The 71,876-nt window shown below is 43.9% G+C and overlaps 3 protein-coding genes across 9 annotated transcripts; 2 read left to right on the forward strand and 1 right to left on the reverse strand.

Moving 5' to 3' along the window:
• Positions 1 to 6,127: 6,127 nt before the first annotated feature.
• Positions 6,128 to 14,866, forward strand: LOC125525347 (putative acyl-activating enzyme 19). 4 transcript variants are annotated; one of them, XM_048690349.1, is made up of 18 exons: positions 6,129 to 6,437; positions 6,541 to 6,960; positions 7,223 to 7,416; positions 7,864 to 8,064; positions 8,887 to 9,606; positions 9,778 to 10,502; positions 10,711 to 10,786; positions 10,867 to 10,953; positions 11,388 to 11,431; positions 11,694 to 11,802; positions 11,890 to 11,949; positions 12,135 to 12,219; positions 12,871 to 12,935; positions 13,303 to 13,362; positions 13,568 to 13,612; positions 13,917 to 14,020; positions 14,092 to 14,233; positions 14,389 to 14,866. In XM_048690349.1, exons 1-18 carry the CDS (start codon positions 6,203 to 6,205, stop codon positions 14,611 to 14,613), a joined length of 3,597 nt encoding a protein of 1,198 aa, XP_048546306.1. In that variant the 5' UTR covers positions 6,129 to 6,202; the 3' UTR covers positions 14,614 to 14,866. The 4 variants fall into 4 exon arrangements, 3 of the variants coding, with proteins under 3 accessions (XP_048546307.1, XP_048546306.1, XP_048546308.1); XM_048690350.1 differs by lacking the exon at positions 13,568 to 13,612 and having other exon boundaries at positions 6,128 to 6,437; XR_007291262.1 differs by lacking the exon at positions 14,389 to 14,866 and having other exon boundaries at positions 13,853 to 14,020; positions 14,092 to 14,109.
• Positions 14,867 to 27,265: 12,399 nt separating this feature from the next.
• Positions 27,266 to 29,623, forward strand: LOC125521861 (MDIS1-interacting receptor like kinase 1-like). 4 transcript variants are annotated; one of them, XM_048686921.1, is made up of 4 exons: positions 27,266 to 27,780; positions 27,865 to 27,888; positions 28,017 to 28,715; positions 28,958 to 29,623. In XM_048686921.1, exons 3-4 carry the CDS (start codon positions 28,070 to 28,072, stop codon positions 29,326 to 29,328), a joined length of 1,017 nt encoding a protein of 338 aa, XP_048542878.1. In that variant the 5' UTR covers positions 27,266 to 27,780; positions 27,865 to 27,888; positions 28,017 to 28,069; the 3' UTR covers positions 29,329 to 29,623. The 4 variants fall into 4 exon arrangements, with proteins under 4 accessions (XP_048542878.1, XP_048542879.1, XP_048542880.1 ...); XM_048686922.1 differs by lacking the exon at positions 27,865 to 27,888 and having other exon boundaries at positions 27,266 to 27,692; XM_048686923.1 differs by lacking the exon at positions 27,865 to 27,888 and having other exon boundaries at positions 27,266 to 27,610.
• A 25,924-nt stretch (positions 29,624 to 55,547) lies between these two features.
• LOC125518045 (receptor-like protein EIX2) lies at positions 55,548 to 58,143 on the reverse strand. Its single transcript, XM_048683008.1, has 2 exons — positions 57,681 to 58,143; positions 55,548 to 57,514 (listed from the first exon to the last, which is right to left on the reverse strand). The coding sequence occupies exons 1-2, from the start codon at positions 58,141 to 58,143 to the stop codon at positions 56,301 to 56,303; spliced, it is 1,677 nt and encodes a 558-aa protein (XP_048538965.1). The 3' UTR covers positions 55,548 to 56,300.
• Between the last annotated feature and the right edge of the window lie 13,733 nt (positions 58,144 to 71,876).

Genomic DNA, 71,876 nt, shown 5'->3' on the forward strand with positions numbered 1-71,876 from the left:
GATTTGGGTATTGAGATTTGGGAAGTGTGGTTGTGGAGAGGGCCAAACGAGGACCTACCCGGCGCGTCCGGGTGCGTCCATGGGCGTATAGGGACCCAGATTAAGCAATTCCGGTTATAGATACTCTAAGTAAACGCGCATTTAAACACGCTTCATGTGCAAGCTGCCCTTGAGTGTTGTCATTGGGTTGTTTGATGCCTGTAGTACATTTTGAACTAACTTCTCACGTTTTGTGGGCCCAGGGTCCATGCTCTTTCATTTTGAACTAACTCAAATTGGATGGATCAGAGATCAGGGAAATGCATGCCATGTTGTAGATCGTAACATTCAAGCCGTTTGTCCTGTGATCTGCTTGCTGCAGAACTAAACACCTGTTCCGATACTGAAGAAGCTGAGCCAACTTCTGTTCTTCTCGGCCTTCAACACTGATCTGGTCTAAGAGGAGCTGAGAATAGCTAAGCGAATTACCCAGGGACAAGGCCAATGTGTGCCATCAGCCATCCAAGTAGCTTTACCAATTTCGGTGCTCTCGGTCTCGGTGCCAGAGCACCCTATATGCAGAAGTAATCTAGTAATTAAAAAAATCAAAAATTTCTAAAACCTTTTTAGAATCAAACAAGATCAAGTATTGTACTCTATAAATAGATTCGCGAGAGAATTACTTTCATCATATGTTGGGTCAAAGATTCGCCAAAAAACCGCTATATACAAGTACTATTCATGCTATATTGTCATCATAAATTTTGTTTTTTCCCCTGAAATCAATGGAATTCATTTCTTGGCCAAACTTTTTATATGATTATAATACATGATCACATTGATTCCAAAAGAGATTCGGATTTTTTTGACTGTGGGAATTCCTGAATGTTGTGTCCGGGCTCGTCGCAGGATGCGCATGGCAGTTGGAGCTTCCTCCGGCGTCGACGGCACTTGATGCGGGATCACGGCGGTGGTTGCCATTGTATGGGCGACGACCGCGGCTGGCGCGACGATGGGTGCTCCCTGTAGCATCCAGAATCGGGGCGGCGGCCCCTCTTCATCAACGGCGACAGATTCCGGGGTCGTGTTGGCGACTCGGAGTCCGGATCTCGAGATGATGACGGCCTTCTGAGGCTGGTGGCGGTATGGTCGTCCCTTCCATCAACAGACCGGGTTCGATGCGGCTCGGCAGGTGACACATGAGCCTCTCTCGGAGTTGTCGGGCGGTGCCTGTCGTCGGCAGGTGAAGCCACCGGTGGATGTGCTACTGGCGGATGCTACGCACGACGTCCTATACGGAGACGTCAAGTCATGCCTGCTACCGGCAGGTGATGCACGGCGGCTCTAGCGGAGGTGTCAAGTTTAGTTTGTTGTTGCTGGATCGAAGGTGGTGCGACAGTAGTGGGAGGCAGGTGGTATGTGATGTCTTTGTCTTCCGTTGTCTCCTCCAAAGGTATCCAGCTATCGAGGCGTCGGTGGGCGATTAAAGGCGGATGGTACAGACAGCTTCAACAACAAAACTTATGCACTCTGGTGGAAACACAAGATCTCTGACCGGGCTATGCTGTCGAGCGCCTGCGTTGTGTCCTTGCTGAAGGTGGTGGATTGAAGCTTTGCTTTGGGGATGAGAATCCGAAGTTCAACCTTGTGGTGGACTCGCCATCATCGACGCACGTGCGGTGATTCCTTGTTGAAGGCGTAGCCTAGGAGTTGTGTATTTTAATCGTTTATGTTCTGTCTTTTATCATAGGGTTACCGGTTATCTGGGGGAGTTACTATCGTGAGGTATATGGCCTCAGGGTTTATTTTTTGCCTTTTTCCAGGTCGATGGTGTTCAGCTACTGAATTTTGATCTATTAATAATATATGGCTGCATGCATCGTCCTGATGCAGAGGTCAGAAGTTATCCTCCTTTTCAAAAAAATTAATGCATGTTCTGCTAGGAGAATAGCATAATCGGCTATTTTGTGTAGCAGTCGTGTACAGTCTGTTTTCATGCATAATTAAGCTTCCAACTTCTGCTATAAAAAATACAAACAATCATCCAATACTGCACCCAATAAATGCTGCCAAAAAATCATAGAAAAGAGCAAAAATAAAAAAAAACTATTTGGATGGAAACCTCCTTCTAGGTTACATGGTTGGGTATAGAAAATATGGAAGGGGCAACTCGTTCAAGGAAGCATCACCTTGCCGGTGAATGCACTCGGTGCTTAACTATGAAGAGAGAGGAAAGTGAACAGAAACAACTACTGAGTTTTAGGAAGAAAATAAATCAATGTCCTAAATATCAGCATTCTGCAAAATCAGCCCTTTAAATTGTGTTTTGGAATTAGAAGTATCATCCATTATATCAATGTTTTGCTTGATATTATGGTTTATGTCCAACCTTTGAATGGCAAAGTACTATGCATCACAGTATCAAATTATGAAACTAATGACCAATTTTAGTAGTATTGTATATGAAAAGCATTGTCTTATGTAAAAAAAGAGAGGATAAGATCTCCGAACATTAATTCCAGCTTACAAGTAACACAATGCCACATTCCAGACATGAGCTCTCAAAGAAAAACAAATCAGTCAAAACATGCAGGTCAATTATCTTAAAATTGGCACGAAAACACATTAGATGTACTATCTTTACTTGGGCTTCACACCATGGTTACTGCACAATATTATTTTGAATTTTAAAGAAGGATGATGACGAAACATGTCATAGACCTTTAAATAATATCAATGCAAAATTATACAAGCCAACAACTTCCAACCCATGAACATCATGGCATCTGGTCTGTGTGTGTGCGCATGGGCTCTCACGCATATATATAGCAACCCATCATCACTCAAGCAGTAGCATCGACTTCTAATAGTTGGAACACTCTTGCATCACGTTCAAAACTGAAAAAGCCGAGGAAAAAAGACGAGTTAGTCTTGAGTGATAGGAGTTGAACATAAATAGAATATAAAAAGTGTATTGGGGAATAAGAGACACTGGGAAAAGGAAGAACGTTTCTATGCGGACCATCCATCGAGTTGCTTCAGGAAGGGGGAATCTAGAATCTTTGTCTAGATGGCGCACACCACCCTTCCGTATGGTGACATGCAAGAGATCAATGAGGCATATCACATTTTCAAGCCTGTTGGTAACCTCACAAACGCCGACCCATAAAAGGACTTCTTTGGGTGGCACAAGGGTGAGCTACTGAATTCATGGAAGAGATCAATGTCGCATATTTGTCGTCGACCAGGGGTGAAGGCTCCTTGTTAAACAAGGTCTTGGACGAGATATAGACGAAGGGAGCCAGAAAAGGGACAACACAACATGTTGCGGAGCTGTCTGTGGATGCTCCTACCATTTTGGCGTCCTTGGACTGAACGATCCTTTAGCGGGCTGACGGATGAGCATGTTAGGGCTTCCAAGAATGATCACCCGTACGGTAACATCACGTTACATGGCGTGTACTAAGAAGTTCTTCCTTTACTAAGTATACAACCTGGGATGGCCTAGTTGTAGTCCAGTCAGAGATGACAGAGCAAATGTGTTTGTAAATTTCGACTCAACCTATGTAACACAATGAAGATTTGCGTGTCTCTTGATGCTGGGAAAACAGTTACTCAAACTGAGATTTGCACATGGCTTCTTCCACTTTGGGTTTCGGTTTGCTTTCCTTCTCTGTTGGCGAGTGCCGACCCAGAAGCTCGTGGCAGTGTAAGAGTCGTGCTGCATCTCGCACGCGTTTGACAGCGCTGCGCGCCGGGACCCTGCCTGACTCGTTGCGTCCATGCTTCACCCGTGGTGACCACCTCTCAGCCGTCCTGTGCTTCCTCGCCCTTGCACCGGCCTCCACGGCAATGACGCCCCCAGGTGCGTGTGTGCGGGAGTCCAGTATTCTCTCCACTACTTCCATGTGATTATTGATCAACTCTGGAGGAAAACCATTATTATTCGCTGGATTTAGTCGTCCCAAATTACGTATGAATAAAATGTGTTCTCAGATGCCCATGTTTCACATGTGTTTGTGCATGGCGTGCCATATTATTCTAACAAAATTCTGTTGCTGCCAAATTCCAATGTGTCTGGTATCTTTGACAACATCCATCTTTTTTTTTTGTAAGAGAAGCGATGTTCGCTCACCCTGTTCATGTTTTTTACTGGCTTTGTTTTTACTCGCTTGCTTGAGTAGGAAAGAGAGGCAGCATCTGAGGCCGAGTTAGGGGTTGACGCAGCGTCCCTGGCGAGGGTTCGGATGAGGACTCGCCGGAGGTGAGGCAGGCGGGTTGGAGTAAGAAGAAGCCATGTCGGGCTTGTTTTCAATCCATGGTGAAACTGAAAAAAATATAAAAAAACAATCGCCTAAGGTCCCTTTTTTATTGTACCATTCACACCATATTTTTATACCAAGTTTTTAGGATAACCTGTCAACATCTGAAATATTAAATAGATAAAATATAAAGGTACACTTCATAGTGAATCGAATAACTAACTTTGTATTATGGATGTCGACAATTTTTTCCTTAAACTTGGTCAAACAAAGACATGTTTGACTTTTAGAAAACAAATAGGCACTACATTTTGAAATGGAGATAGTATTACCTAATCTCGGCCCGATTCAACAATTTGGATTGCTCTCAACATGTTTAGCATGCAATTAATGTCATATTAAATGTTAATATCAACTCTAATCCCACAATTAACATGTAATTATTGTTCTAGCTAATATTGGTGTACAATTAATATTTCACCAAATATCAATGGACATTGCAGGTGCATTTACTAGTTATTCTTGACAGTTATGCTAAAGCATATTTAGATGTGCACTAAGTATTGCACATCTAAGTCATATGTCATTGACTACGTGAAGATTTGTCTAGACAATGTTTTTTATTTTTTTCTTTATAGTATGATTGATTCACTTAAATTGGCAATAATTAGGGCACATCTGGATGTGCCCTAAACAAATGTGCCCTAGACAGACCCCTTACTTAAAGTGTGTTCAAACCCAGTCATTGTTTTCTTGATATTTCAGTTTATATATGTGAATTACAAAGAATTATGCATCACAATTTCACCAAAATTATGCGATTAATACTCATTTTAATAGTATTGTGTAAACGCATTGTCCTACATAAAAGAGAAGATAAGATCTCCAAACATTAATCGTAACTTGTATGAACAATACAATGCCAAACTCCATACATGAGCTCTCAAAGAAAAATATCGGTCAAAACTTGTTAGCCATCACCCTGGAAAAGGTCGCATAGCAACCGTGATGCATGTACTACTATATTTACTTAGGCTTTACTTCATGGTTGCTGAAAAATATCATGTCTAACTTGAAAAATAAGGAGGGCTACGAAATATATCATTTAGACCTTTACATAAATAAATAGACAATTGTACCGAGCCAACGACTTCCAACCATGAACATCATGATGTTTGGTGTGTGTATGTGCGTGTGCATATATACCGCCCCATCGTGACTCAAGCAGTGACATCTAGTTCTACTAGTTGGAACACTCTTCCATCACATTCGGATTTGTGAAAGGTGAAGATGAAAGAGGAGCTAGTCTTTGAGAGATGGTAGATGAACATAAATATAATATAAAAGTTCTATCAGGGAATAAGAGACACCAGGAAAAGGAGGGGCATTTATGTATGGATCATGCATCGAGTTGGTTTTAGAGGTGTGAGTGCCAGAGGTTCTACAAGTGCGAGTTCTACAGCCGGTCCAAGATGGTTTACAACAAAATCAACTGCGTTGATATGTAACTGATCGGCGAGGTATATAATGTTCACAAGCCTGTAGATAAGATCACCAACATGAACTGCTGAAGGTCTACTTTAGATGGAACAAGATGTCATCAGTTTGTTGGTCAAATCACCATCAATATAGTTGGCACCGGACTTAGGTTTAGCATCTTTTATCCGTCCATTTAGATTTGGTATAAATCTTAATTTAGAACATAAAAGGTATCTGAGATATGCCCTTCGCCTATAGGAGTATACAAAGTGTAAATGTATTTTCGACTCGAACCATGTAACAAACTGAAGATTTGCCGGTTCAAGAAAAACAAAATTGAAGATTTGCGCTTCTCAGCGTTGGGGAAACGGCTCCGCACAGTACGCAAACTGAGCTCGAAGGCGGATTTTGCACTATCCGCTTCCGCTAGGGTGTCGGTTTAATTTCCTTCTCCGCTGGCGCGCGCCGAGCTCGGCGGCGGAATGGCGGCGGCGGCGGCGGCGGCGGCGGAGGTGGATGAGCCGTGCTGCATCTCGCACGCCTTCGACCGCGCCGCGCGCCGGGACCCCGCCCGGCTCGCCGTCGTCCACGCAGGCGACGGCGGGCGCCGCTTCGCCTGCGGCGACCTCCTCTGCGCCGTCTCCTCGCTCTCCCGCCGCATAGCCGCCGCGCTTCCTCGCCCTTCCACCGACCATCCCGGCGACGACGAGTCCCCAGGTGCGCGTGTGAGCTGCGATGCACTCGGCTGATTTGTTGTCTGCTGTAATTTCGCCCCCAACCCCCTCCCCCCGCCTATCTGACCCTGAATTTGGAACCCTAGGCTGCTCGGATCGACAGAGGGGAGGCGCCGGCGCGACACCTAGGGTGGTGGGGGTGTACGCCTCGCCGTCGGTGGAGTACGTCGCAGCCGTCCTCGCCGTGCTCAGGTGCGGGGAGGCGTTCCTGCCACTGGACCCCTCGTGGCCGGAGGACAGGGTCCGGTCAGCTGTCTCTGCCTCTAATGCGGCGCTACTCGTATCGGCAGGGGTTTCGCATGAAGACGATGTTCTTAAGGGCTGCTCTTGCCCTGTTCTGCGATTGAACGGAGACATCCGGCAAGGGTTATATGATGGAGAGGTTGGGATTGGTGGAGATGAGCTTGCTTGGCCGTGCGAGCATGAGAGGCCACGGGAGTTCTGCTATGTGATGTTCACGTCTGGTTCTACTGGAAGACCCAAAGGTGTTTGTGGAATGGAGAAAGGTAAACATTCATATTGTTGTGAAATTACATGTGTCATCACTCATCACGGTATTATGTTGCTCCGCATGTGAAATGGCAAAGGAATTGGTCAACATATTTCTAGATGCTAGCCTGATGTTCTAGACTTCTAGGTTACTATTCCACTTATTAGGCGGTTTTGCAATTTTATTATGGTGTGTCCATTAGGTGGTTCCCACTGAATTTTAGGTTTGGCTGAGCAACCAATTTACTGAGAAATGCTTCTTTTACTATCATGCGCTAGGTCTTCTGAATCGCTTTTTGTGGATGCAAAGAAGGAATCCTTTGTGTTCGGATGATGTGTTGTTATTTAAGACATCTGTCAGCTTTGTTGACCATCTTCAGGAGTTTCTTTCTGCTGTGTTGACTAGCACAACACTTGTCATTCCCCCCAATAATTGGAGAGCCAATCCAGCATCATTGGCCAACTTGATTAAGGTTACTTAACCTTCATATATGCGTTAGTCATTCTTCTAGTGAAAATACTTCCATGTATTTGGTTTCCTTATCCAGTTAGTTTTTATGTGTCTGATCAAAATCTCCAAAGCTTATTACTTGAATAATATTGCATATGAATCTCAGAAATAAAATTACCGTTTCAAGAATTCAGTTTGATATTGTGGAATTACCATTTAACACTGAGAAAATTGGATAACACTGAGATAATGTACTATACCATTATTATAGCAAACAATATTTATAGTTTGTTGCTGTTGTAATCAAGGGATTGTCTGAGGCTCTTTCCTGTTTGACTTGAATAGATGCTTGACAAAATAATAGCTCCTAGAATGTTATTCCTGATTTTCTTGGTCCATCATTACATAAAACTCCCTTGTCTTTTTGGTATAACATTCATTGCCCTTGCATTGGCTCATGTTGTCATAGGCATATCGTATATCAAGGGTGACTATAGTTCCGTCGCTGATGGAGATAATACTACCTACCCTGGAGAAAAATATTTCATGTGGATATAACTCTCTTAAGATCTTGGTATTTAGTGGGGAGATTCTGTCCTTAGTGCTGTGGAAGAGAGTTCGTGAAATTCTGCCAGAGACTACTATCATAAATTTGTATGGAACAACAGAGGTGAGAAAGTTACCCACCAAATATTTTCTGTTTTTTTTTCCAGAGGAGATCAAGTCTATTTTCTCTCTCTGATACATTCTTACTCTTACCTAACGTTTTCACTAGACAACGCCAGTGCTAATCAACACTACTTTGGCCAGCCGGCTGAATTTTCCCAACTTGGCTATTAATAAAAAGGATGTTTAAATATTTTCATTGCATTCACATAATTGAGTTCTCTGTGCCATCTTTATGCAGATAGTTTAAAACCTTCTAAAAATTTCATACAGAATTAGGCTTGAGACAGGGAGTTCTTTGCTCCTGCTATGGATGTACATTTCCTCCCCAAAAATTAGGCTCGTGACAGGGAGTGCTTTGCTCCTGCCATTGGTACATCATTTACTAACCACAGTTTTACTGCTATCTATTAAATGTAAATTTAGGGGAATCATTGTAATGAGTTGCTATGCCATATTAAGGACTAAGTGCTCGAGTTCCCTACTACCTCTTACGCCCGGAGATGATCTTTAAAACTGAATTTGTGTCCCTTTTTCATCCTGAGATGTTAAATTGGTCTGGAATTACGACACAGAAGAGATACATAGAGTGTTGCAATCTGAGCAACATGTTAAATAGAAGAACAGAAATGGCATACTTCTGTCCCTAATATCCATCAATCTATGAGCTCAGTTGCATCATTGTTTCATCTCACTGGGGGCTTAAAATTACTGTTGTTTCTTTTTTGCTATCTTTTGTTCAGTTTAGTCCACACAGGGACTGGTTCAAATTATAGTGTTGGTGTTTGTTATGTATCTTTATTCAAAATTTGTACTTGTGTTTCAGGTTTCTGGTGATTGTACATTCTTTGATTGCAAAGATCTGCCTGCAATTTTAGAGCGTGAAGAAATAACCAGTGTACCGATTGGATTTCCTATTGCTAATTGTGAAGTTTTTCTTGTGAAGCATGCTGGGATTGCAGCTGAAGGTGAAATTTGTGTTAGTGGAGCATGTTTATTCTATGGTTATTTAGCTGAGTTTCTGAGGAGTAATCACACTGAAGGCAGTGAAAGTTCAAAATACTACAAAACGGGTGACTATGCTCGACGGCTGAAGGCTGGTGAACTTGTTTTCCTTGGGAGAAGGGACCGTTCTGTAAAAAATTACGGGCAGCGTTTTTCACTAGAAGAGGTAGAATCCACCTTAAAGGAACATCCTGCTGTCAGTGATGCTGCAGTTACTTTCCAAAGTAAAGGGTCTCCAGATTATAAGGCATACCTGGTGTTTAAGAATAAGGATGAAATTGTGAAAGATAGCGTGCAGTATAGAGAAGTAAATTCTTCTCAAGATGTCATGGCATCAATTCGAAGTTGGCTCATCAAGAAGGTTCCACCAGCTATGATTCCAAGCTTCTTTCTCCACGTGAAGTCCTTACCTTTGACTTCTTCAGGAAAGGTTGACTATGTTAAGTTATCAAGTTTGGAATGTGCATTGGAACCATGTGGAATTGAGCAAATTAAGTCTGGAAGTGGTCCAGTTAATCCATATTTACAAGTTATTAAAAAGGTTTGTTCTTAATTCTAAGTGTTGTCTCTTGTTTTTGCTTTTTTGCCTGATAACTTATTGTTTCTTTTTAATCTGGCATTTGTGTTTTTTTTCTTCTTTCAGTTTTTATTTATTTTTGTACAGTGTCCATTCATGTTCATGTTGTACTGATGCTGTCTCTATCTACAATAGGCATTTTGTGACGCCCTGCTTGTTGATGAAGTTTCCGAGTTTGATGATTTTTTCACCTTGGGTGGTAACTCAATTTCTGCCGCCCATGCAGCCCACAAGTTGGAGATTGACATGAGACTGCTTTATATCTATCCAACCCCTTCTATGCTTTTGCACGCTTTAGTTGTGGAGCATAGTAATTTGGTTTCTCCTACTGATGAGCCTCAGCCTAAGAAGGGCCTGAACGTATCTACAAGCATACATGGACTATTCGACCCGGTTGCTGCAAATGTGGATGATAGTTATCATGGAGGCAAAGCACGGATAAATGGAAAGCGTGCACATTATCAAATTGCTGGGAGTTACGGAAATGAAACAGATGGCCAGCTTAACAAATATCCATTCTCTCCTGATGACAGATGCCAGGTAAACGATCTCTACTTGGATACATGCTTGAAGTACAGAAACAGTGTCATGGGGAGTCAGTGGATCCTGAACTTTTGTTTACACAAGAAGTGGTCTATTGGACGTTGCAACAGATTTATGCATGACGATGAAGGGAAGCTGCAACTTGAAGATGTTTGCTCACATGTTTCATACAACAAAAGAGGTTATCTTCAGGAACTTTGGAACATTCCTTTGGATTCATGTGTTGATGCCTCACCTTTGCTTGTCCTGAACAATGGGATGATAAACATATTTATTGGGTCCCATTCACATTTATTTCTCTGCATCGATTGTTGCAAGTGAGTTTTGCTTGCTAGTTCTTAGTCATTGTTTCTTTTATTTTTCTTATTACTTTGAATGCTAAATCCTCGGTCTGGTGTGCCACATATGCTCTCATGCCGTTCTTATTGATTCAATTAATTTGAATTTGATTCAGTGAGATAGAAGTTCTGATCTGACATATGCATACTGAATATTTTTACAATTTACTTCCAATTTATTATGCAGTGGTTCAGTGAGGTGGAGTGTCAAATTGGAAGGACGTGTGGAGTGTTCTGCTGCTATTACTGGTGATTTTTCAGAGGTGATGTGATTCTTGAACTAGTTGACATAGCAACTTGCCAATCATTTTGCGATCTAGCTCATCATTAATCTGTTGGACAGGTTGTGGTTGGATGTTATAAAGGGAAAATTTACTTTCATGATATGTTGACTGGTAAACTATCTTGGACAGTTCAAACAGATGGAGAGGTACAATTGCTGCATTTTTATTTGAATTTTCTTTTAAACCTCACTTTGAAATATGGCAGATGTATTTTTATCCCATCTCTGAGGAACACTAAGAATGACAAGGGACTGATTATTTTGTGTGCTAGACGTAAATAAAACTATAATAGATATCAGCTTCTTTGGGATGTTTGATTTTCAGAAAGTCTCCTGACTGTATGTTCATGTTGAGTAGGCTATAGTTCTTTAACTGCTGCAAGTGAAATGGTAAAGGGGCTAAATGTCACACTTAAGTTATGCAAAGGTCCATGATGGTACTATTTCTGGCACATGGAATTTGATAATGCAGTTACTAAGTCACACGATGATTATTTTGTTACAGCATACATGATGGAACATCTTAAGAAGCATCTAATATTTTTGATATTTCATATCCCAAATTAAGAATCTTCTTTCAGGTAAAAATGCAACCAGTTGTTGACAGGACAAGGAATTTAATATGGTACCATTCCATAATCTTTCTCTTGTTCATCATAGTACGCTACTATCACCTGTCACAGTTCTCTCTGTATATAACTTTTCTCTCAGTTTAGATGAAAGCACATTTGTTATTATGATAATAAAATGTTGTGTTTTCAGCTAGAATGAGTGAACCAATGATCTGTCTACTCACTCTTCAATCATACAGAGACATAAGTTTGCACAATAGACAACTGTACTGCTGTTAAATTTTTTGTTAATAATATGCTGTGTATGGTTGTCAGGTGTGGCTCTTATGATCATCATTTATATGCACTAAATTACCAAGATCGTTGCTGCGCTTATAAAGTATCTTGTGGTGGAAGCATCTATGGTTCTCCTGCTGTGGACATGGTATTTTTACTGATTCACAGCATGCATCTGCCTTAAATCTGTGCAAGGACTCTATTGATCTTGTGTTATCTGGATTGCTCCTTGCAGGCACACGACATGATCTATGTTGCTTGTACGAGTGGCCTTGTAACTGCAATATCCCTTGAGGTGACTTATGATATATTCCCCGTGATAACTTTAAAGGAGAAAATGTGCATGTTTTTCTTTTCTTTTTATCGTTCTTTCTATTGTTTCCATGGGAATTGTCTGCAGCAAAGCTGGTAATAGAAAGTAAAATAATTAGCAACGAGTGAGTATCTAGAGTCTTCACTGGTTTCTTTTGGTGGTAGCAGGTTCCATCATTCAGAATAGTTTGGCAATATGAAGCTGGGGAAGCAATTTTCAGTTCTCTTGCCATCGATCATCAAAGTGGAAATGGTAATTCTTAAGCTAGCCATGAGGCATGAGCACAGATGTCTTGCAGTATGTCCATGCGTATTTTATGATTAAATTTTCTTGACACAAAAAAGAGTTACGAGGATGCAACGTTAAAGGTAGCAAGAGCCAGTCGATTTTAGGAGTTGGTCCACATTCAGATTTAATTTTTGAAAATTCACCTTTTCACCATTTAGTTAATGCCTACTTTTTCATATGTATTTCAGAAATGTTGAATTTTTTTGCCTACTTTTTCATATGTATTTCTCAAATGTTGATTTTTTTTAGCGATGCACTTTTATTCATCCAATATTTTCAAGTTTCCTTGTAAAATCTGAATCCCATAAGTTCCTCCCTGGCATGGCAGCATCTGAGCATCAGTCAAAACCATTTATTTTAAACATGAAACTGTTGGGGAGGCCCCAAGAAAATTGTGCAGCCGTGCATGTCCTGAGCATACTTTTGGCTAGCTATGTGGCATATGTTTTAAGGTGCCAAGTTTAACATTATAAAAATAAATTAAACATAACATGTGTATTGACCTCAGCCAATGTGTGGGTTCGATAAGGAATGTACTGGGAATTTGCTATGTACATTCAGTATTTTTCACTTATGGATGCCAATTTATACTGATTACTAACTTCCATTTTGCAGTTGTTTGTTGCTTGGTGAACGGTCTGGTGATCGCGTTGAACTCACATGGCACTGTTGTCTGGAAGGTGGAATAGCTCTTCTCCCTATTGTGTTTGTGAAGCTATTGTTACAAAGTTACAGTCTGCAACAGAATGATATACAAAGGAACAGTTATTCTTTTAGAGTTGTCTGGTAGACCTACCAGACATCTGGTAGACTAAAGCTAACTATTCAGCCTACAGAACTTACTAACATTGAGCAGAGTACTCAAGAGAACAATTGTAGTTTATGGATGCCAATTTATGTTTTAGACACCCTTGTTTTTAAGTCTTGTCTATCAAGATTTTATTTGCTTTGATCTTGTTGTTATTTAGTATTATTCCATACTGTCAATTTTGTTAGTATTATTTAATTGTTTATCACAGAGCCATAACTAATTTCTTTAAAACCCAGGCAACTGTTGGTGGTCCTATTTTTGCTGGTGCATGTGTGTCATCTGCGCTTCCTTCTCAGGTATGGTTCTTTGTTTATCAAAATCTCGTTTGTCTTATGTAGTTTTATGTTCATATTATTCCACAGTATATAATTTAAATTTGAGAATTCTGAAAAGGTTATTTCCTCATGAGCTAATTGCTTGAGCTCAACTACAGTTCACAACTTTATGTGGTCCCAGTTTGAAGTAAACTGAACCAAACTTTTGCATACATGTCAATGGCAGGTGCTGATACCTTCCCGTGATGGAAGTTTATACTCTTTTGATATTGTAAGTCTTACTTACTGAACTTCCAAATGTATCTTTTGAGACAACACAATCTTTTTTACGGGCATTAGTGAGAGAGTAGCATGCTGTATTTTTTGCACATCATTTCCAGAAATACAGTTAATGATCATAGAATCTCTCCCACTGTTGTGTTTACTTATTTTGTGATGTCAATTTAGCAGCTGCGGGTAACTTTCAAGTTCTTTTTGTGTTAAAAATTGAACTTTATTTATTGCATTTTAGGTTTACTAGGAGATCATGGCTTATCTTCACATTAAGTACTTAAACATTAATGATTTCACCACAGACATCTGGTGATCTTCTTTGGTCATATGACTTCGGCGACCCAATTACTGCATCTGCTTTTGTTGATGAAGTGTTAGCATCAACACCATCTGGAACATCAGAGAGGTACTTGGCATATTGATAGCAAAGTCTTATGGCAAATAGGTGTGAAAATGTTATAGCTGTTCTTTTTGCAGATTTGCTTGTATCTGCACAAGTTCTGGGAAGGTCCGTGTCCTTGGGATTAGAGCTGATGCTGAGCAGGGGAAAGTTGGTTACTCTGTGCAAGAGTTTGCAGCCATGGATCTTCCTGGGGACATCTTCTCATCTCCCTTGATGGTGGGTGGGCGCATCTTTGTTGGCTGCAGAGATGATCGACTACATTGTCTCTCAATCACTAATCCATTTAACTGAAGTGAATAGCACACAATTTAGTTTCCCTTGCTACACCAAGCTGCTCAGCATGGTATCTTAATCCTTATGTGGTTCTGCAGCAAGAGACTTGTTCTTTTGGTAAGATGCACAGTACTCAGATATCAGACACATCCAGTCGAACTGTCAACAAAGATATGCAGAAGGTACTGGTGCTTGGGTTCCAAAGGTTGGATTTCCACGCCATAAACCTTTGGTTAAGTGCTCGATATTCAGTATCACAATCAGATTACAACCTTGGTGCTATCCCGAGTGTACTGGGTTCAAAAGCGGAAGCAGAGCCATAAACGGCCCTCGCTCCTTTTCTGCGGAAAATACACCTTCAAGCTTGGTCGATGTACTAATCAGTCTCTTTTTATGCATCAGGATGATTGTTTTTTCTTAGGAAGAGCAGAATTGTTTGTCGAGAGCAACATGTTGCATTTGTACATAAGCTGATGTATGAAGGCAGTGTAGAAATATATGCAACTTTAAGGAGGTAAAACCCTATGTCATGCTCTTGCCTATATTATGGGTGTATCAAAGTACAGAGTTCATCTACCTCGAGATCGTAAGTTGGAGACTAAACCCTTGGGGTAATCATGATGATGACGAATGCCTCTACAGACTAAACCCTCTGGCTTATATAGGCACCAGGGGTATCTAGGGTTACACATGGTCGGTTGCTGCTACCTCTTGAGCACTGCGTTGGATTTCCTCGAAGAGGAGAGGATGATGCAGCAAAGTAGCGTAAGTATTTCCCTCGGTTTTTAAGAACCAAGGTATCAATCCAGTAGGAGGGCATGCGCGAGTCCCTCGTACCTACATTAAACAATAGCTCAACGCAACCAACGCGATTAGGGGTTGTCAATCCCTTCATGGTCACTTACGAGAGTGAGATCTGATAGAGATGATAGATAATATTTTTGGTATAAAGATGCAAGGTAAAATAAAAGGCAAAAGTAAAAGCAAAGCAATAATAAAGTGATTGGAGATTGATATGATGAGAATAGACCCGGGGGCCATAGATTTCACTAGTGGCTTCTCTCAAGAGCATAAGTATTTCTACGGTGGGTGAACAAATTACTATTGAGCAATCGACAGAATTGAGCATAGTTATGAGAATATCTAGGCATGATCATGTATATAGGCATCACGTCCGAGACAAGTAGACCGACTCCTGCCTGCATCTACTACTATTACTCCACTCATCGACCGCTATCCAGCATGCATCTAGAGTATTAAGTTAATGAAAACAGAGTAACGCCTTAAGCAAGATGACATGATGTAGAGGAATAAATTCATGCAATATGATAAATACCCCATCTTGTTATCCTCGATGGCAACAATACAATACGTGCCTTGCTGCCCCTTCTGTCACTGGGTAAGGACACAGCAAGATTGAACCCAAAGCTAAGCACTTCTCCCATTGCAAGAAAAACCAATCTAATAGGCCAAACCAAACTGATAATTCGAAGAGACTTGCAAAGATAACCAATTATACATAAAAGAATTCAGAGAAGATTCAAATATTGTTTGTAGATAATCTTGATCATAAACCCACAATTCATCGGTCTCAACAAACACACCGCAAAAAGAAGATTACATCGAATAGATCTCCACGAGAGAGGGGGAGAACATTGTATTGAGATCCAAAAAGAGAGAAGAAGCCATCTAGCTACTAACTATGGACCCGAAGGTCTGAGGTAAACTACTCACACTTCATTGGAGAGGCTATGGTGATGATGTAGAAGCCCTTCGTGATCGATTTCCCTTCCGGCGAAGCTCCGGAACAGACCCCAATATGGGATCTCGTGGATACAGAAAGTTGCGGCGGTGGAATTAGGTTTTTGGCTCCGTATCTGATCGTTTGGGGGTCCGTAGGTATATATAGGAGGAAGGAGTACGTCGGTGGAGCTTCGAGGGGGCCATGAGGCAGGGGGCGCGCCCTAGGGGGGGCGTGCCCTCCACCCTCGTGACCGCCTCGTGGCTTTCTTGATGGAGGGTCCAAGTCTCCTGGATCATATCTGATGAGAAAATCACGTTCCCGAAGGTTTCATTCCGTTTGGACTCCGTTTGATATTCCGTTTCTTCGAAACACTGAAATAGGCAAAAAACAGCAATTCTGGGCTGGGCCTCCGGTTAATAGGTTAGTCCCAAAAGTAATATAAAAGTGGAAAATAAAGCCCAATATGGTCCAAAACAGTAGATAATATAGCATGGAGCAATCAAAAATTATAGATATGTTGGAGACGTATCAGGCATCCCCAAGCTTAATTCCTGCTCGTCCTCGAGTAGGTAAATGATAAAAAGAGAATTTTTGATGCGGAGTGCTACTTGGCATAATTTCAATGTAAATCTTCTTAATTGTGGTATGAATATTCAGATCCGAAAGATTCAAGACAAAAGTTCATATTGACATAAAAATAATAATACTTCAAGTATACTAACAAAGCAATTATGTCTTCTCAAAATAACATGGCCAAAGAAAGTTATCCCTACAAAATCATATAGTCTGGCTATGCTCTATCTTCACCACACAAAGTATTTAAATCATGCACAACCCCGATGACAAACCAAGCAATTGTTTCATACTTTTGACATTTTCAAAACTTTTTCGATCTTCACGCAATACATGAGCGTGAGCCATGGATATAGCACTATATGTGGAATAGAATGGTGGTCAAAAAGAGGGGAAGATAGTCTCACATCAACTAGGCGTATCAACGGGCTATGGAGATGCCCATCAATAGATATCAAATGTGAGTGAGTAGGGATTGCCATGCAACGGATGCACTAGAACTATAAGTATATGAAAGCTCAACAAAAGAAACTAAGTGGGTGTGCATCCAACTCGCTTGCTCACGAAGACCTAGGGCATTTTGAGGAAGCCCAGCATTGGAATATACAAGCCAAGTTCTATAATGAAAAATTCCCACTAGTATATGAAAGTGACAAAAAGAGAGACTCTCTATCATGAAGATCATGGTGCTACTTTGAAGCACAAGTGTGGTAAAAGGATAGTAACATTGTCCCGTCTCTCTTTTTCTCTCATTTTTTTATTTGGACCTTTTCTCTTCTTTGTTTATGGCCTCTTTTTTTCTCTTTTTTTATTTTTCGTCAGGAGTCTCATCCCGACTTGTGGGGGAATCATAGTCTCCATCATCATTTCCTCACTTGGGACAATGCTCTAAAAATGATGATCATCACACTTTTATTTTTCTTACAACTCAACAATTACAACTCGATACTTATAACAAAATATGACTCTATGTGGATGCCTCCGGCGGTGTACCGGGATATGCAATGAATCAAGAGTGACATGTATGAAAGAATTATGAATGGTGGCTTTTCCACAAATACGATGTCAACTACATGATCATGCTAGCAATATGACAATGATGGAGCGTGTCATAATAAACGGAACGGTAGAAAGTTGCATGGAAATATACCTCGGAATGGCTATGGAAATGCCATAATAGGTAGGTATGGTGGCTATTTTGAGGAGGGTATATGGTGGGTGTATGATACCGGCGAAAGGTGCGCGGTATTAGAGAGGCTAGCAATGGTGGAAGGAAGGAAAAGTGTGTATAATCCATGGACTCAACATTAGTCATAAAGAACTCATATACTTATTGCAAAAATCTAGAAGTTATCAAAGCAAAGTATTACACGCATGCTCCTAGGGGGATAGATTGGTAGGAAAAGACCATTGCTCGTCCCCGACCGCCACTCATAAGGAAGACAATCAATAAATAAATCATGCTCCGACTTCATCACATAACGGTTCACCATACGTGCATGCTACGGGAATCACAAACTTTAACACAAGTATTCCTCAAATTCACAACTACTCAACTAGCATGACTCTAATATCACCATCTTCATATCTCAAAACAATTATCAAGCATCAAACTTTTCTTAGTATTCAACGCACTCAAAAGAAAATTTTACAAATCTTGAATACCAAGCATATTAAGATTATTAAGAAAATTACCATGCTATTTAAGAATCTCAAAATAATCTAAGTGAAGCATGAGAGATCAATAGTTTCTATAAAACAAATCCACCACCGTGCTCTAAAAGATATAAGTGAAGCACTAGAGCAAAACTATATAGCTCAAAAGATATAAGTGAAGCACATAGAGTATTCTATCAAATTCCAATTCATGTATGGCTCTCTCAAAAGGTGTGTACAGCAAGGATGATTGTGGTAAACTAAAAAGCAAAGACTCAGATTATACAAGACGCTCCAAGCAAAACACATATCATGTGGTGAATAAAAATATAGCTCCAAGTAAAATTACCGATGGAAGTAGACGAAAGAGGGGATGCCTTCCGGGGCATCCCCAAGTTTTGACTTTTTGGTGTCCTTGGATTATCTTTGGGGTGCCATGGGCATCCCCAAGCTTAGGCTCTTTCCACTCCTTGTTCCATAATCCATCAAAAGATTTCACCCAAAACTTGAAAACTTCACAACACAAAACTCAACAGAAATCTCGTGAGCTCCATTAGCGAAAGAAAACAAAACACAACTTCAAGGTACTGTAATGAACTCATTCTTTATTTATATTGGTGTTAAAACTACTGTATTCCAACTACTCTATGGATTATAAACTATTTTACTAGTCATAGATTCATCAAAATAAGCAAACAACACACGAAAAACAGAATCTGCCAAAAACAGAACAGTCTGTAGTAATCTGTAACTAACGCAAACTTCTGGAACACCAAAAATTCAGCCAAAATAGGAAGACCTAGGCAATTTTTTTATTGATCGGCAGAAATTGGAATCACTATTTTATCACGTTCTGGTGAATTTTAATAATTGTTTTCGTGAACCGGAAGTTTCTGGAAATTACAGCAAGATCAAATAACTATCATCCAAGAAGATCCTATAGGTTTAACTTGGCACAAACACTAATTAAAAGATAAAACCACATCTAAACAGAAGGTAGATGGATTATTTATTCCTAAACAGAAACAAAAAACTAAAAACTAAAATAAAATTGGGTTGCCTCCCAACAAGCGCTATCGTTTAACGCCCCTAGCTAGGCATAGAGATTTCATTGATGCTCACATGAAAGACAAGAATTGAAGCACAAAAGAAGCATCATGAAACACGTGGCAAACACATCTAAGTCTAACATACTTCCTATGCATAGGCATCTTATAGGCAAACAAATTATCATAGCAAGCAAAAACTAGCATATGCAAGGAAGCGGAAAGAAACAATTGCAATCTCAACATAACGAGAGGTAAATGGCAAATAATGTAGTGCGAGAGATACGGATTGTGATGGGTACTTGGTATGTTGACTTTTGCGTAGACTCCCCGACAACGGCGCCATAAATTCTTCTTGCTACCTCTTGAGCACTGCGTAGGATTTCCCCGAAGAAGAGAGGATGATGCAACAAAGTAGCGTAAGTATTTCCCTCAGTTTTTGAGAACCAAGGTATCAATCCAGTAGGACGCCACGCGCGAGTCCCTCGTACCTACACAAAACAATAGCTCAACGCAACCAACGCGATTAGGGGTTGTCAATCTCTTCACGGTCACTTACGAGAGTGAGATCTGATAGAGATGATAGATAATATTTTTGGTATAAAGATGCAAGGTAAAATAAAAGGAAAAAGTAAAAAAGCAAAGCAATAATAAAGTGACTGGAGATTGATATGATGAGAATAGACTCGGGGGCCATAGATTTCACTAGTGGCTTCTCTCAAGAGCATAAGTATTTCTACGGTGGGTGAACAAATTACTGTTGAGCAATTGACAGAATTGAGCATAGTTATGAGAATATCTAGGCATGATCATGAATGAAATATGCCCAAGAGGCAATAATAAAGTTCTTATTTATTTCCTTATATCATGATAAATGTTTATTATTCATGCTAGAATTGTATTAACCGGAAACATAATACATGTGTGAATACATAGACAAACAGAGTGTCACTAGTATGCCTCTACTTGACTAGCTCATTAATCAAAGATGGTTATGTTTCCTAACCATGGACAAAGAGTTGTTATTTGATTAACGGGATCACATCATTAGTTGAATGATCTGATTGACATGACCCATTCCATTAGCTTAGCACCCGATCGTTTAGTACGTTGCTATTGCTTTCTTCATGACTTATACATGTTCCTATGACTATGAGATTATGCAACTACCGTTTGCCGGAGGAACACTTTGTGTGCTACCAAACATCACAATGTAACTGGGTGATTATAAAGGAGCTCTACAGGTGTCTCCAAATGTACATGTTGGGTTGGCGTATTTTGAGATTAGGATTTGTCACTCCGAATGTCGGAGAGGTATCTCTGGGCCCTCTCGGTAATGCACATCACTTAAGCCTTGCAAGCATTGCAACTAATGAGTTAGTTGTGGAATGATGTATTACGAAACGAGTAAAGAGACTTGCCGGTAACGAGATTGAACTAGGTATTGGATACCGACGATCGAATCTCAGGCAAGTAACATACCGATGACAAAGGGAACAACGTATGTTGTTATGCGGTCTGACCGATAAAGATCTTCGTAGAATATGTAGGAACCAATATGAGCATCCAGGTTCCTCTATTGGTTATTGACCAAAGACGTGTCTCGGTCATGTCTACATTGTTCTCGAACCGTAGGGTCCGCACGCTTAACGTTACGATGACAGTTTCATTATGAGTTTATGTATTTTGATGTACCGAAGGTTGTTCGGAGTCCCGGATGTGATCACGGACATGACGAGGAGTCTCGAAATGGTCGAGACATAAAGATCGATATATTGGACGACTATATTCGGACACCGGAAGTGTTCCGGGTGATTTCGGAGAAAACCGGAGTGCCGGAGGGGTTACCGGAACCCCCCGGGGAAGTATTGGGCCTTAGTGGGCCTGAGGGGAGAGAGAGGGCAGCAGCCCAGGAGGTGGCGCCCCCCCATGGGGAGTCCGAATTGGACTAGCGAGGGGGGCACGGCCCCTCTTTCCCTCTCCCTCTCCCTCTCTTTCCTTCCCCCTCTTTCTTCCTAGTTGGACTAGGAAAGGGGAGTCCTACTCCCGCTAGGAGGAGGACTCCCCCTACCTTTGGCGCGCCCCATAGGGCCGGCCGGCCTCCCCCCTTGCTCCTTTATATACGGGGGCAGGGGGGCACCCTAGAACACACAAGTTGATCTTCATGATCGTTCCTTAGCCGTGTGCGGTGCCCCCCTCCACGATATTACACCTCGGTCATATTGTAGTGGTGCTTAGGCGAAGCCCTGCGACGGTTGAACATCAAGATCGTCACCACGCCGTCGTGCTGACGGAACTCCTCCCCGAAGCTTTGCTGGATCGGAGCCCGGGGAGCGTCATCGAGCTGAACGTGTGCCAAGAACTCAGAGGTGCCGGAGTAACGGTGCTTGGATCGGTTGGACCGGGAAGACGTACGACTACTTCCTCTACGTTGCGTCAACGCTTCCGCTTCGGTCTATGAGGGTACGTAGACAACACTCTCCCCTCTCGTGCTATGCATCACCATGATCTTGCGTGTGCGTAGGAATTTTTTTGAAATTACTATGTTCCCCAACAGTTGCATCCGAGCCTAGGTTTTATGCGTTGATGTTGTGCACGAGTAGAACACAAGTGAGTTGTGGGCGATATAAGTCATACTGCTTACCAACATGTCATACTTTGGTTCAGCGGTATTGTTGGATGAAGCGGCCCGGACCGACATTACGCGTACGCTTACGCGAGACTGGTTCTACCGTCGTGCTTTGCACACAGGTGGCTGGCGGGTGTCAGTTTCTCCAACTTTAGTTGAACCGAGTGTGGCTACGCCTGGTCCTTGTGAAGGTTAAAACAACACCAACTTGACAAACTATCGTTGTGGTTTTGATGCGTAGGTAAGATTGGTTCTTGCTTAAGCCCGTAGCAGCCACGTAAAACTTGCAACAACAAAATAGAGGACGTCTAACTTGTTTTTGCAGGGCATGTTGTGATGTGATATGGTCAAGACATGATGAGATATAAGTTGTTGTATGAGATGATCATGTTTTGTTGAAGTTATCAGCAACTGGCAAAATCTTTATGGTTGTCTCTCTATTGCATAAGATGCAAGCGTCCAATAATTGCTTTACTTTATCGCTATGCGATAGCAATAGTTGCAAGAGCAATTGTTGGCGAGACGACCACGTGACGACACATTGATATAGATCAAGATGATGGAGATCATGGTGTCATGCCGGTGACGATATAGATCATGACAGTACTTTGGAGATGGAGATCAAAGAAGCAAGATGATGATGGCCATATCATGTCACATATTTTGATTGCATATGATGTTTATCTTTTATACATCTTATTTTTGCTTAGTTTGACGGTAGCATTTTAAGATGATCTCTCACTAATTATCAAGAAGTGTTCTCCCTGAGTATGCACCGTTGCGAAAGTTCTTCGTGCTGAGACACCACGTGATGATCGGGTGTGATAGGCTCTACGTTCAAATACAACGGGTGCAAAACAGTTGCACACGCGGAATACTCAGGTTATACTTGACGAGCCAAGCATATACAGATATGGCCTCGGAACACGGAGACCGAAAGGTCGAGCGTGAATCATATAGTAGATATGATCAACATAGTGATGTTCACCAATGAAACTGCTCCATCTCACGTGATGATCGGACATGGTTTAGTTGATTTGGATCACGTGATCACTTAGAGGATTAGAGGGATGTCTATCTAAGTGGGAGTTCTTAAGTAATATGATTAATTGAACTTAAATTTGTCATGAACTTAGTCCTGGTAGTATTTTGTAAATTATGTTGTAGATCAATAGCTCGCGTTGTTGTTTCCCTGTGTTTATTTTGATATGTTCCTAGAGAAAATTGTGTTGAAATATGTTAGTAGCAATGATGCGGATTGGATCCGTGATCTGAGGTTTATCCTCATTGCTGCACAGAAGAATTATGTCCTTGATGCACCGCTAGGTGACAAACCTATTGCAGGAGCAGATGCAGACGTTATGAACGTTTGGCTAGCTCAATATGATGACTACTTGATAGTTTAGTGCACCATGCTTAATGGCTTAGAATCGGGACTTCAAAGAAATTTTGAACGTCATGGACCATATGAGATGTTCCAGGAGTTGAAGTTAATATTTCAAGAAAATACCCGAGTTGAGAGATATGAAGTCTCCAACAAGTTCTATAGCTAAAAGATGGAGGAGAATCCCTCAACTAGTGAGCATGTGCTCAGATTGTTTGGGTACTACAATCGCTTGAATCAAGTGGGAGTTAATCTTCCAGATAAGATAGTGATTGACAGAATTCTCTAGTCACCATCACCAAGTTAGTAGAACTTCATGATGAACTATAATATGCAAGGGATAACGGAAACAACTCCCAAGCTCTTCGTGATGCTGAAATCAACGAAGGTAGAAATCAAGAAAAACATCAAGTGTTGATGGTTGACAAGACCACTAGTTTCAAGAAAAAGGGCAAAGGGAAGAATGGGAACTTCAAGAAGAACGGCAAGCAAGTTGCTGCTCAAGTGAAGAAGCCCAAGTCTGATCCTAAGCCTGAGACTAAGTGCTTCTACTGCAAAGGGACTGGTCACTGGAAGTGGAACTGCCCCAAGTATTTGGCGCATAAGAAGGATGGCAAGGTAAACAAAGGTATATTGGATATACATGTTATTGATGTTAACTTTACTAGTGTTTATAGCAACTGAAGGAAATATGCCCTAGAGGCAATAATAAAGTTATTATTTATTTCCTTATATCATGATAAAAGTTTATTATTCATGCTAGAATTGTATTAACCAGAAACATAATACATGTGTGAATACATAGACAAACAGAGTGTCACTAGTATGCCTCTACTTGACTAGCTCGTTAATCAAAGATGGTTATGTTTCCTAACCATGGACAAAGAGTTGTCATTTGATTAAACGGGATCACATCATTAGTTGAATGATCTGATTGACATGACCCATTCCATTAACTTAGCACCCGATCGTTTAGTATGTTGCTATTGCTTTCTTCATGACTTATACATGTTCCTATGACTATGAGATTATGTAAATCCCGTGTGCCGGAGGAACTCTTTGTGTGCTACCAAACGTCACAACGTAACTGGGTGATTATAAAGGTGCTCTACAGGTGTCTCCAAAGGTACATGTTGGGTTGACATATTTCGAGATTAGGATTTGTCACTCCGATCGTCGGAGAGGTATCTCTGGGCCCTCTCGGTAATGCACATCACTTAAGCCTTGCAAGCAATGCAACTAATGAGTTAGTTGCAAGATGATGTATTACGGAACGAGTAAAGAGACTTGCCGGTAACGAGATTGAAGTAGGTATTGGATACCGACGATCGAATCTCGGGCAAGTAGCATACCGATGACAAAGGGAACAACGTATGTTGTTATGCGGTCTGACCGATAAAGATCTTCGTAGAATATGTAGGAACCAATATGGGCATCCAGGTCCCGCTATTGGTTATTGACCGGAAACATGTCTCGGTCATGTCTACATTGTTCTCGAACCCGTAGGGTCCGCACGCTTAAGGTTTCGATGACAGTTATATTATGAGTTTATACGTTTTGATGTACCGAAGGTTGTTCGGTGTCCCGGATGTGATCTCGGACATGACGAGGAGTCTCGAAATGCTTGAGACATAAAGATTGATATATTGGAAGCCTATGTTTGGATATCGGAAGTGTTCCGGGTGAAATCGGGATTTTACCGGAGTACCGGGAGGTTACCGGAACCCCCCGGGAGCTATATGGGCCTTAGTGGGCCTTAGTAGAAAAGAGAAGAGGTAGCCTGAGATGGGCCGCGCGCCCCTCCCCTCCCTTGGTCCGAATAGGACAAGGAGAGGGGGTCGGCCCCCTTTCTCTTTTCCCCCCTCCACGAATCCTATTCCAACTAGGATTGGGGGGGGGGGATCCTACTCCCGGAGGGAGAAGGACTCCTCCTGGCGCGCCACCTCTAGGCCGGCCGCACCCCCCCCCTTGAGACTTTATATACGGAGGCAGGGGCACCCCAGAAACACACAAGTTGATCCACGTGATCATATTCTTAGCCGTGTGCGGCGCTCCCTGCCACCATAGTCCTCGATAATATTGTAGTGGTGCTTAGGCAAAGCCCCGCGACACTAGTACATCAAGATCGTCACCACGCCGTCGTGCTGACGGAACTCTTCCCCGACACTTTGCTGGATCGGAGTCCGGGGATCGTCATCGAGTTGAACGTGTGCTAAAACTCGAAGGTGCCGTAGTTTCGGTGCTTGATCGGTCGGGCCGTGGAGACGTACGACTACATCAACCAAACGCTTCTGTTGTCGATCTACAAGGGTACGTAGATCACACTCTTCCCTCTCGTTGCTATGCATCACCATGATCTTGCGTGTGCGTAGGAATTTTTTTGAAATTACTACGTTCCCCAACAGCAACCCCTCAGCATTTGATACTGGTTCAGTTGCTAAGAGTAGTAGCTCAAAACGGGAGTTGCAGAATAAACAGAAACTAGTAAAGGGTGAGGTGACGATGTGTGTTGGATGTAGTTCCAAGATTGATATGATCATCATCGCACACTCCCTATACTTTTGGGATTAGTGTTGAAACTAAATAAGTATTATTTGGTGTTTGCGTTGAGCATGAATATGATTTGATCATGTTTATTGCAATATGGTTATTCATTAAAGTCAGAGAATAATTGTTGTTCTGTTTACATGAATAAAACCTTCGATGGTCATACACCCAATGAAAATAGTTCGTTGGATCTTGATCATAGTGTTACACATATTCATAATATTGAAACCAAAAGATGCAAAGTTAATAATGATAGTGCAACTTATTTGTGGCACTGCCGTTTAGGTCATATCGGTGTAAAGCGCATGAAGAAACTCCATACTGATGGACTTTTGGAACCACTTGATTATGAATCACTTGGTACTTGTGAACCATGCCTCATGGGCAAGATGACTAAGACTCTGTTCTCCGGAACAATGGAGCGAGCAACAGATTTGTTGGAAATCATACATACCAATGTATGTGGTTCGATGAATATTAAGACTTGCAGCAGGTATCATTATTTTCTGACCTTCACAGATAATTTGAGCAGATATGGGGATATCTACTTGATGAAACATAAGTCTGAAACATTTGAACAGTTCAAAGAATTTCAGAGTGAAGTGGAAAATCATCGTGACAAGAAAATAAAAGTTTCTACGATATGATTGCAGAGGTAAAATATCTGAGTTACGAGTTTGGCCTTCAATTAAAACAATGTGAAATAGTTTCACTACTCACGCCACCTGGAACACCATAGTGTAATGGTGTGTCCGAACGTCATAACCGTACTTTATTAGATATAGTGCGATCTATGATGTCTCTTACCGATCTACCACTATCGTTTTGGGGTTATGCATTAGAGACAGATGCATTCATGTTAAATAGGGCACCATCTAAATCCGTTGAGACGACACCGTGTGAACTATGGTTTGGCAAGAAACCTAAGCTGTCATTTCTTAAAGTTTGGAGTTGCGATGCTTATGTGAAAAAGTTTCATCTCGATAAGCTCAAACTCAAATCGAAGAAATATGTCTTCATAGGATACCCAAAGGAGACAGTTGGGTACACCTTCTATCACAGATCCGAAGGCAAGACATTCGTTGCTAAGAATGGATCCTTTCTAGAGAAGGAGTTTCTCTCGAAAGAAGTGAGTGGGAGGAAAGTAGAAAACTTGATAAGGTAATTGTACCTTCTCCCTTATTGGAAAATAGTTCATCACAGAAATCTGTTCCTGTGACTACTACACCAATTAATAAAGAAGCTAATGATGATGATCATGTAACTTCAGATCAAGTAAACATCTGTAATACAGTACTAACAATAAACTTTTATGAAAGGAAAAGGTGGCAGATAGATAGGACCCACTGGTCCGCGATGCTGACATGGACCCTCTATCTGACACGTCAACCCCACACCCTAATCCCATCCCTCTCGACGCTGCATTCCCCTCCCCTTCTCCTCTCCTCTCCACCATCCCATCGGCGTCGATCCGGCCGGAGACGTTAGATCTGTCGGCGATGGGGTCGCCGCGAAGGCCGCCGGGTCTGGATCCGGACGAGATGAAGCTCTTGTTGCGCAGGCGACTTGGGACGGCTGGCCGTGCCCGAGTGGGAGGCCCACCGTCGGTCTGCCGGTACGCCCGACAAGGCATGGTCGGGTTCCTCACCGCTTCGAGCTCCCGTGCACTGCATCGCCTCGCCCGTATTTCAGCTTCTCTTCTCCAACTCCGACCGCCGCCGCCGCCGCTCAAATTCCTTTGGTGCATACGCTCCTCTCCTCTACCTCTACGTTTCCCCTCAACTAATTTGATGCCTCCTCTTCTCTCTTTTTCTCTCTCAGTGGTAAGCAACACTCCATGAATTTAGTTCTGCAGCTCGGTTCTGACTTCTGAATGTTCTCATCTGATTTGCACTAGTAGCTGAATCCTGGTATCAGCAGACGTTATAGTAGTAGGTTATAGTATCTGCAGGCTACCGCCAATTTCAGATCATCATTTCAGTAGTTTGATCCTTACATGTTCTATGTATGGGAACCGTGGTATTTCCTGTCAACATTTTGCTGTCAAACTAATTACAAACATGCATCTCTCTTTAGTAATTATATGTGTATACATCTTTGGAGAAGGAGACAATAATACTAAGTACGAATATGTGATATGTTTGCAGGCTGATACATTCTTGACACGAACCTCTTCACGCACTACCCGGCCGCTAAGACAATGCAGCTCTGGAGCCGTCCTGCCAAGACACTGCCTATTGCGCTCAATGGACAGGCCATAGTCAACAGCCTTACTGAAAATAATAAGAAAATGGTGTGGGTTAGCAGAATGGTAAGGGATGACGAACTCCACATAATACAGGTTCAAGCCATTGCTGGCATCAGTCTCCCAACTACGCTGGTCGTCAAGAAGTTCCAGAATGAAAACCTAGCACTACAAGTGGATGACAATGTCAAGTACCACTACATTTCAGAGATGTTCCTGTTAGCCAGCAATTCTCACGACAACATCATCAAAGTTGTAGACCTCATCCAGTGGGAAGACGCCATCATGCTTGTCTATGAGTATCCGGTGAATGGCAGCCTTCAATCCTGGCTGCACCAACCCATGGATGCTGGTCGGCCGCTGAGCTGGCCAGTGAGGAGGCTCATTGCCATCGGCGTGGCCAAAGGACTCTGCCACATGCACCACAGATGCAAAAGACCGATTATCCACAACAACATCAACTCGAACAACATCTTGCTTGATCAGAATTTCAAGCCTGTAATAGCCAGTTTTGACGCTGCACAGATGAATATGGCCGGGCTCGACCAACCGTTGCCAATGGTTGGCCTGCCTCTTGGTAACTTTGGGTACGCAGCTCCGGGTATGTTAGGCGATCGATTCACGCAATGGAATTCTGTCTTAACTTTTCTTCATTACAGGGAATTCTGTCTACACTATCTTGGTCTTTTAACTAGTACTCCCTCCGTCCCAAAATTCTTGTCTTAGATTTGTCTAAATACGAATGTATCAAGTCACGTTTTAGTATTAGGTACATCCATATCTAGACAAATTTAAGACAAGAATTTTGAGACGGAGGGAGTACTAATAAATGATTAACTGCAGAATATGGGGTGGCAGCAAGCGAGCTGACGGAGAAGGTTGACACTTACAGCTTTGGGGTGCTCATGCTGGAGCTTGTCACGGGGCGGATGGCCAATGAAGCTGGAGCCGATGGTCATTTGGCGACCTGGGCGTGGAAGAACTTCACTAAGCTGATGGCAAACCAACAGGAAATGTTCCAGAGTGCCGTGGACAGGGACATCCCAGATCAAGCGCGGTACATGAAGGAGATGGCAACTGTGTTCATGCTGGGCGTGGATTGCACCGTTGGGAATCCGCAGCAAAGGCCGTCCATGCGGATGGCTCTCAAACGACTGCGCCGCGGCTGTGGCCGTGGCCCATTCCGTGGCCTCCTCACCTGCTATCTGCTGTGATGCTTGTTGTCTTTTCTAGACATCACGAATGAATGGTCCATATGATGACTTGGTTGAATTAATTGGTAGATACATCTCAAGTACAAGTAGTGATGTGGAGTGGACTGTGCTGTCTTTTTCTGAGAACATTTTGCTGTCCTCTTGTGTTCACCTCTGCAATATTCTGCTGCTTGTTTTCCTTGTCGGTGTGCAAACACCTACTTGTGAGGAATTGAGCAACTAGTTTCTGACATAACATTATCCTGGTTATTGTTATTTGTTACATTCTGCAGGGTCACGTTTTATATTTATGTTCCTTCTCCTGACTGAAGCAGCATTGAACTACTCCCTCCGTTCGGAATTACTTGTCTTGGAAATGGATGTATTTAGAACTAAAATACGTCTAGATACATCCATTTCTGCGACAAGTAATTCCGAACGGAGGGAGTACTAGACAGGTCTTGAACATGTACCATGTTTGTGTTTAGCTAGAAGAATATGCAGTAAAAGTCTGCACTATTTTTAGCTAGGTTCATTCTTTTTCGTTGTCCCTTCTTTGTTGTTTTCATACCCCTATTATTCGTAGTTTTCCTCGACTATTTGTTCCTGACACTCATATTGCTTTCTAATCAGGGTGAACCTGCCATGCATACCCGTCTGAATTCTTAATAACTAATTATTTATTTGATTGAATTAAAGCAAGCACGAAACAAGATCTTCACATTTAATGGGATCTGGGTTTTTTTAATGGGAGGGAGAAAATCCAGCGGGAAGGGGTGGTGGGAGGTGAGATGAATATAAAACAGACGAAAAATAGCCAGACGGAAATAAACTTATTGCATTACTTACGTACTGTACGTGCATGGCATTACGAACGCTATTGCATCTCCGGTTTTAAGTAACTGAATTCAAATGCAAACAGTTTCAGTTTCACCATCACACAAGCAGTGCAGGATTCATCGTCTCTGCTGCTGCTGCCCCCCTTCTCATACAGCAAGAACAGCACAACACATCAACCTCACTGCTTTCTGAAATATTACACTTTTCTTTTGGAAATTTCATGGACAACGTGTAATCTGAAACCAATAGAGCCAGATTAAATACACACATCAAGACGACACACAGTCTCCCAATTCAGCTTCCAGCACACACGCGACGACATAATCCAGTCAGAAAACAAGCACATTCCCATGCTGGACAAAAGAGTAACAGTGTCAGGCACCCTGCGTGCCTTACCAAGAGGGCGTGTTCCACACAAAGTTGCATAAAATCCATCAGCTTCAGCGGCGGACTCTTGCCATATACCTGAGGAGAACACTGGCCACTACTACTTGAGACCATAAATCATCAGGCAATAATACATTGGGGAAAAAGAAGTATTATTCCTACAAATCGATCACATAAGAATGATGCATTTGATCCCCAACTTTGCATAAGGTGATATTGTACTTTGAAGAAACTGAACATAGTTGACACTTCACATTTTGAAAACTTAACATGAACTGCTTGTCAATATAGAGCAAAACACAAACAGCTCCCCTGAGATGTATCTAGTCAAGTAAGCCACCATAGAAGTTAGGTGGGGAACATAGTTAAAAAATATAGCTAAGCACTTAAAAGCCTATTTTTATCGGTGCATGCAACAAAGAACAGCAAAGGTCGAAAAAACAGATCCTCGGAAATTAAGTAATTGTGCAGCAAAAAATAATAGTAGCAGCAGTTTTCCATAGAAAGTTTGCAGCAGATGAAAACCCAATCGTCCATGAAATCCATTAGCTCCAGAACCGTACCAATAGTTGCAAGAGAAGCATCTAAAGGTTTCTATGGCAATAACAATTACTTAAGATACAAGGTTTCTAGATAATATTTTGCATCAACAAAACAGTAACCGATAACTGTTAGCTCGTACCCACAAATTTCCATTCAATTTCCTCATATGACAAACAACTGCAGGCTTCAGTGAGAAGCTTCAACTTCATGCCCTGTGCTCCCATCATCACCAACCAAAGAAGGAGGTCAAGGCATATTATACAGATGGGCACAGCCATCAAATTTCAAATTCCTCATCACAGAGGGGTGAAATGGTTGTGGCGTTGGAGGTGCTTGTGGTGGTTGTTGTTGTGGTTGTGGTGGTAGTGGTAGTGGTGCCATGGGCGGCGGAGGAGCATGTGGTGGTGGTGATTGTTGTGATGGCTCCGTTGCCGGCGGTAGTGGTGGTAGTGGTCGTGGACGGGATCAAGGGATGCTCCGCTAGTGGTGCAACCATTGCTGCGAGCAGTTCACTGCCCATTGCTTGAGACTCGAGGTGATGGAGTGATGGAGATTCTAGGTCCCTGGTTGGCTAGCTTTGCTGAAGATAGTACTAGTTGTTTAGGAGCACAACGTTCTCTGTTTGCGGCCAGCTGAATAGAACAAATGCACGCCCCCAGTTAGTTGATAAAACTAGTTGTTCAAAGTAACAGAACTTGGAATGCAAAATTAATGAGAAAATAAATAGCAGCAGTTACAAAAAGCATATACCTCCCCTGCTCTGCTCTGCACTATACCTCCTCCAAACTTACCATACACTGCCAAAGAAAGAAAATGTAACTTGCTCAATACCTCCTCCAAACTTACCATACACATCAGAAATTCCAACCATGTAAAAAAAGTGGCCGCTTTTATGGGAGTGGAGAGTGGACTATCCATAGCTTATCCATATACATAAAAAAAAGGTCTGCAGGTGTTGCAGGAGCAGTGAGATCTAGCAATCAGGTGGACTATTTTTCTTGGATGTCTAAGTTTGTTCTTCCATCTAGCTTCAGGAGTAGGCTGCTAAGACCTGCCATATACATATATTCGTTTCGACGAATTATCTGCAGCTTCAAGCTGCGGGACCTGCAGAGTTTCCCCTAGAGCCGCATGATGGGCAATGAGAGCCGCGACGACGCCTTCAAGAAGGGAACGATCTCCGCCGCCGCCGGTCCGTCCGAAGATAGAACAGGTTTTCACCTCGGCCAGCACTCACAACCACCGAACGCCACACCCCGGCAACCACGCCGCCCACACGGCCATGATGGCCGGGCAGCACCAAGGCACGGGCTTTGCCCAAGAGCACCGCGCAACCACCACCAGGGCCGCCGCCCCGGCATCCAAGACCTTGACATCACCTTACCCGAGAACCGCCGCAACCCCAACGAGAGAGACGAGCGGAAAGGTCCCACCTTTCGCACCCCTGGGCGACACCCAGCGTCGAGACCCGATAGGTCGGCCAGAACTGGCATCCATAGGCCCGTCCTGCTGCCTCGTGCGCGAGACGAGCTTGGTCCTGCAGCACCGAGAAGGGGACGAGGTCAGTCCTGCCGCACCGTGCGCGAGACGAGCTCAGTCCAGCTGCATCGTGTGCGAGACGAGCTCTATCCTGCAGCACTGGGCGCGAGACGAGCGGTAGACCGCAGCTAGGAGAGGACCAACCCTATGATAGGAGTAACGCCCGGGCGATGAGGAGATGGGGCCAAGGCCGAGACGGCCCGAACACAGACGAGCCTGAAGGAAATATGCCCTAGAGGCAATAATGAAGTTATTATTTATTTCCTTATTTCATGATAAATGTTTATTATTCATGCTAGAATTGTATTAACCGGAAACATAATACATGTGTGAATACATAGACAAACAGAGTGTCACTAGTATGCCTCTACTTGACTAGCTCGTTAATCAAAGATGGTTGTGTTTCCTAACCATGGACAAAGAGTTGTTATTTGATTAACGGGATCACATCATTAGATGAATGATCTGATTGACATGACCCATTCCATTAGCTTAGCACCCGATCGTTTAATATGTTGCTATTGCTTTCTTCATGACTTATACATGTTCCTATGACTATGAGATTATGCAACTCCCGTTTGCTGGAGGAACACTTTGTGTGCTACCAAACGTCACAACGTAACTGGGTGATTATAAAGGAGCTCTACAGATGTCTCCAAAGGTACTTGTTGGGTTGGCGTATTTCGAGATTAGGACTTGTCACTCCGATTGTCGGAGAGGTATCTCTGGGCCCTCTCGGTAATGCACATCACATAAGCCTTGCAAGCATTGCAAGTAATGAGTTAGTTGCGAGATGATGTATTACGAAACGAGTAAAGATACTTGCTGGTAACGAGATTGAACTAGGTATTGAGATACCGACGATCGAATCTCGGGCAAGTAACATACCGATGACAAAGGGAACAACATATGATGTTATGCGGTCTGACCGATAAAGATCTTCGTAGAATATGTAGGAGCCAATATGAGCATCCAGGTTCCGCTATTGGTTATTGACAGGAGACGTGTCTCGGTCATTCTACATTGTTCTCGAACCGTAGGGTCTGCACGCTTAAAGTTTCGATGACAGTTATATTATGAGTTTATGAGTTTTGATGTACCGAAGGAGTTCGGAGTCCCGGATGAGATCGGGGATATGACGAGGAGTCTCGAAATGGTCGAGACATAAAGATCGATATATTGGACGACTATATTCGGACTTCGGAAAGGTTCCGAGTGATTCGGGTATTTTTCGAAGTACCGGAGAGTTACGGGAATTCGCCGGGGAGTATATGGGCCTTATTGGGCCATACGGGAATAGAGGAGTGAGGCCAAAAGAAAGGAGGCCTGCGCCCACCCTCTGGTCTGAATTGGACAAGGGGCGCAGCCCCCTTTTCCTTCTTCCTCCCCCCCTCTTTCCCCTTCTCCTACTCCAACAAGGAAGGAGGGAGTCCTACTCCCGATGGGAGTAGGACTCCCCTTGGCGCGCCTCCTCCTAGGCCGGCCGCCCCCTCCCCCCTTGCTCCTTTATATACGAGTGCAGGAGGGCACCCCATGACACACAAGTTGATTTTCGTGATCGTTCCTTAGCCGTGTGCGGTGCCCCCCTCCACCATATTCCACCTCGGTCATATTGTAGCGGTGCTTAGGCGAAGCCCTGCGACAATAAAACATCAAGATCGTCACCACGCCGTCGTGCTGACGGAACTCCTCCCTGACGCTTTGCTGGATCGGAGCCCGGGGATCGTCATCGAGCTGAACGTGTGCCAAGAACTCGGAGGTGCCGGAGTAATGGTACTTGGATCGGTCGGATCAGGAGACGTACGACTACTTCCTCTATGTTGCGTCAACGCTTCCGCTTCGGTCTACGAGGGTACGTAGACAACACTCTCCCCTCTCGTTGCTATGCATCACCATAATCTTGCGTGTGCGTAGGAAATTTTTTGAAATTACTACGTTCCCCAACAGTGGCATCCGAGCCCAGGTTTTATGGTTTGATGTTATATGCACGAGTAGAAACAAGTGAGTTGTGGGCGATATAAGTCATACTGCCTACCAGCATGTCATACTTTGGTTCGGCGGTATTGTTGGATGAAGCGGCCCGGACCGACATTACGCGTACGCTTACGCGAGACTGGTTCTACCGCCGTGCTTTGCACACAGGTGGCTGGCGGGTGTCAGTTTCTCCAACTTTAGTTGAACCGAGTGTGGCTACGCCCGGTCCTTGCGAAGGTTAAAACGGCATCAACTTGACAAACTATCGGTGTAGTTTTGATGCGTAGGTAAGGTTGGTTCTTGCTTAAGCCCGTAGCAGCCACGTAAAACTTGCAACAAACAAAGTAGAGGACGTCTAACTTGTTTTTGCAGGGCATGTCGTGATGTGATATGGTCAAGGCATGATGCTAAATTTTATTGTATGAGATGATCATGTTTTGTAACCGAGTTATCGGCAACTGGCAGGAGCCATATGGTTGTCGCTTTATTGTATGCAATGCAATCGCCCTGTAATGCTTTACTTTATCACTAAGCGGTAGTGATAGTCGTAGAAGCATAATATTGGCGAGACGACAACGATGCTACGATGGAGATCAAGGTGTCGCGCCGGTGACGATGGTGATCATGACGGTGCTTCGGAGATGGAGATCACAAGCACAAGATGATGATGGCCATATCATATCACTTATATTGATTGCATGTGATGTTTATCTTTTATGCATCTTATCTTGCTTTGTTTGACGGTAGCATTATAAGATGATCTCTCACTAAATTTCAAGGTATAAGTGTTCTCCCTGAGTATGCACCGTTGCCAAAGTTCGTCGTGCACAGACACCACATGATGATCGGGTGTGATAAGCTCTATGTCCATCTACAACGGGTGCAAGCCAGTTTTGCACACGCAGAATACTCAGGTTAAACTTGACGAGCCTAGCATATGCAGATATGGCCTCGGAACACTGAGACCGAAAGGTCGAGCGTGAATCATATAGTAGATATGATCAACATAGTGATGTTCACCATTGAAAGCTACTCCATTTCATGTGATGATCGGTTATGGTTAGTTGATTTGGATCACGTGATCACTTAGAGGATTAGAGGGATGTCTATCTAAGTGGGAGTTCTTAAGTAATATGATTAATTGAACTTAAATTTATCATGAACTTAGTCCTGGTAGTATTAGCATATCTATGTTGTAGATCAATAGCTTGCGTTGTTGCTTTCGTATGTTTATTTTGATATGTTCCTAGAGAAAATTGTGTTGAAAGATGTTAGTAGCAATGATGCGGATTAGATCCGTGATCTGAGGTTTATCCTCATTGCTGCACAGAAGAATTATGTCCTTGATGCACCGCTAGGTGACAGACCTATTGCAGGAGCAGATGCAGACGTTATGAACGGTTGGCTAGCTCAATATGATGACTACTTGATAGTTTAGTGCACCATGCTTAACGGCTTAGAATCGGGACTTCAAAGACGTTTTGAACGTCATGGACCATATGAGATGTTCCAGGAGTTGAAGTTAATATTTCAAGCAAATACCCGAGTTGAGAGATATGAAGTCTCCAACAAGTTCTATAGCTAAAAGATGGAGGAGAATCGCTCAACTAGTGAGCATGTGCTCAGATTGTCTGGGTACTACAATCGCTTGAATCAAGTGGGAGTTAATCTTCCAGATAAAATAGTGATTGACAGAATTCTCTAGTCACCATCACCAAGTTAGTAGAACTTAGTGATGAACTATAATATGCAAGGGATAATGGAAACGATTCCCAAGCTCTTCGTGATGCTAAAATCGACGAAGGTAGAAATCAAGAAAAACATCAAGTGTTGATGGTAGACAAGACCACTAGTTTCAAGAAAAGGGCAAAAGGAAGAAGGGGAACTTCAAAAAGGATAGCAAGCAAGTTGCTGCTCAAGTGAAGAAACCCAAGTCTGGTCCTAAGCCTGAGACTAAGTGCTTCTACTGCAAAGAGACTGGTCAATGGAAGCGGAACTACCCCAAGTGATTGGCGGATAAGAAGGATGGCAAAGTGAACATAAGTATATTTGATATACATGTTATTGATGTGTACTTTACTAGTGTTTATAGCAACCCCTCAGTATTTGATAATAGTTCAGTTGCTAAGATTAGTAACTCGAAACGGGAGTTGCAGAATAAACAGAGACTAGTTAAGGGTGATGTGACGATGAGAGTTGGAAGTGGTTCCAAGATTGATATGATCATCATCGCACACTCCCTATACTTTCGAGATTAGTGTGGAACCTAAATAAGTGTTATTTGGTGTTGAGCATGAATATGATTTGATCATGTTTATTGCAATACGGTTATTCATTTAAGTAAGAGAATAAATTGTTATTCTGTTTACATGAATAAAACCTTATATGGTTACACACCCAATGAAAATGGTTCGTTGGATCTCGATCATAGTGATACACATATTCATAATATTGAAACCAAAAGATGCAAAGTTAATAATGATAGTGCAACTTATTTGTGGCACTGCCGTTTAGGTCATATTGGTGTAAAGCGCATGAAGAAACTCCATGCTGATGGGCTTTTGGAATCACTTGATTATGAATCACTTGATTATGAATCACTTGATGCTTGCGAACCATGCCTCATGGGCAAGATGACTAAGACTCCGTTCTCCGGAACAATGGAGCGAGCAACTGACTTATTGGAAATAATACATACTGATGTATGCGATCCGATGAGTGTTAAGGCTCGCGACAAGTATCATTATTTTCTGACGTTCACAGACGATTTGAGCAGATATGGGTATATCTACTTGATGAAACATAAGTCTGAAACATTTGAGCAGTTCAAAGAATTTCAGAGTGAAGTGGAAAATCATCGTGACATGAAAATAAGGTTTCTACGATCTGATCGCGGAGACAAATATTTGAGTTACGAGTTTGGTCTTCAGTTAAAACAATGAGAAATAGATTCACTACTCACGCCACCTGGAACACCACAGCATAATGGTGTGTCCGAACGTCATAACCGTACTTTATTGGATATAGTGCAATCTATGATGTTTCTTACCGATTTACCACTATAGTTTTGGGGTTATGCATTAGAGACAGCTGCATTCACGTTAAAAAGGGCACCATCTAAATCCGTTGAGACGACACCGTATGAACTGTGGTTTGGCAAGAAACCAAAGTTGTCGTTTCTTAAAGTTTGGGGTTGCGATGCTTATATGAAAAAGTTTCATCCTGATAAGCTCAAACCCAAATCGGAGAAGTGCGTCTTCATAGGATACCCAAAAGAAAATGTTGGGTACACCTTCTATCGCAGATCCGAAGGCAAGACATTCGTTGCTGAGAATGGATTCTTTCTAGAGAAGGAGTTTCTCTCGAAAGAAGTGAGTGGGAGCAAAGTAGAACTTGATGAGGTAACTGTACCTGCTCCCTTGTTGGAAAGTAGTTCATCACAGAAATCTGTTCCTGTGACTACTACACCAATTAGTGAGGAAGCTAATGATGATGATCATGTAACTTCAGATCAAGTTACTACCGAATCTCGTAGGTAAACCAGAGTGAGATCCGCACCAAAGTGGTACGGTAATCCTGTTCTGGAAATCATGTTACTAGACCATGACGAACTTGCGAACTATGAGGAAGCGATGATGAGCCCAGATTCCGCGAAATGGTTTGAGGCCATAAAATCTGAGGTAGGATCCATGTATGAGAACAAAGTATGGACTTTGGTTGACTTGCCCGGTGATGGGCAAGCCATTGAGATTAAATGGATCTTCAAGAGGAAGACGGACGCTGATAGTAGTGTTACTATCTACAAAGCTAGACTTGTCGGAAAAGGTTTTTGACAAAGTTCAAGGTGTTGACTACGATGAGAGTTTCTCACTCGTATCTATGCTTAAGTCTGTCCGAATCATGTTAGCAATTGCCGCATTTTATGAAATCTGGCAAATGGATAACAAAACTGTAATCCTTAATGGATTTCTTAAAGAAGAGTTGTATATGATGCAACCAGAAGGTTTTGTAAATCCTAAAGGTGTTAACAAATATGCAAGCTCCATCGATCCATCTATGGACTGGTGCAAGCATCTCGGAGTTGGAATACACGCTTTGATAAGTTGATCAAAGCATATAGTTTTATACAGACTTGCGATGAAGCCTGTATTTACAAAAAAGTGAGTGGGAGCACTACTGCATTTCTGATAAGTATATGTAAATGACATATTGTTGATCGGAAATAATGTAGAATTATTCTGCAAAGCATAAAGGAGTATTTGAAAGGAGTTTTTCGACGAAGGACCTCGGTGAAGCTGCTTACATATTGAGCATCAAGATCTATAGAGATAGATCAAAACGCTTGATAAGTTTTTTCAATGAGTACATACCTTGGCAAGTTTTTGAAGTAGTTCAAAATGGAACAGTCAAAGAAAGAGTTCTTGCCTGTGTTACAAGGTGTGAAATTGAGTAAGACTCAAAGCCCGACCACGGCAGAAGATAGAAAGAGAATGAAAGTCATTCCCTATGCCTCAGCCATAGATTCTATAAAGTATGCCATGCTGTGTACCAGATCTATTGTATACCCTGCACTGTGTTAAGCGAGGGAGTACAATAGTGATCTAGGAAGTAGATCACTGGACAGCGGTCAAAATTATCCTTAGTGAAATAAGGATATGTTTCTCGATTATGGACATGACAAAAGGGTTCGTCGTAAAAGGTTACATCGATGCAAGTTTTGACACTAATCTAGATGACTCTAAGTCTCAATCTAGATACATATTGAAAGTGGGAGCAATTAGCTAAAGTAGCTCCGTGCATAGCATTGTAGACATAGAAATTTGCAAAATACATACGGATCTGAATTTTGGCAGACCCGTTGACTAAGCTTCTCTCACAAGCAGAACATGATCACACCTTAGTACTCTTTGGGTGTTAATCACATAGAGATGTGAACTAGATTACTGACTCTAGTAAACACTTTGAGTGTTGGTCACATGATGATGTGAACTATGGGTGTTAATCACATGATGATGTGAACTATTTATGTTGAATCACATGGCGATGTGATCTAGATTATTGACTCTAGTGCAAGTGGTAGACTGAAGGAAATATGCCCTAGAGGCAATAATAAAGTTATTATTTGTTTCCTTATTTCATGATAAATGTTTATTATTCATGCTAGAATTGTATTAACCGGAAACATAATACATGTGTGAATACATAGACAAACAGAGTGTCGCTAGTATGCCTCTACTTGACTAGCTCGTTAATCAAAAATGGTTGTGTTTCCTAACCATGGACAAAGAGTTGTTATTTGATTAACGGGATCACATCATTAGATGAATGATCTGATTGACATGACCCATTCCATTAGCTTAGCACCCGATCGTTTAGTATGTTGCTATTGCTTTCTTCATGACTTATACATGTTCCTATGACTATGAGATTATGCAACTCCCGTTTGCCGGAGGAACACTTTGTGTGCTACCAAACGTCACAACGTAACTGGGTGATTATAAAGGAGCTCTACAGGTGTCTCCAAAGGTACATGTTGGGTTGGCGTATTTCGAGATTAGGATTTGTCACTCCGATTGTCGGAGAGGTATCTCTGGGCCCTCTCGGTAATGCACATCACATAAGCCTTGCAAGCATTGCAACTAATGAGTTAGTTGCGAGATGATGTATTACGGAACGAGTAAAGATACTTGCTGGTAACGAGATTGAACTAGGTATTGAGATACCGACGATCGAATCTCGGACAAGTAACATACCGATGACAAAGGGAACAACGTATGATGTTATGCGGTCTGACCGATAAAGATCTTCGTAGAATATGTAGGAGCCAATATGAGCATCCAGGTTCCGCTATTGGTTATTGACCGGAGACGTGTCTCGGTCATGTCTACATTGTTCTCGAACCGTAGGGTCCGCACGCTTAAGGTTTCGATGACAGTTATATTATGAGTTTATGAGTTTTGATGTACCGAAGGAGTTCGGAGTCCCGGATGAGATCGGGGACATGACGAGGAGTCTCGAAATGGTCGAGACATAAAGATCGATATATTGGACGACTATATTCGGACTTCGGAAAGGTTCCGAGTGATTCGGGTATTTTTTGGAGTACCGGAGAGTTACGGGAATTCGCCGGGGAGTATATGGGCCTTATTGGGCCATACGGGAATAGAGGAGAGAGGCCAAAAGAAAGGAGGCCTGCGCCCCCCCCCTCTGGTCCGAATTGGACAAGGGGCGCAGCCCCCTTTTCCTTCTTCCTCTCCCCCTCTTTCCCCTTCTCCTACTCCAACAAGGAAGGAGGGAGTCCTACTCCCGGTGGGAGTAGGACTCCCCTTGGCGCGCCTCCTCCTAGGCCGGCCGCCCCCTCCCCCCTTGCTCCTTTATATACGAGTGCAGGAGGGCACCCCATGACACACAAGTTGATTTTCGTGATCGTTCCTTAGCCGTGTGCGGTGCCCCCCTCCACCATATTCCACCTCGGTCATATTGTAGCGGTGCTTAGGCGAAGCCCTGCGACAATAAAACATCAAGATCGTCACCACGCCGTCGTGCTGACGGAACTCCTCCCTGACGCTTTGCTGGATCGGAGCCCGGGGATCGTCATCGAGCTGAACGTGTGCCAAGAACTCGGAGGTGCCGGAGTAACGGTACTTGGATCGGTCGGATCGGGAAGACGTACGACTACTTCCTCTACGTTGCGTCAACGCTTCCGCTTCGGTCTACGAGGGTACGTAGACAACACTCTCCCCTCTCGTTGCTATGCATCACCATGATCTTGCGTGTGCGTAGGAAATTTTTTGAAATTACTACGTTCCCCAACAGAGCCGACGCCGGAGAAGCCGGCCGCCGCCGCGGGCAGGTCCGCCGAACCACCGTGAAGCCGCCACGACACCTGGACACTACTAGGGAAAAGGCTAGCAGCAGCGCGGGTTTTAGGCCTATCAGCAGCGCTGGTGCCCGCGCTACCAATAAGGCGCTACAGCTAACTCTTAGTAGTAGCGCTGCCTGTACCCGCGCTACCACTATTGACTATAGCAGCAGCGCTTTTCAGGAACGCGCTGCTATTATTTAGCTGTAGCGATTTCCCGGTCCAGCGCTACTGTTATATCTTTCACCATTTCCCCATTCCGGCTTCGATAAACTGCAATTTCCAGATACTAGGTACTACTAGATATCAATTTCATAAAGCATTATAGGTACTAGGTAGTACTCCCTCGGTTCGAAATTACTCGTCGTGGTTTTAGTTCAAATTTGAACTCAAACCACAATGAGTAATTTGGAACCGAGGGAGTACTAGATAACAATTTCATATATACTCAACATGCATCCTCAAGCAGTACAAGGTGACATCGACGACAATCATCATATTTAGTTCTAGATGATATCGACGACGATCATCATATGTAGTTCTACATGATATCGACGACGATCATCATATGTAGTTCTAGATGATATAGCCACACAAACATATGTAGTTCTAGATGATATCGACAACGATCATCATCCTCAAGCCTGGGCGGTGGGTGTTCCTGATAGTAATTAGGATGGCCTGTCCAGCACGAAGATTCTTGCCAACGAGGAATCTCTTCCACCCAACCGAGTTCAACTGTGTGCGACCATCTGTGCCCATGCGGTAAGTACATGTGGTGACGGAGCCCCTTGCGGTAAGGCGTAGTCCAACTGAGCCTTCTTCATCAGGCTCGATACCACAACTCACAGATAAGTTCTTTGGCAAATCTCTGAATAAGAAAAACATATCAATTAATAAATAGCCTCACACATACTCTTGCAAATATATTTCTATTAAGTCTAGATTTCTACACTATCAAAAGACACAGTACTACGCATTTGTACTAATTAATCATGAATTCTACGTATAACATACCATTTCATGCCGATCGACCATGGTACTTGTCAGGCGGGTCACGAATGGCACCCCGACAAAGTCATCACGTGGCGGAATTATGTCCCATAGGTTGCACACCTCCTCCTCGCTCAGCCTCATTCTTTGAGCTATGATGGCTTCATGAAGTGGGTTCTCATCATCTTCATTGAGTGGGTCCTCATTATCTTCATCATCTTCGTCATCTTCATCATCTTCCACCAGGTTGATATAAATGACAACCAGCTTGGGTCTTTCTGCTCTGAAGGAGAATCTGATCAACTCACCACCAGTAAGACGCATGCGAGCAAGGAAACGGGCCCATCCATCTCCTCCAATCTGCGACATATTGCGTCCTTTCTCGACCTCCATAGTGTACGGCCCCCCAGGAGCCTCAAATGTCACAGTGTCTCCTGTCAGCTTGTTGAATTTCAACCTCACATTGCATGGGACGATCTGTGTAAGAAAAGCAAAATGACACAATGCAGTAATGCCAACACTAAAAATAAAATAATTATTACATTTCATCTAATTTCTTACCGCGGCATGATGAAAACTCGGATGGAAGTAGATGCCGAACAGCTTGCCAGTTGCAAGGCTGCTGGCGCACCTTGACTTGCACAGTCGACATAGTGGTGCCGGTGGTGGCGCCATTTTCCTAAAGCAATATGAGCACAGGATTAACGATTCACTTCACAGGAAACAAGTGGCAAATTTAACTAAATTGGCACCTACATTTTGCCAAAAAATAACTTATTACAAAAAAACTAAATCGAGCATACTAAATCAACTAAATCAACTAGCATACTAAATCCACTAGCATACTAAATCCACTAGCATACTAAATCAACTAAATCAAAATATTCTAAATCAACTAGCCTACTGAATCAACTAAATCAACTAGCCTACTAAATAAACTAAATCAAAATGTTCTAAATCAACTAAATCAACTAGCCTACTAAATCAACTGAATCATATCAACTAAATCAAAATGTTACATATGAAAGCCTACTAAATCAAAATGTATCAGGGAGGAGGGACAAGGAGGGGCGACTCAAGGAGGGAGAAGATAGTAGGACGGAGGAGGAAGGCGGAGCGAGGAGGGGCCGGCTGTAGGATCTAGAAGTAGGTGTGTCTAGAGGGGGGTGATTAGACACTTAGTGCTAATTGGAGTGGAGTTTTAATCTTTTTCGGTTTGAGTGGAGTTTTAGGCACAATTTCAACATACACAATACATATCAAGCAAGCATGCAAAGAGTATATGAGCAGCGGAAAGTAAAGCATGCAACTTGCAAGAATGTAAAGGGAAGGGTTTGGAGAATTCAAACGCAATTGGAGACACGGATGTTTTTCCCGTGGTTCGGATAGGTGGTGCTATCCTACATCCACGTTGATGGAGACTTCAACCCACGAAGGGTAACGGTTGCGCGAGTCCACGGAGGGCTCCACCCACGAAGGGTCCACGAAGAAGCAACCTTGTCTATCCCACCATGGCCATCGCCCACGAAGGACTTGCCTCACTAGCGGTAGATCTTCACGAAGTAGGCGATCTCCTTGCCCTTACAAACTCCTTGGTTCAACTCCACAATCTTGTCGGAGGCTCCCAAGTAACACCTAGCCAATCTAGGAGACACCACTCTCCAAGAAGTAACAAATGGTGTGTTGATGATGAACTCCTTGCTCTTGTGCTTCAAATGATAGTCTCCCCAACACTCAACTCTCTCTCACAGGATTTGGATTTGGTGGAAAGAAGATTTGAGTGGAAAGCAACTTGGGGAAGGCTAGAGATCAAGAATCATATGGTAGGAATGGAATATCTTGGTCTCAACACAAGGGTAGGAAGTTCTCTCTAAGAACATATGAGTTGGAAGTGTAGATGTGTTCTGATGGCTCTCTCCACGAATGAAGAGGAGGTGGAGGGGTATATATAGCCTCCACTTAAAATCCAACCGTTACACACAATTTACCAATCTCGGTGGGACCGAATCAACAAACCCGGTCAGACCGAAAAGGTAAACCTAGTGACCGTTAGAGATTTTCGGTGGGACTGACATGCATCTCGGTAGGACCGATATAGTTAGGGTTTGGGCATAACGTAATCTCGGTGAGACCGATTACACAAACTCGGTGAGACCGATTTGGTAATTAGCTAACCAGAGAGTTGGTCAGGCAAACTCGGTGGGACCGATTACTAAACTCGGTTGGACCGATTTTGGTAATGAGTTAACCAGAGAGTTTGCATTGTAATCTCGGTAGTACCGATTGCCTAAACTCGGTGAGACCGATTTTGGTAATGGACATACACAGTGAGATTACAATCCCATCTCGGCGAGACCGAGATCCCTATCGGTAGAACCGATTTGCTAGGGTTTGGCAGTGGCTTATGACATATGAAACTCGGTGGCGCCGGATAGAAAGAATCGGTAGAACCAAGTTTGGCTTGGGGTTTAGGTCATATGTGGAAGTGGGAAAGTAGTTGAGGATTTTGGAGCATATCATTAAGCACATAAAGCAAAGGGCTCATTAAGCACCACCTCATCCCTCCTTGATAGTATTGGCTTTTCCTATGGACTCAATGTGATCTTGGATCACTAAAATGTAAAATGAAGAGTCTTGAGCTTGAAGCTTTAGCCAATCCTTTGTCCTTAGCATCTTGAAGGAGTTCCCACAACCTTTAGTCCATGCCACTCCATTGTTGAACTTATCTGAAACATACTAGATAAAAGTGTTAGTCCAACAAGAGATATGTTGACATTAATTACCAAAACCACCTGAGGAGCACTTGTGCTTTCAATCTCCCCCTTTTTGGTAATTGATGGAAACATACATCAAAGCTTTAGATAAAGATACAAAGAATAGCAAGTAAAGCTTTGGAAGGACATGTAACAACCATAGGCTCCCCCTACATGTATGCAATCATGTGAAAATAAAATGTAGAAGCATGTGAGAGCATAATCATGACAGAGTAGGCAATGTGTTACATGTATCTTGGCCATATGCATCAGAGCAAAAGATTTTAAAGAGAAATACCTTCATGCTTATGAGTCCTTCTTGCAAACAGTATGTACATAAGCAAGAATTCCTCATACTCATGATTCTGATGCATATACTTACCTTGTAGTCTTGAGTTGGCTTAGGATGGAATGAACCTGCATAAACAAGGTTAGATAACACAGGTACATCCACTAGCCAGAGCAAACCAAAGAAAACCACAAGAATACCAAGACTGGGATGACATGTAGAGAGTGAGTACAAGGTACTATATTGGATTAGACATGTCCCCAAGAGTAAAGATATGCAATGAATTTGAATGATTTCTTTCCCTTAGATGTCTTGCTCCCCCTGAATCTGACATGGGATATTGGGAGAAGATAGGGAACAGAAAATCAGGCTGAAGGATATAAATGAATAGAACTTAATGCAAATAAGCACATACGAACATGTCTTTCCCCCAAAAAGACATGTGGCATCTCTCCTCTTGAATATCAAGCATCTGGGATCCTTGAGTGTTCTCTTACCCCGGAGATCTCTTTCTCCCCCTTAATACTTTCTCCTTTGAAGATGATGAGCTTTGATGTGATCTCTCTCTACCCCTTTGACATCAATTTCCAAGAAGGTTTTTCTGGATTCTGTCGAATGGGTTTGGTCCTTGAGATTCAGCAGAAAGCAATGAATAAAACTAAGATGCTTGTAGAGGATAAGATTCATCGAGTGGAGCTGGATCAGAAGAAATATAGAATAAATGGCAAGCTGTTTTTCCTGTTGCGAAATCGGTGACACCGAGGGGCAATTTTCGGTTGTGCCGAAGAGATTCGGTTGGACCGAGAATTATACTCCGGTGAAACCGAGTTCACTACAGAGAAAACACTTGTCACCTTAGCTCACTAGTCAAATAAGATCTCACAAAGATTTGCAATGAATTAACTGAAAGATTTGCAAGGAATTTGATGCAGAAATATGCAGGACAAAAATCAAAAAGAAAAGGATAAAAGTTCTAGATGAAGTTTTTTTTGAATATAAAGAGGGAAATAAATATGCAAGGAACTAATGCAACAACACACAAAGAAAGGAAACTCAAGAGAACTTCATCTAGAATTGGGTGGTGACATAGTCACCTATGTTAGAGTATATTGACTTAGGAGTCAAGTGAGAACACTTGATCATAGGTCATACTCATCGTTTAAGCTCAAAATGGGGTTACCATTTTTCGTTTAAGCATCTTGATGTATTCACATCTTGTTGAGTTGCTTTGACTCATGTCTTTGAGTAAAGCTTCTCTAAGATGGAATATCATACCTTGGGTGGTGGTGTGGGTCTTGCTCATGTAGTGGAACTTGTGTGGGTGCTCAAGGTTGATGTAGCTCATCAAGAGTTGGGAGCACCACTTGAAATTTGAGTTCATCCACCTACATGGGTTAGTTCTTGCAAGGAAAGGCACTTGTATATCCAAAAATGACAATCATGAAGCTCAACATAGAATTTGTCAAAGGATATGTTTGAGTGGTTTCGTGCTTCCTTGTCTTCAACCACCGTTGTGTAGAGACTTGGTGATGTAGAGATTGCTCAAGATGTGAGTGAGTTGCGATCTCATAGAATTAGATTCACCCAAGTACCTACATGGGTTAGATAACATGCAAGATGCAAATATATCCAAGACATAAGATAGTCATCATAAGAGATATATCAAGGATTGGACATAAGCTCATGTCTTGCATGTATCCAATGGAGTTTCTACTCCAAGTTCTAAGCATCAATGATGTTCAATTCTCCTCTCAGCCTGCAAAACACTTTCTCATCAAGCGGTTTAATGAATATATCTGCTAATTGCTTATCGGTGCGAACATGTTTAAGATCAATGTCACCCTTTGCAACATGGTCTCGAATGAAATGATGACGAACTTCAATATGCTTAGTTCGAGAATGTTGCACAGGATTATGACCAATTTTGATGGCACTTTCATTGTCACAAAGCAATGGAACATGTTTCACATAGACTCCATAATCTTTAAGAGTCTGGGTCATCCAAAGTAATTGAGCACAACATGAACCAGCGGTAATGTATTCCGCTTCGGCGGTGGATAAGGATACCGAGTTTTGTTTCTTGGAGGACCAAGACACAAGAGATCTACCAAGAAATTGACACGTACCCGAAGTGGACTTTCTATCAACCTTGTCTCCGGCATAATCCGAGTCGGAATACCCAACAAGATCGAAAGAGGACCTCTTAGGATACCAAATGCCAAAATTTGGTGTATGGATTAAGTATCTCACTATCCTTTTCACGGCCTTAAGATGACATTCTTTAGGAGCAGCTTGATATCGTGCACACATGCACACACTTAGCATAATGTCGGGACGTGAGGCACATAGGTATAACAATGAACCAATCATAGAGCGATAAACCTTTTGATCAACCGGTTCACCATCTTTGGTCAAATCATTATGTCCACTAGTAGGCATGGGTGTAGACATACCTTTGCATTCTTGCATATTGAACTTCTTGAATAAGTCTTTGGTGTACTTCGTTTGAGAGATAAATGTACCTTCCTTTGTTTGCTTGATTTGCAAACCGAGAAAGAATTTGAGTTCACTCATCATAGACATCTCAAACTTCTTCGACATAAGCTTTCCAAACTTTTCACTAAAAAGAGGGTTAGCAGAACCAAATATGATATCATCAACATAAATTTGGCAGACAAATAGTTCTCCATCAACTCTTTTAGTAAACAGTGTGGAATCAATTTTTCCAATTTCAAAACCACTTGCAATAAGGAATTTAGTCAAGCATTTATACCATGCTCTAGGAGCTTGTTTAAGACCATAAAGAGCTTTGTGAAGTTTGTAAACATGATTAGGTTTCTTAGGATTGACAAAGCCGGGAGGTTGTTTGACATAAACTTCCTCCTCTATTTCACCATTTAGAAAAGCACTTTTAATGTCCATTTGGTACAAGGTGATATTATGGTGATTAGCATAGGCAAGTAAGATGCGAATGGACTCAAGTCTAGCAACGGGAGCATATGTCTCACCATAGTCCATACCTTCGACTTGTGTGTACCCTTGGGCGACGAGACGTGCTTTGTTGCGAACCACTTGTCCATCTTCATCTTGCTTATTGTGAAACACCCATTTGGTACCAATGATGTTGTGGTTGTCGTCGGGCTTCTCAACCAATGTCCAAACTTGGTTTCTCTCAAAGTTGTGTAGCTCTTCATGCATAGCATTTATCCAATCCGGATCTTCCAATGCTTCTTCGACCTTCATAGGTTCAATGCTAGAGATGAATGAATAGTTTTCACAAAAGTTAGCTAAACGAGTTTTTGAGCGAGTAATTCTCCCGGTTTGGATATCATTGTAGATTTGCTCAACGGGATGATCTTTGGCAATTCTTGCTCGAACTCGTGAAAGCCTTTGCTTGGGTCTTCATTGAACATCTTCTTCATCTTGTTCTTCTTCTTGGCCTTCTTCATTGTTGGCGTTGTCGTTCTCTTGTCGTGGTGGAGAAGGAGGTTGTTGATGTTCGTCTTGACGCATTTCCTCGTTTTCTTCATCTTGGTGTGTCCCACTTGTGGATGCCTCCGTGTCAATTCTTGGTTCACCTTGTCGTGAAGTAGAAGCTTCCACTTGGACGGACGAGGTACTCTCCTTCACCTCTGTTGGACGAATTTTGCCAATAGACAAGTCTTGGATTGCTTCTGAAGGGTCTTTGTCTCCTACATCAATTGGCAATTGCTCTACTTGCGAGCCATTAGATTCATCAAACTTCACATCTACCGTTTCTTCAAACTTTCGGGTGAAATTGTTGTAGACACGGTAAGTGTGAGAGTTTGAGCCATAACCAAGTAGGAAAACTTCATGAGATTTAGGAGCAAACTTTGAACGACGATGCTTATCTAGAATGTAGCACTTTGAGCCAAATACTCAAAAGTATCCAACTTGGGGTTTGTTACCGGTGAGGAGCTCGTATGCCGTCTTGCCGAGTAGCTTGTGAAGATACAAGCGATTTGTTGCATGACAAGCCGTCTCAACCGCTTCTGCCCAAAAGTGCTTCGGCGTCTTGTACTCATCAAGCATCGTTCTGGCCATTTCGATGAGCGTCCGGTTCTTCCTCTCAACAACTCCATTTTGTTGAGGTGTGTACGTAGCCGAGAACTCATGTGAAATCCCTTCTTCATCAAGAAAGGTATCCACATTTGCGTTCTTGAACTCCGTTCCGTTGTCACTCCGAACCTTCTTGATCTTCACGTCAAACTGATTTTGGGCCTTCGTAGCGAAGTTTTTGAAGATCTTTTGGACCTGCGATTTATCATCAATAAAGAACACCCACATAAATCTTGAAAAATCATCAACTATGACTAGACCAAAAGAATTTCCACCGGGACTCTTGTAGGCATTGGGACCAAAAAGATCCATATGAAGTAGCTCGAGTGGCCTCCTTGTGGTCATGATGTTCTTCACGGGATGCCTTCCTCCAACCTGTTTACCTGCTTGACAAGCATTGCAAAGTCTATCCTTATCAAATATGACATCGTTAACTCCAAGGATATGATTTCCTTTAATAAGCTTGTCAAGATTTCTCATGCCAACATGACCTAGTCGTCTATGCCACAACCAACCTTTTGAGGATTTAGCAATAAAGCAAGTTTTAGGTTGTGCCTTTTTAGAGAAATCAACAATGTAAAGGTCACCTCTACGTATATCGGTAAAGACCATTTTATGATTATCTCGATGAAACACTTGGCAATCTACCTTAGTAAATAGGACATTCAATCCGAAATCAGCAAGTCTAGATACTGAAAGTAAGTTGTAGCCAAGAGATTCAACAAGCATGACATTTTGAATGGAGCTATCGTGTGAGATGGCCACCTTACCAAGGCCAACCACCTTACCCTTTGAATTATCACCAAAGGTGACATACTTTCGAGGGCCGTCATTTTCAGCAAGCTCACGGAACATCTCTTCGTCTCCGGTCATATGATCGGTACATCCGCTGTCGAGAACCCATTCCTTTCCTCCTGACACATATCCTCGAAGGTTTGCCATAAGACCAAAGTGTCTCATTGCATCATCAAGATCGAAGTCACTATCATCATCCTCATCATAGTATCCATGTTCAATATGATCTTGTGATTCATCATTTCCTAGAGAAAGTGATTCATTAGATAGACGATCATCAAAGTGGTCACTTTTATGAATTCTTATAGCTTCGGATATAATATCACTAATGATTCCAACATTTCCTTTAGCATGCATGAGATTAGTAAGCTCAAGTAGACAGTCACCAAAACTAGGATCACTAGAGTTCATTTTACTCATGGCAATAGATTTATTGAGAATTTCATCCAAATTTTTCAAGGAATAATCGGGGAATCGTTCCTCAAGAAATTTCCATATAGTATAGGCACAATTAAGAGTAGGTAAACAAGCAATCAAGTTTTTGGACAATCCTCTAATGATGAGCTCAACGGTTCTAAGATTGCGAATCATGTCAACATCTTCATCTAGGGTGGGATGCATAGGATCAACATGAGGAGCACAAGGACTAGCAATATACTTGTTCAAATGATATTGATTGAAAATCACAAGCATCTCATTTTTCCATTCATGAAAATACTCTCCATCAAGAATAGGCACTCTATGTCTAAGACTCCCTAAAGTAGACACATCCATCTTCCTCCAATGGTGATTAAACCAAGGCAATGGAGACCAAAGCTCTGATACCACTTGTAGGATCTAGAAGTAGGTGTGTCTAGAGGGGGTGATTAGACACTTAGTGCTAAAGTTGCAATTTTTAATCTTTTTCGGTTTGAGTGGAGTTTTAGGCACAATTTCAACATACACAATACATATCAAGCAAGCATGCAAAGAGTATATGAGCAACGGAAAGTAAAGCATGCAACTTGCAAGAATGTAAAGGGAAGGGTTTGGAGAATTCAAACGCAATCGGAGACACGGATGTTTTTCCCGTGGTTCGGATAGGTGGTGCTATCCTACATCCACGTTGATGGAGACTTCAACCCATGAATGGTAACGGTTGCGCGAGTCCACGGAGGGCTCCACCCACGAAGGGTCCACGAAGAAGCAACCTTGTCTATCCCACCATGGCCATCGCCCACGAAGGACTTGCCTCACTAGCGGTAGATCTTCACGAAGTAGGCGATCTCCTTGCCCTTACAAACTCCTTGGTTCAACTCCACAATCTTGTCGGAGGCTCCCAAGTAACACCTAGCCAATCTAGGAGACACCACTCTCCAAGAAGTAACAAATGGTGTGTTGATGATGAACTCCTTGCTCTTGTGCTTCAAATGATAGTCTCCCCAACACTCAACTCTCTCTCACAGGATTTGGATTTGGTGGAAAGAAGATTTGAGTGGAAAGCAACTTGGGGAAGGCTAGAGATCAAGAATCATATGGTAGGAATGGAATATCTTGGTCTCAACACAAGGGTAGGGTGGTTCTCTCTCAGAACATATGAGTTGGAAGTGTAGATGTGTTCTGATGGCTCTCTCCACGAAGTGAAGAGGAGGTGGAGGGGTATATATAGCCTCCACACAAAATCCAACCGTTAACACACAATTTACCAATCTCGGTGGGACCGAATCAACAAACCGGTCAGACGGACGAAAAGGTAAACCTAGTGACCGTTAGAGATTTTCGGTGGGACTGACATGCAATCTCGGTAGGACCCGATATGGTTAGGGTTTGGGCATAACGTAATCTCGGTGAGACCGATTACACAAACTCGGTGAGACCGATTTGGTAATAAGCTAACCAGAGAGTTGGTCAGGCAAACTCGGTGGGACCGATTACTAAACTCGGTTGGACCGATTTTGGTAATGAGTTAACCAGAGAGATTGCATTGTAATCTCGGTAGTACCGATTGCCTAAGCTCGGTGAGACTGATTTTGGCAATGGACATACAAGTGAGATTACAATCCCATCTCGGTGAGACCGAGATCCCTATCGGTAGAACCGATTTGCTAGGGTTTTGGCAGTGGCTAATGACATATGAAACTCTGTGGCGCCGGATAGAAAGAATCGGTATGACCGAGTTTGGCTTAGGGTTTAGGTCATTTGTGGAAGTGGGAAAGTAGCTGAGGGTTTTGGAGCATATCATTAAGCACATAAAGCAAAGGGCTCATTAAGCAACACCTCATCCCTCCTTGATAGTATTGGCTTTTCCTATGGACTCAATGTGATCTTGGATCACTAAAATGTAAAAAGAAGAGTCTTGAGCTTGAAGCTTTAGCCAATCCTTTGTCCTTAGCATCTTGAAAGAGTTCCCACAACCTTTAGTCCATGCCACTCCATTGTTGAACTTATCTGAAATATACTAGATAGAAAGTGTTAGTCCAACAAGAGATATGTTGACATTAATTACCAAAACCACCTGAGGAGCACTTGTGCTTTCACCGGCCGGCGGCAAGTGGAGGGAGGACGGATCGAGGAGGAAGGCGGACCGAGGAGGTGGCGGCCAGCGGCGAGTGGAGGGAGGACAGAGGAGGAGGCCGGTACCGAGTCCAGCCAGGAGGATGAGGCAACAGCGGCGCAGATCGGGGGAGGGGCGACGGGGGAGGACCGGCGGCGCGGGGGGTGAGGAGGAGACCGTGAGTGTGTGTGAGTGTGATCTATAGGTAAACGCGCTACTGCTAAGCGACCTATCAGTAGCGCCTTTCGGCATGAACGCGCTACTGCTATGTGTCAGTATGTAAAAATAGACATAGACATAAAAAAATACATTGATTATCAATGGTCTTTTTGTGTACAATCTGATTTGTCAATAGGAATCCTCGCCGGTTGGTTTAAGAACTGGCGAAGACTCCAATTGCGGCCACATATCCTACACATAGAGTTCAATAAAGACCAAGTGCTTGTGAAAGTTGTAGAAGAAACATATTTAAGGTGGGTAAAACTCTCTTCACGGAGCGAGGTGGGACTAAATTTTTGTAGTTAATTTAGCAGTAGCGATTATTGCCTGAATGCGCTACTGCTACGTTACGTAGCAGTAGCGCTGTTTATTTTAATGCGCTGCTGCTATAACTGGCCTCGCGGTGGCGTCGTGGGAATTTTAGCAGTAGCGCTTCTTGGAGTGCACGCGCTACTGATAAACTTGTTTCAGCGGCGAGTTTCTATGGCCCGCGCTACTGCTACTTAGCAGCAGCGCCTGATTTTAAAGCGCGCTGCTGGTAAGATTCTGTGTATAGCCTTTTCCCTAGTAGTGGGAGGGCACCACCACGGACCTTCCCTCGCCGCGGCCCACGGCCGAAGCAGCGGCCACGCCCGACCGCTACCCTACCCGAGTCGCCCCACGAGCTCCAAGCGCCGAAGCCGCCGGGCACGCACCACCGAATCCATGTGCCGCCGGCCAGCCCCCAACACCAGATCCGTCCGGAACCAGCAAGAGATCGGCCGCGCGCACCACACCCCCCACGTCTCCACGCCCTGGCCAGGTCCAGCCGGTGCCCAGCCACCCCACCGGAGAGGATGAGCCCCGGCTGCAGCACCACCACCTTAAAGGGGCCGTCGTTCGCCCCTGAAGCCGCCAACCGCCACCACCTGCCGGATCTGGGCAGGGGGCGCCAGATCCGCCGCCAGCACGTCCCCGGGCCTCCAGAAGGGGGTGGAGGGGAGGAGGCGACGCCGGCTGGTCACCAGGGAGCGGGGCGGAGGAGGGAGGCCGGAGCAGAGGCAAGCCGGCGCCTGACGCCACCGGGCAGGGGAGGCCGCCCCGCGACGACCGCCACCGCGCAAGGGAGAGAGCCGCCCCGCCGCCGCCCGCGCCACGCGGCCTTTGGCCGGCGACGCAACCGGCGGCGGCGAGGGAGGGGGGGGATGGAGCGAAGTAACGGGGGCGGCAGCGCTAGGGTTCCCTCCTAGGGGCACCCGCGGGAGCGCCACGGGAGCGTAGAGCCATTTCAATGGATTGAAATTAATTAATTATTGGCACCATGCTGGAGCTGCAAGTTTGGATTTTCATATGCTGCATACTTTCTTTGGAATACTGCTATTTTGTCTTGCCTGCTACAGCTCATTAACCAAGTTCTTACTTCTGTACCTGAAAAAGTAACTATAATTACCATTGAATAAACAAAAATTTCGAGCATTAACATGTGCTTCTTACAAGAATCCCTGTATACATACATATTTCCGTTTTACTAGAAAAATCTGCTAGCTAATTGGTGATAGCAAGTTGTAATCTGTTGTGTTTGAGAATTGTGTCAAATATATAGAAGGAAGCGAAAGAGTTTGCACACATAGAAGGAAACAAGCCACCACAAAACTGACAACCATCAATTCGGTAGGTCATGAAAATGTTCTGCTTTAGTGGTGGTGTAGTTCCGACTTCCAACTAAATCTGGGAGGTTTACAGTTCGATCTCTGTATGCGATTTTGAAGTCTAGCCAAGTTAACTGAACGCATTGGGAAGATGTGGTGTGTTAAAATCCCTTTAAAAGTAAAAGTGTTTATGTGGTTGCTGCTGAAAAAGAGCATTCTAACAAGAGATAATCACTTTAGATGTACATCAGCAAGGTATGTTAGGAGCTCTGCAGGCTTTAGAGACATGCTTGAAAATGTAGATGGTTTTAGATCCCGGATAGAGAAATTCCCTAGTAAAGATAGGCAGCTAGTAGCTGTGGGTTTGGCTGCAGACTGCAGTATTCTGGAAAGGTAGCAATATGGCTAGGTTTTATCATGTTTACGCCTGTGATCTCAGTTTTATTACTTTTCAGATTGCTCCAAATTACAGAGAGGAAAATGGCTCCAGGCCATGGTGTCGCTGCTGTCTAAATATGCCACAGATTTCTTGTACATGAGTAGATGTCCGCCAATAACTCGCAGACTGGGGGTGGGCTAAAGCTCCTAGCTTGCTGGCTGGTATTATCATTACATTAACTTTCCTCTTACTCGCGTCCAGTACTCTACTAGAGAACAGAAAAACAGAGTCCCATACAGGCTATGCCAACTGTGAAACTCCAAACGATGAAGCTATGGAACAACCAGTCAACACAAACATCTGAACAATAGCAAATACATGAGTTCAAAAGTATTATGACATACAAGCATATACAACAATTAGGAATCATCATTTACAATATGCACTTCTACATGGTATCGGAGCCAAGAGGTCTCGAGTTCAAGACCCGACTGACGCAATTAAATTGCAACCCACTTTCGGTCCATGTTTAGGCCTGAGGGAGCCACACGTGAGGGGGGGGGGGGTGTTGACGTATAATGTGCTGCCTAGTCTCTTCCATCAGATCGGTCTTTTCGTTGCATTGGCTAGAGAATGCACTTCTACAACATTAACTTGAAGGCATAATCAATATACACTATAATAACTTCAAGCAAGGAAATACAGGAGTCCCATACAAGCTATGCCAACTGTGAAACTCTAAACCATGAAGCAATAGAACCAACAATCAGCACAACATCTGAGCAGTAGCCAATACAGGAGTTCAAAAGTATTATCATACACACATAGACAATTACAAATCATCAATATCCTTTATATTAACTTCAAGGAAATAAAAATCTCAGCCTAATATGCTGCTTCATGCTTCTTCAGAGCTCTTCTTACTCAATTTGCAGTTCCCTTTCTGGTGCAGCTTTTCCATGTGATAACGACAAACACATACACCCGATCATATGTCCGGTCAACCAGGCGGAAATAAGCAATCCTCCATGCTCTCTTAAACAACAAGATGCAGAACACCACCCAGAGACCTAGAATAAATCCTAGAGCGAGTCCAAAATAAAAGGTCATTGGGTCAAAGGAATGTTCATTCCTTTTTTGATCCTCTTGCCTTGTTACATTCTTTCCTGGGCAACTATTTCAAAGAGGAGGGCCACAAAGACCACTGTTGCCACTATACATGGATGGTTCCTCTGTGTAGAGGGTGTCAAGCTGACGACCTGATGTTATTCTCCCTGTTAGATTGTTATCAGACAAGTCCATGTAGCTCAAATAGTTTAAATCTGACAGGCTTGGAGGGATTCCACCAGAAAGCATGTTCCTTGAGAGGTCAAGTGATTCCAGAGCATGCAAGGCCCCAAGCTTATTTGGTATTTTCCCACTCAATTGGTTCCATGATAGATTCAAGTTTATCAACCCATCAAGAGCAGCTATTTCTTCTGGTATTCTCCCAGTTAATTGGTTGAAAGATAGGTCAATGCTCACCAAATCCCAAATGCCAATACCATAGTCAAGTTGATGTCCCTTGATGACCACAGAGGAAAAATTATATGTACGGATCACAGTCGAGTAATCACCATAATTTGAGTCAACCTTATAATCCTTTACATACTTTCTTGTCATGGCCGTCACATTTGACAGATGCCACGGTATGGCACCTGATAAGCCATTGCCTGCTAGGTTCAGATGGTGAAGACGACTAAGATTTGAGATGGTGGCGGTGATTTCTCCAAAAAACATATTCTGGCTTAGACGTAGAAATCGTAATTCAACCAGATCTCTAATCCACAATGGCAACCTTCCGGAAAAACTATTATGTGATAGATCTAGAGACGTCAATTGTCTACAATTTTTTAGAAACGATGGGAAGTTGCCAGAGAATCTATTGTTACTCAACATGAGAAAGGAAATAATGTTCTTCACCCCTAAACAGTGAGGAAGTTGTCCCTCAAAAAGATTGTTGTTTAAGTCCAAGGCATACAAGCCTTCCGCTTTACAGAGAGATTGGGGAATATGACCAGTTATTTGATTGGAGAGCAGCACTAATGAAATCAAATTTGGAGTCCCAATGTTTGATGGCAAATTTCCAGATAAAGAGTTTTCAGACATGTCCAGCACGGTAATATCTCTTGGTAAGTTCGGGATTTCACCAGTTAGTTTATTTGAACTGATATAGAACTCACTCAATGACATGAATTCCATGTTTCTTGGCAAGCTACCGCTGATTTTGTTGTTGGAGATGTCCAGATGTGTGGCCTTTGCAAATGTAGTGATGAACCAGTCAGGAAGTTTATCAACTATACCTGTGCTTGATATATCCATCCAGCGAATGTCCTCTTGGAACTGAAACCATGCTGGAAACGAAGGGCGGTATCCAATCGGTACCAACTGTAATCCTCAATGAATTCCCACTTAAACCCAAATCCTTTAACCTAGTTAGACTTGTAAAATGTTCTTCAGTGAAGTCACCACTCAAGTTGTTGCCTCCGAGATCCATCATGGTTAAATTGCCAAGCATACCAATCTCAGATGGCACAGGTCCACTGAGATAGTTGGAAGAGAGATCAAGGCTGCTTAAACTAGAGAGGAGCCCCACCCCTCGTGGTATGCCTCCACTTAGGTTGTTCCCAGAGATGTCAAGAACGACTAGGCTGCTCAAGTGTGCTGTCCGATTCGGCATGATTCCACTGATATTGTTGTAGCCCAAATGCAACTCCTGCAGTTTCTTCAAGGGACACTGGGGCATCCTCCCTACAATATCCTTTATATTTCCAACAATTTGACAGGCAGAAAGGTCCAGGATTCTCATATTGCATAGGTTTCTGAAGCTTGTAGTCATCATCACCATGTTAATAGATGACAAATCAAGGACTTGGAGGGACGTCATATGTGCCAGTGCATCAGAAGCTTGACCATATAGTTGAGTTTCAGCAAGGTAGAGATGCTGGAGGCCCGTCAAATTCCAAAACCAACTCCTTGCCATTGGGTGGGCAAAGATGTTGCCGGAGAGATCAAGCCTCTCGAGTTTGGTAGGGTTAATATGTGGTAGTGATTGGTTTGCGGTTGGAAGAGAGCAAAACCCAAGATTGAGGGCCCTCAAGGAAGGAATCATATTAACAACATAAGGCCAGTCAACTATTGTGCTTAGGTTTACCGAACTCATTCCAAGGTACTGCAAGTTAGGGATGCGTGCCGCCCATGAAATGTCTCTTGAGTGCATACTACATGTGTAAATTTGGCATGAGAGGTCAAGATGCTGCAGGTTTGAGAGGTTGCCGAGCTGAGGGGGCACTCTGCCAGAAAATGATATGCCGGTGTTGACGCTCAAAAGTGGCACGATTATAAAGAGTGGCTTGAAGTTGTGTCAAGATTAATTCAAACTTACTATTGAAAGTCACCATGAGATGGCTCTCTTCAAGAAGATCAAGATGAATATGAAGATGGTCTAAAACGAAGCTCGGATGCAAAAGTTATGACAAGTTCAGAGATGCTCATGTCGACACCAGATTAAAGAATGGATAGAAACCCCATTAAGATGGCCTCAAATTGATAAAGTTTCAACATGAAAGTTGTGCGTCTCGTCGAAGCGATCGATTTTGATATAAAGATCGTCCCAATCCGAGGTCGTATGCAAAAGTTAGAGCAATCAGAGTGCAGCCCTATCACGAGGCGAGATGTGGCGCGCCCCACCAGACACATGTCTGGCGGGTAGCGCGAGGAGATAGCCTGTGTTGCGAGACAGATTTGACGCTCAAGATGATCTCTGATCAAAAACCCTTCAACATGAAAGTTGTTCGTCTCGTCGAAACAGTCAAGATTGCTTTTGGGCTTGTGTTCATCCGAGATCGTTTACCACCGCAAAAAGGACCCGCAAGGTGCAGCCAGTTTAAACCGAACAGTTTTGGGAAGTTCGGATAAAACCAGTCCGAATTTGACTAGGGTTTTGGACGTGAATTGATGTAATTTTCTTGTAAGGAAAGCCTAGATAAACCCTTTGCTTGTACGGGAAGTCCAGCCGCCTCTTATATATGTTGGGGGTGACGGCCGATTGAAACAACACACAATCGCAAAACACATCTACTTTTTACCCTAGTTTTACATCCATCCCTTGTTCTTTCTCTCTCTTTCTTCGCTCGTTCTTCGTGTTGAAGGGCAGCGATCCTCGAGGCTCTAGGGGCGGGCAAACCGACCTAGGGCAGCCCATAGCCGCCGCACGTCCAGACGGGGTCCCTCCCGGGCGCGTGGGGTTTCGGGTCCTGAAAAGCACCCGCCGGATTGCTTGCGTACCGCGCTTCCGGACAGGTCTCCTTCGACGTGAGCTGCGGTGCATCACCCTCGGCGTTGGAGATACACGGTGACGTGTTCGTGTGCGAACACACTTTTTGGCGACTCCGCTGGGGATCAAAGCTTTGAACGGTCTCCAGCCCGTTCTTGCTACGAAGAGATCGTCATCAATTTGCTGCAATCTACAAAGGTAATATGAATACCCAATTCCCCTTTGTAGATGCAAATAATCCATAAGTTGTTGCTGGATCACCTAATGAGCATAATGTATCGGCTAGCCCTAGTTTTATCAATTATGCATCTAATTATGCGCAAGGGCCGATGCAAAATAATCTTCTTGCTTCAAATTCTTATGATTTTAGCAACATACAACATATGTATCGAAACTCTCATGCATCGGCAACCCCACAAATCCATATGCCGATAAACAACATGATGGGTTTGGTTAATCAATTTGAAACACCTCATGTTAAAATTTCCAATAGCATACAAGAAAGTGTTTCACCTTTTTATTTATCGGCAACTAATTTGCAATATGTGAATCCAACCTTGCCGATGGATGGGAGAATTGGCCATGCTACTACTAGCTATTCGGCCAGTTACTCTCAACCATCATATGCTACACCTCATGTTAGTAATTTTTCGGCACCATACACAACTGTAGATGCTCATAATTTGGCTTCACACCTTTCTGGTCATAGCCGAATAAATGTAAATTTTACAGGAGCGGTTGTGCCAAATATTGTAGAAGATGAGGTAGTGGTGGCTACATTGAAGAGTTTAGCCCAAAATAAGAGGATTAGTGCTCTTTGCCTTGAACAACATGAAAAGGGGCTATTTCCTGATTATGCCGCAATAAAAGCTAGAGTTTTGCAAGAAGATGAATCTTTGCCAATTGATAAAATTCGCGAGCAAAAATATGGTTTTACAACCATGCATATGCCTTCACCTAGTACTACATCATATTATACACCCCCTACACTATTGCAAAATTTCGGCAACACCCGTGTGTCATTGTCGAAAGAATCTAAAGCCATTGGGGGGCAATCATATCTAGAGTGGGCTGAAATTGAGAAAAAACTTCAAGCCAACTTTGCCGCCCGCCGCCAGAAACAAATAGAAAAAGAATTGGCTCAGATAAAAGAAGCATTGCCAATTGGTAGTATCAATGAAAAGAAGGATGATTCGGAACTTGAAAGTGCTTCGGTTGAAAAAGCCGAATCAAGTAGTATATATTACGAATCCATCAAATCCAAAGAGGCAAGGATTATTAAGAAAGGGCATGACAAGCATAGAAAAACAACCATGTTTGATTTTTCTAAAGTTAATGGAACCTACTTCCTGCCCTATGAGTTTCGTGCCATAGAAATTGACAAGCTTCAAGGACAAGAGCAAGTAGCCGAACAAAGTTCGGTTGACGGAGATATTCAAATTTATGATGCACGAAATCAAGAAGAAAATTGTGACATGGTGTTGGGAAGTCATCCAGAAGCAAAGCACAATATTATTCATCATATGCAATCATCATGCTCTCCCAACATATTTAAAGAGGTATGTCTAGCAAGTAATTTACCTATTTTCAGATTTGGCCACAACTTTATTGTTGATGCATCTATTAGAAAAATTCTAATAAGTAATTTTCAAAGACCAATGAAGAAGGGCAATTTACTTGTTAGCAATAAAATTGTTACTAAGCATATCGGCCAATATATTGTACCATTCAAAGAGACCGATAGTGACTTATTACTGCAGCGAAAGCTTTTCCCATTGCTTTATTTAAAGTTCATATCTAATTGGGTAGCTTTGATTGCTTCATGCTTGGCTTACGCATGGTCTCAGTTGAGACGTGTATGTTCTAACTACTTTGATTTCAGAAATTTAAAGCTAAGGTTAAAATCTTTTGGGAAAACCGATGCTAGTATAGTTTCTTATTTAAGGACATCAGAAAAAGTATGCGAAAGAGAATTCATAGCCGAATGGGAAGATGCAAAATCTGAACCATTCGTTTGCTTAACTCCAAAGCCGTTCTCACAACAAGATCGGCTAGAAAACAAAAGGTATACCTTCGATTCAAACATGTGTGATCAAATCTTTGATTTGTTGTTGAAAAATAATTACATTAGAATTCTTGATCACCATGTCAAGCCATCTATCCAAGGACGAATGTATTGTAAGTTGCATGATTCGTCCAAGCATAATTTTGAGGACTGCCACATGTTTCGTCAAATAGTTCAATCGGCCATTGATAAAGGACGATTGAAATTTGTTGAGACACCAAGAGATGACCAATCTATTCCGATTGGTCCCGATGGTAGAAAGTTTTTGCATCGGCTACTTCAAGCCGATCCATTTAAAGAGAAGGTAAAAAACTGTAGGTGATGGGATCAAGCTTTCAAGTAAAGAAGTTGTTGAAGAGCATAATGAACATAATCTTGAGGGCGAAAATTCCATCGAAGCTACAATGGAGACGCAAAGGACTGGGGGCCAGCAAGCAAATCCAATGATCAATGAAAGCAAACCGAAAGAAAACAAAGGCCGAAATAAGCTCAAGTGTAAGAGATCGAAAATCACCTTCACTGAACTATTGGATAAATATCGAAAGAAGAGTGAAGAGAAGAATGCTTATCGGCCAAATCATGCAAAGAAACCAAGATCACCCCCAAGGCGCAAATATGAGGATTGGTATTGGCAAAGTGAGAATTTTAATGCAACATATTCGTATCCTTATTTTGGGTCACCAATGCCAATGTCGTGGATGCCTCCCTATGCTCATATAGATTCATATCCATCATGGGACAGGTATGATACAAGGGCACATTCTCCATCTTATTTTAGACCATCTCACCAATATTATGCAGCTCCGAGAAGATCAATATCTGAACAATCACATGTTAAAGACCGTTTCAATCATAAGGAATCGGTCCAGAGCTCAAGGATGAAGAAAGAGGTGTTCAAGCAAGTTTATCGTGTTAAAAGAGATGGTCGTAAGAGTGCAACTTCAGATTTGATCTCAAATGAAAAAGAGCCAATTAAAGCGTTGACATTGGCTACGAAAGGCAATGAGACGAAGCAACCAATTATTGAAAGTCAATCAAGTGCCAAATCTGAAGAGAAGAAGTTGAGAGTGCACAAGGCCAAAAAGGAATTGCCATTGGTCAAAACAGAATCACAGCCGAGATGTCTGCTCGGCTTACCGTATTGGCAAAAGAAGAAATTACAAAAGCTTAGTGCACAAGAACTTGCAGAAAGGAACATGGCATGGGTTCCCAAAGGAAGTGCTCAAAATAAGAATTATGTGCAAACTTCCATTACAAGAAGTGCAACAAAGGTGAAGAAGGAAAAGAGTGAAAACTATGAAGGACCAAGCCGAAGGTTTCAACATCATTGGTCTACACATTATCCATATTCTTCAACTATGCCATTAATGCCTATGCCATGGAATTTGTCATCAGGTATGATTGGTAACCCTCAATGGGCTTATTTTAATCCATGGATGCAATATAATTTCTTATGTCATGAAAGGGTATTACCAAGTCACTGTACATTTGATTAGCTACAAGTTTGTTGATGATCTAAAGGGCCGAAATACTTGATTTTTCATTTCATTTGTTTATTTCGGCTATATGTGCTTTGAATGAAGTTTACATGGTAATGGCCGATATTTATCTATCGTCCTAAGAGTATGTCAATGCATGGCCGGTGTAGTATTCTAACATCGTCCTTAGTTTGATTGAAGAGAGAGACAAGGTACGTGCTCATGGAAATTTATATGTATGCCTATATTATGATTGAATGGAGTTGAGACATCATGACCGATGCCATATATGCTGCATAGGCCAATTCATAGTTGCAGAATTGGTTAGTGGGCTTATACTTTGTTTGGATATGATTTGGCTTATGCATCTTTGAGATCTATAAGAGGCCAAATCATAACTGATTTTATTACTGAACATCGGGCATAATGTTGATATTTGCCTTGTCTTTCTAGTACTATGGAGATTATATATTGATGGTTAAATTTGTAGCAATGGCCAAGGTGTTGGTATTGTTTATATATCTCCTCATGGTGCTGTTTTTGAAGCCTCATGCCGCTTAGAATACTTTTGCACAAATAATCAAGCCGAATATGAAGCATTGTTATTCGGCTTAGAGATGTTACTTGAAATAGGTGCTACACATATTGAGGATTTTCGTGGTCCGTTATTAGTAGTGCAACTAATATCCAAAGTCTTTCTATGTTTTGACGAATCACTTCATGTTTATCTTGATAAATGGCTACATATAATTTCGACTTTAGATTATTTTAGCATTGCTCATATATCTAGACATGATAATTGGAGAGAGTTGGCTTAGTAAGCATCCGGCTACCACGTCAGTCATGGTGTATTGCACATCTATCAATAGCCAATGCTTATTCTTGCCAACATAGGTAAGGCCGAATTGGAGCTCACCACCTCGGCCACTAATGAAACTTTTATGCAGGCAAAGTAAGGATTGGAGGAGTTCATTCTTGATTATCTGCAAAATCCTAGCGAAAGGGTGAACAATATGGTTCAGAGGATGGTTTTGATCTATGGAACCTTATCACCAGATTGTTATGGAAGTTGAGAAGTCTTCACCCAAGTTTGCATCAAGAAGTTCACACAAGACATGGCCGATATATACTTATCGTCCTAAGAACATATAAATGGCCGATGGAGTGTTGACATTGTCCTTAGAACAAACTTGGTACAAGTTATTTTTCGGCACGCTAGCTTTGCCGAAAAACAGGGGGCATGTGTTGACGCTCAAAAGTGGCACGATTATAAAGAGTGGCTTGAAGTTGTGTCAAGATTAATTCAAACTTACTATTGAAAGTCACCATGAGATGGCTCTCTTCAAGAAGATCAAGATGAATATGAAGATGGTCTAAAACGGAGCTCGGATGCAAAAGTTATGACAAGTTTAGAGATCCTCATGTCGACACCAGATTAAAGAATGGATAGAAACCCCATTAAGATGGCCTCAAATTGAGAAAGTTTCAACATGAAAGTTGTGTGTCTCGTCGAAGCGATTGATTTTGATATAAAGATCATCCCAATCCGAGGTCGTATGCAAAAGTTAGAGCAATCAAAGTGCAGCCCTGTCACGAGGCGAGATGTGGCGCGCCCCACCAGACACGTGTCTGACGAGTAGCGCGAGGAGATAGTCTGTGTTGCGAGACAGATTTGACCCTCAAGATGATCTCTGATCAAAAACCCTTCAACATGAAATTTGTTCGTCTCGTCGAAACAGTCAAGATTGCTTTTGGGCTTGTTTTCATCCGAGATCGTTTACCACCGCAAAAAGGACCCGCAAGGTGCAGCCAGTTTAAACCGAACAGTTTTGGGAAGTTCGGATAAAACCAGTCCGAATTTGACTAGGGTTTTGGACGTGAATTGATGTAATTTTCTTGTAAGGAAAGCTTAGATAAATCCTTTGCTTGTACGGGAAGTCCAGCCGCCTCTTATATATGTTGGGGGTGACGGCCGATTGAAACAACACACAATCGCAAAATACATCTACTTTTTACCCTAGTTTTACATCCCTCCCTTGTTCTTTCTCTCTCGTTCTTCGCTCGTTCTTCGTGTTGAAGGGCAGCGATCCTCGAGGCTCTAGGGGCGGGCGAACCGACCTAGGGCAGCCCATAGCCGCCGCAAGTCCAGACGGGGTCCCTCCCGGGCGCGTGGGGTTTCGGGTCCTGAAAAGCACCCGCCGGATTGCTTGCGTACCGCGCTTCCGGACGGGTCTCCTTCGACATGAGCTGCGGTGCATCACCCTCGGCGTTGGAGGTACACGGTGACGTGTTCGTGTGCGAACAGCCGGAGAGGTTGAGGTATCTCAATCTCGTCGAAGAGCCCAAGAACTCCGGCATGCGGCCACTTGGGCCCTCGAGGTCATTCATGGTGAGATCAAGGTGCACTAAACGGTCCATGGAGAGTGTAGAAGTGCATGCTTTAGCCAATGCAACCAAAAAACCGATCTAATGGAAGAAACTAGGCAGCACATTATACGTCAACACTCCCCCTCATGTGTGGCTTCCTTAGGCCTAAACATGGACCGAAAGTGGGCTGCAATTTAATTGCGTCAGCCGGGTCTTGAACTTAAGACCTCTTGGCTCTGATACCATATAGAAGTGCATGCTCTAGCCAATGCAACCAAAAGACCGATCTGATGAAAGAAACTAGGCAGCACATTATACGTCAACAGAGAGCAAAGAATTACTTATTTGGCCAACCAAAGCCGTGACGTCTTGGTAGTACCCCTCGAGTTTGTACACATCCAGACGACGAAGATGAAGCCTAAGGACATGGCCGGTCCGGTTGCTGCACTTGACGCCCCTCCACTGACAGCAGTCTTCCTTGTCCCAAGAGTCAAGGACACCCATGGGGTCGCTGGTGATGCCGCGCTTGAAGGACAGCAGGGCATCCCTCTCCCGCGGTATGCAGCTTGCGCCTGCCGAACCGCCGGCTGGCCCGAGCTGACGTGCATCGAAGGCCAGCAAGCTGGCGGCAGCTAGGACGCATATGAGCAGGAGCTCGGCAGTGGTGGTATGCATGGTGAGGAAGACGATGGGTTCAGCTCTGTGCCGCTACGAACGGAGTTTATGGCAATTGTGTTAGTCCATGTTTCTGACCGAGTCCATGTCCCTTGCAGACTGGCAATCTGACGGCAACCCTGTGACTGAGCGCAAGTTCACATCAGGAATGGAGAATTCCACAAAATCTCCAAGGCCTGAATTCGTCTACTTGTGACAGTCCACAAGCACCGACGTGCAGGTTAGGCAAGTGAAGAGCACCACATGGTTTAGTAGAGGTGCAGGCTTTTCCTTCCATTTCTCAGCTCACTGAATGATATACTATAAGTGAAGATAATTTCAGGGCAGTTTGACTGTTTCTTTTCCTTCCATTTCAAGTGAAGAATTCTCTACAAGGATTGGAAAACTGGCCCAAATCAGATGAGTGCTAGTAACATTCAGAACCCAGCCGCTGGATCTGTTCAATTCAGTTAGTAGAAGAGGGGAGAGCAGAGGGATGAAGGTGTGCGCGAAAGAGATTTGAAGGCAGGTCACCGGCGGTTGAGGCGGAGGTGGTCGGAGCCGGAGAAGACGGAAGCGCTACTCGCGGCATCTACAATAATTGATCCCCTTCCTCTCCCGCGACCGTGTCGCCCCCGTGGGCGGCCGGTCGCGTCCAGCCTCCTCCCCCGCGCAACTCTCCCTCCCCCTTCCTCCCTGCCGCCGTCGCCGGCACCCGCTGTGGGCCAGGCCCGGGCAACGCTGGTGGCGGCGGCCCCCTGGCCTTTCCCCTCTCGGGCGTCCACTGGCGCGGGACGGGGCGACCCCGGGTGGTGCTTCTAGGCGGCGACGGTCCAGCGCGGCGGCGGGGGCTCCTGGCGCGAGCGGGGGCGAACTTCTGGTCGGCGGCGTCGCCGTTGGCGGCGGGACGACGCGGCGGCGCGGTCTGGCGGCGCCCGCTCGGCCCAGATCTGGGCCCTTCGGGCCCCATCTGGGCCTGGGCGGGCTGACGGCGGGGTGGGTCTGCTTCGTGGCTTTCGGGAGGCGGGGGAGCGGCGATGAGCGGCAGGGTGCTAGCGGCGCCACCGGCTTGCTGCAGCGTGGCGGCGGGGATTAGCGGGCCCGTTTTGGGCCTGGCCGAGCCAGGGGTGGCCTGGCATGCCCTGCTGCCGCGTCCGGACGGCTACCGCGACGGTGCCGGAGGCTCTGGCCTCCCGCACAACGGCGGTGGAGGTGGTTCCCTCTCGTTCGGCTTCGGTGCTGCTTCTCCCTCCGCGGGGCGCTTCTCTCCGGTCCTCTTGGTCTCGTGTGGGTGTTCGCAGTGAGGCGGCGTGTGTGGCGGCGCTACCGCGATGGCGCATGGTGGTGGGCGGCGGTTTGGCTGATCGGCTCCGGTCCGTTGGGCGGTGAGGATTGGAGTACGGGAGAAATCTTTGCCGGTCTTCGGCTCCGATGCGGTGACACCTACGGGTGCCACCATTCCTTCCTAAAGGGTATCGGTGATATCCATCCCCCACCTCCCTCCGCGTGCCGGGGAAACCCTAGGACATGTCCGGGCAGCAGCGTCGTCGGCGTCGCTTTCCTTCTTGGAGGTGCTGTTTTGTTCGCGGTGGTTCGGAACCTCGGGTTGTAGTGGTTTGTCTCTGGTGGGCGTAGTGGTGGCGGGTCATCCGCATTTGTCGAGCTACCGTTGTTGGCATTTGCTTTTTCTTCTTTTTTTTTGGCTTGTTGTGCTGCTTGTCCAACAATCCTGTATTGGTGTTGGTTGCTTTGGAATACAAAGCGGGGGAAACCCTTTTTCGATAAGCGCTACTCGCGGAGTTGACACGGGACGGCGTCGAACGGCCAGCCATGGTGCCGTCCGACCATTTATCCGTGGGCGTAGCAGGCGCCGGCGCCGCAGAAGGCCAGACAGACCCGCGCTTTCTCGGGCGTGCGGTTGACCGCCTCACACGACGGCACGGCCGTAGTCGTGTCCCCGTCCCAACACGCGTGCGCAACAACCACAGCGAGCGAGCGACGACGTCTCCATCGCCTCCTCTAGATCCACAGTGGGCGGCCTTCCCGCCGAAGCCAACGCCGAGAGAGAGACCGTGGAGTGGATGGGTGTGTATTAGGGTGGAGGGAGAAGAAGAACATGGGTGGGGACTGGGAATGACGGCGTGTGGTGGAATAGAAGAAGAAGAAGAAGAAGAGGAGGAGAGATACAATCGAGGTGGGAGTATTTTAGTCACAGTACTTTGAGTCGCTGGCTAGTAGCCCCTACCTGGGCGTAGTGACCTATTTAGGTACAAAAGGATTTTAAAAAGCAGTATAGTTTTTTTTTGCGGAAGAAAAAGCAGTATAGTTTTATGCGAAGAAACTCAAAAAATCATGGATGCGTTGCAGGGTTAAAAAATTCAATAGAATTTTGGCAAAGTTTGCCAAACATTTTCAAAAATATAAATTGTGCATTGCCCATGGTTTTGGGTACCGGGCGGAATATTTGGATATCGCCCGGTAACCGCGTTTTCGCCACCCCACGAGAAACCTTTGTACCGAGTGAAACTTTTTGATTTTTTTTTTGAAATTTTTGAATTTAAACTCCGATAGTTAAGTTAGATAGGCTAGGAACTCATAAAGGACAGGCAGGCAGCTGTGGCGTACTGGTTAGCGTGGGCCTCCTAATTATATCACACAGCTGTTCATTTTATTTTCTAACAATTTTTAGGAAAAAAAAGGAAGATACTGCGAAAAGAAATGTTGTAGGGGTGATTCAAACTAGCAACGTCAAGGCAGGGGAAACACGCACAACAACAATACCACTGCGCCACAGGATGGTTGCTGATAAAATGGAGTCCAGGGCTTATCTATAGTATATTTAAGAAAATTGAATTCAAAATTCAAATTCAAATTTCATCCAAAAAATTTCTGAGATTTCACGGATACCACGGTAACCGAGAATTTCGGTGCCCCGCAAGAAAAAACGTGCACTTGGGATCCAAATCCTTGGCATTGCCAATTTGGCATTGACACTATATATTAATATATGAAAAGGTACTGAAATCAAACCTCGGAAATAAATATTGATATATGCCTTGGGAGGCCGTCGCCACTTGTGTCTTTTTTTTAGAACGAAGGCTCGCGAAAGAGCCCGGCTTTGAATTAACAAAGCCATCAACCGGCCAGGAGTTACAACAGACAACCCAACTTACAACGGTCAGAACGATACAACGGGGAACACTGGAAAGCCTACTCACTACAACCTCCACAAGCCGCAAATGAATTACAGCTAGCAAAGGCCGAGCACTCCATACTAGGATCATATGTAGCAGAAACGGAGCAGCACAGCAGGACATAGCCGACCTTCGAGGATGGACCGTGCTCCAGGAACACCTAGAGAAGAAGGGAACCTACATCTTCCCTCTCAAATCACCGAAGAGGGACCCTTCCCCCTCGCCATGGCTCGTAGGCGCCGAACCGTCGGGATTTCGAGAAACTCACCCTAGAGCTGGAAGAATGTCGCCCTCGCATCGCAAGGTGGACATAGGATGACCACATCGATTTGGGATATACCTCGCCGGCTGCTCCGCCACAGTCCAAGCCCAACTAGTTGTAGACAAGCTTCAAGGAATCGGACGTCGCAGAGGAGGTAGCTCAATCCCTCACCTGCATAACCTCCCGACCGAGCCCCGCACCCTTGACAACGCCTCCAGCAAGGTCGCGAAGCACTAGGCGCCGCCGCCGCCAAATCCGCCAAGGATAAAGGTTTTCACCCGGGCAGGGGGATCGGGGTGGAAAGCAGGGGACCTCGGCTGCGCCCCCATGGAGGAAAGCAGCGCCCTTGGGCGTTGCCGCCGGGCGGCGGCCGGACCGGCCAAGGTTTCCCCCGGTTCCCTTGCTGAACACCAACACGCACCAACACCGGAGCCAGAAACGCTAGCCCACACCGGAGGCGAGAGAGGGGCAGCAGGGAAAAGGGATCTCGCACCTCCAGATCTGACGAAGCTTCACGCCGCGGCCAGATTCCACCAGCCACCCGCCGCCCGCGCGACCGGGCAAGCTGGCCAGCACCCCCTGCGAACGCCACCCACCGCTCGACGACGTCGCCTCTCCGGCAAGGGCCGCCGCCCCAGGAACCACGGGCCTCCAAGAGGGGAAGGAGCGCCGAGATCCCCGCCGCCACCTTCACCGGCGTCCGCGCGGGCTTCCCGTCGGCCGTCTCTGGTAGCGGCGAGGGGGAGGAAGGGGGTGGAGGGGGGTGGCGGCGGCGGCGGAACCCTAGTCGCCCCCGAGTCGCCCAAGGGGACGACGCGAGGGCGGGAGGGGGGGGTCACTTGTGTCTTCATTGGGGGGTGGGGTGTGCGTGTGTTGCCGCCGTGGTTGGTGCGGCGGGGTGGGATTCATGGACAGGGCATGTGCAGCTAGATAAATAGATAGATGGTGAAACCGAGGTGGTCATTTTGGAAGTCAGCACAACAAATGGATGTCCAAAGCTAGACACGTTTCCAGCAGAAAGTTCAATGTATCGCACTTTTCGTTTTTGTCGACACTTCTTCTAAATGAATCAATGAACTAATGGAGCGTTTTGGATGCCAAGCAAGGAATGAACCTAGATAGCAACTCTCCTACCCACATCACAAGTCAGTGCGTTCATCTTCTTCCGACCTCTTTGCTGCTCTCTTTTTTTAAGCTTCAGTTTCGATATGACTCCTTAAACACATCAATGAATTAATCAGATTTGCCCATACCCTTTCTTCATGACAAAGGATATGATGGTAATTTTTAAAAAGTCTTCGCCGCACATAGCCTCGAGCATGACGATACCGATACGCGGACGATTCAGAAACCACTCTCAAGCTTCACCCAAAAACCCGCTCTCAACTTCTCTGCACTTTCTGTGCCCATCACGCCTGTGGAGTCTCTGTAGGGAGGACCTTGCCGTTAGCTTCTCGGCGCCGCGGCATGAGTACATGAAGATACTCTGCAAAGCTACAGGGCAGTGATTCAGGGATGCGTGCCGATCACCGAGCATTCCACATTGTGCAGTGGGCAGACACACACATCTCTCATGCACAATCTTACTTATAATTGCATATTCAAAATTTAAATCGAGGTTCCATGGTGTCATTCTGCAACCATTCACGACAATGAAAAGACCATCGAGTGACGACTGAACCTAGCTAATAACACTTATGGCTGCTATTGTTCTAACCTGCAAGCATATACTGTTTTTATAGTGGCCCTTGAAACGGGTTCGATATGGTGTCATCACAGGAACTGCTGTTGGTTGTAGACAATCAAATTCAGATGTGTAGGCTTGCGTAATCATGGATGGTTTATGCGGCAGGGAGAATCATAGGTTGGCACATGGAGATGCCTTGGTTCAATACATGCTACATGGTCATTCAGCGCAGGTCCAGTCAGCTGTAGAAGGGGCACGCATATACCAAGTGCTAATTGAGCAGTTATCAACAACAACTCTGAAAACAGAGAAACAAAAAAGTTCTTTTTCTTTGGAAAAGGAGGAAGACCCCCGGCCTCTGCATCTGGGCGATTCATGCAACCACTTTATTAATTATTTACAAAAAACCTTACAAAGTAATACAGCAGTAAGACTGAAGCCACCGTCTAGGCAACATCTGTCACTCCTATCCAGTTGATGAAGGGATGCTGGTAGTCTGGGCCTAATACCAAACAAATCTCGGTGCCAAAACCTAACATCTAAGACCTGAGGTCCCAACCAAGCCACCTGCCGGGTATGGGGCACCCACCGGTCCGGCGCACACTCAGAGGCCACTGCCGCCAACTGCCACCAATCCATCTTCAGAGCTGTACTGACGCATCAACCTTGCCCGGTCTAGCTGTCGTCGACGCCACCACGACGCCTGACAACGCCGCCATCCTGCGCTCATCCA

This window comes from Triticum urartu, chromosome 7, assembly GCF_003073215.2.
Source record: "Triticum urartu cultivar G1812 chromosome 7, Tu2.1, whole genome shotgun sequence".
Classification (NCBI taxonomy): Eukaryota; Viridiplantae; Streptophyta; class Magnoliopsida; order Poales; family Poaceae; genus Triticum; species Triticum urartu.

Coding starts and splice junctions, on each gene's coding strand:
- LOC125521861 (XM_048686920.1), top strand. CDS start 28,070: ATGCAGCTCTGGAGCCGTCCTGCCAAGACACTGCCTATTGCGCTCAAT. Junction 28,716..28,957: donor CTTTGGGTACGCAGCTCCGG/GTATGTTAGGCG, acceptor GATTAACTGCAG/AATATGGGGTGGCAGCAAGC.
- LOC125518045 (XM_048683008.1), bottom strand. CDS start 58,143: ATGGCAAGGAGTTGGTTTTGGAATTTGACGGGCCTCCAGCATCTCTAC. Junction 57,515..57,680: donor ACCTGTGCCATCTGAGATTG/GTATGCTTGGCA, acceptor CTTCGTTTCCAG/CATGGTTTCAGTTCCAAGAG.
- LOC125525347 (XM_048690349.1), top strand. CDS start 6,203: ATGGCGGCGGCGGCGGCGGCGGCGGCGGAGGTGGATGAGCCGTGCTGC. Junction 12,936..13,302: donor ATGGCACTGTTGTCTGGAAG/GTGGAATAGCTC, acceptor TTTAAAACCCAG/GCAACTGTTGGTGGTCCTAT. Junction 13,613..13,916: donor GTTTATACTCTTTTGATATT/GTAAGTCTTACT, acceptor ATTTCACCACAG/ACATCTGGTGATCTTCTTTG.